The 72,089-nt window shown below is 45.0% G+C and overlaps 3 protein-coding genes across 6 annotated transcripts in view; 1 reads left to right on the top strand and 2 right to left on the bottom strand.

The window, feature by feature from the left end:
- The first annotated feature begins 21,910 nt into the window (after positions 1-21,910).
- LOC108923586 (alpha-1A adrenergic receptor-like) lies at positions 21,911-27,406 on the top strand. Its single transcript, XM_018734435.2, has 2 exons — positions 21,911-22,808; positions 26,979-27,406. The coding sequence occupies exons 1-2, from the start codon at positions 21,911-21,913 to the stop codon at positions 27,404-27,406; spliced, it is 1,326 nt and encodes a 441-aa protein (XP_018589951.1).
- A 3,712-nt stretch (positions 27,407-31,118) lies between these two features.
- dpysl2b (dihydropyrimidinase like 2b) lies at positions 31,119-59,717 on the bottom strand. Of its 3 annotated transcripts, XM_029252801.1 has the most exons (15): positions 59,414-59,717; positions 58,871-59,317; positions 44,600-44,688; positions 44,118-44,302; positions 43,105-43,269; positions 42,727-42,788; positions 39,433-39,513; positions 39,264-39,332; positions 38,716-38,836; positions 38,186-38,342; positions 35,796-35,937; positions 35,520-35,690; positions 34,486-34,665; positions 34,208-34,373; positions 31,119-34,074 (listed from the first exon to the last, which is right to left on the bottom strand). In XM_029252801.1, the coding sequence occupies exons 2-15, from the start codon at positions 59,144-59,146 to the stop codon at positions 33,983-33,985; spliced, it is 1,956 nt and encodes a 651-aa protein (XP_029108634.1). In that variant the 5' UTR covers positions 59,147-59,317; positions 59,414-59,717; the 3' UTR covers positions 31,119-33,982. The 3 variants fall into 3 exon arrangements, with proteins under 3 accessions (XP_029108634.1, XP_018590008.2, XP_018590007.1); XM_018734492.2 differs by lacking the exon at positions 59,414-59,717 and having other exon boundaries at positions 58,871-59,392; XM_018734491.2 differs by lacking the exons at positions 58,871-59,317; positions 59,414-59,717 and adding an exon at positions 50,659-50,850.
- A 5,299-nt stretch (positions 59,718-65,016) lies between these two features.
- Positions 65,017-72,089, bottom strand: part of bnip3lb (BCL2 interacting protein 3 like b) — an 8,471-nt gene continuing 1,398 nt past the window's right edge. The window contains exons 1-6 of one of the 2 annotated variants that reach the window (XM_018734411.2): positions 68,345-68,712; positions 67,963-68,149; positions 67,769-67,847; positions 67,530-67,633; positions 67,068-67,217; positions 65,017-66,670 (exon numbers count right to left, since the gene is read on the bottom strand). In XM_018734411.2, coding sequence (XP_018589927.2) covers positions 66,622-66,670; positions 67,068-67,217; positions 67,530-67,633; positions 67,769-67,847; positions 67,963-68,149; positions 68,345-68,465 — 690 coding nt within the window. In that variant the 5' untranslated portion in view covers positions 68,466-68,712 and the 3' untranslated portion in view covers positions 65,017-66,621. Of the gene's footprint in view, positions 66,671-67,067; positions 67,218-67,529; positions 67,634-67,768; positions 67,848-67,962; positions 68,150-68,344; positions 68,713-72,089 lie in introns of those variants that run through there. The other variant, XM_018734412.2, reaches the window with a different exon arrangement.

Below are 72,089 nucleotides of genomic sequence, written 5' to 3'. Positions count from 1 at the left end.
GGACTCAGTACTGTGCTTCCCCAAGCACCTTGCAGCCATAACCTAATCCTGTAGATACCTCCTGTCCATTCTCCATTTGCAGAATCTGTCCATATCTTACAAAACACTCTACACAAGTCTTGGTTCATGCCATGGTGACATTTTCCCAGGATTATTCCACTGACCTCCTAACTAGTCTTCTGGCTAATGCTATCAAGGCTCTACAGCTCACCCAGAATTCCACAGCATAAGGTTGTTTGGCCTGACAAAACATTTCTATGTTTCTTTCCTCATCTCTCAAATGAAATGCACTCCTCCACCTCTGGCCAATCGGTGGTCCTATTCACAAGGCGTGCAAAGTTGAATATCTATGAATTCTTGGTTTTGTACCTGATGTGGTGGAATAATCCCCCCCCCATCCCTCAGAGCAGCGAATCCCTCTTAGTATTGAATAAGGATCTCAAGCCCATTTCTTTGAGAACTGCCACCAATAAAATATTCACATTAGACGCCTACAAGAACGGGGACGGAGTCTTGTATAAACAGGCCAAAAACACACTGGCAAAAGAGATCAGAGTGGCTAAGAAAACTACTCTGAAAAGCTGAAGAAACAGTTTTCAGCCAACGATCCTGCGTCGGTGTGGAAAGGCATGAAAGACATCACAAATTACAAGACACCATCCCCCGGCACCGTGTCAACTCAACAACTGGCCGACGATTTGAATGAGTTTTATTGCAGGTTTGATAAACCCTGTCTCACATCCCACACCCCTTCAGACCCTCTCTCCACCAATCAATTAACACCTCCAGTAACCCCCACCTTCCCCCCTCCTGCACCTTTGATCTGTGAAGAGGAGGTGTGTCAGGTCTTCTGCAAACAGAAGACAAGGAAAGCACCAGGCCCAGACGGTGTCTCACCGGCCTACCTAAAAACCTGTGCTGACCAGCTGGCCCCTATCTTCACAAAGATCTTCAACAGATCACTGGAGATGTGCGAAGTTCCTTCCTGCTTCAAACGCTCCACCATCATCCCCATCCCAAAGAAACCCAAAATCACAGGACTTAATGACTACAGACCTGTCGCCTTAACGTCTGTGGTCATGAAGTCACTTGAAAAACTGGTGTTGGACTACCTGAAGGACATCACTGGACCCTTGCTGGACCCCCTGCAGTTTGCTTACCGAGCAAACAGGTCTGTGGATGATGCAGTCAACATGAGACTGCACTACATCCTGCAACATCTGGACAAACCAGGGACTTATGCGAGGATCCTGTTCGTGGACTTCAGCTCAGCCTTCAACACCATCATCCCACACCTCCTCCTGTCCAAATTAACCCAACTCTTTGTGCCCACCTCCATCTGTCAGTGGATCACCAACTTTCTGACAGACAGGCAGCAGCTAGTGAGGCTGGGAAAATTCTCATCCAATACTCGCACAATCAGTACTGGTGCCCCCCAGGGATGTGTGCTCTCCCCACTGCTCTTCTCCCTGTACACCAACGACTGCACCGCTAAAGACCCCTCTGTCAAACTCCCGAAGTTTGCAGACGACACCACACTCACTGGCCTCATCCGGGATGGTGACGAGTCTGCTTACAGACAGGAGGTCCAAGAGCTGGCTGTCTGGTGCAGTCATAACAACCTGGAGCTGAACACGCTCAAAACAGTGGAGATAATCGTAGACTTCAGGAGAAACACCTCAGCATTATCCCCACTCACCATCATGAACAGCACTGTGGCAACAGTGAAGTCATTCAGGTTCCTGGGCACCACCATCTCACAGGACCTGAAGTGGGAGCCCCACATAGACTCCATTGTGAAGAAGGCCCAGCAGAGGTTGTACTTCCTTCACCAGCTGAGGAAGTTCAACCTGCCACAGGAGCTACTGCTGCAATTCTACTCTGCAGTCATTGAGTCCGTCCTCTGCACCTCTATAACTGTCTGGTTCGGCTCAGCTACGAAGTCAGACATCAGAAGACTGCAGCAGATAGTTCGGACTGCTGGAAGAATCATCGGCACATCCCCCCCAGCTCTCCAAGAACTGCACTCGTCCAGAGTCAGTAAAAGGGCTAGCAAAATCATTCTAGACCCCTCACATCCAGGCCACTTCCTCTTCGAACCTTTGCCATCTGGCCGACGCTACAGAGCACTGAGCACCAGGACAGCCAGGCATAAGAAAAGTTTCTTTCCTCAGGCCATCTACCTCATGAACACCTAAATCTCTCCCCTAGAGAGTAAACCAGTGCAGTACATAATGCTATTTATATTTATATTTATATTTATAACTATTTATCACATATGTCTTACTCACACTCCCTTGCATTTGTATCTAGTGACTATTTTTGTATATTGGGTACTTTATATTTTTAAATATTTTTTATCCCTTGCTCACATACTCTATCTTCTCACCTGTCTTGTCATTGTCATTCTGTCTGTGCTGTGGTAGTTCCTGTCACCAAGACAAATTCCTTGTATGTGCGAACATACTTGGCAATAAAGCTCGTTCTGATTCTGATTCTGATTGTGATTAATATACTCAAAAAAATCTTTTGCCATTTATTTTGCCAAAATATTCTTGTGAGCGAGTGACAGCTGGTTCTGACAATCAATCAAGAGCAGCAGGCTATGCTGGGTATTGTTTAAACTCTGTGTCAGCTGGTATTCCTGATGTGGAAGTGCGGCTGTACAGTGTTATACCTGACCCCCAGTCCCCTCCGCGATCGCCTGAATTTTGTTTTAATCGTTGGTGTGCAATGATTGAGAGACACCCAGAGAAGACTCTAAATCACCTCCTCTCACATTTTGTGGACACTGTCACTTCCCATAAAGGGCCACTGGATGTCCCATATCTGTCAGACTTTGCAGACACTAATTGGTTAGTAGATTTAATATAATTTCTCCAGAGTTAGAGTAACTGTACCAACCACTTGCACTATCTGAAATGAGAATAGTGTGGATCACAGTGTGAAGCAACAGTGAGTTGTGCAGTTGTTAGAGTGTTCTCACTGAGCTGATCTTCATCACACTGCATGTGTTCTGTCCTCCTCTGAGCCCCAAACTGAGGGGTGGCTGCAGTGCATAATAAAACCGCTGAATGTGGATTTTTTTTTTACTGCGTGAATATTAATTATTGCATGTCTTTCTCTCAAGGTACGCATCACTTGTTATTTTTAACCTGAAAATACCTTGAAATCAGCAAATTTGCTGACGTGGAGTGATGAGAAGCAGCCAACCAGATCCAGTGCTATTTTTGCCACCGATGTGAGTCACAGGCAATAAGGGATGAGACGGGTGGGTCAGTGGCTGATCAGTGTGGGGAGGATGAGCAGTGGTGGATCTGGTTTCCTCTCTGTATTCCATGATTCCAGCCACAGCAGGCAAAGAGAGCAGGTGGATAAATCCAAAGAACATGGAATTTTGAAAATATGAAAAATGTGTGTGTAATACTGGCACCAGATAACTGTGAGCTCCTGCTGTGCCTCGGAGCTGCTGAATCCCATCAAGCATTGAAGAAGGGTATCATACCTATCTCTTTCAGAGCCACTTCTCTCCTGATCTCCTGAAAGCTACATAATGAAGAAATGGATGAAGTCCAACACTGCTGATTATGGTTATCTGTGTATTTGCTATTTCAATGTCACTTCTATAAACTGTTTCTGGAGGAATGTGAGCTAGCAACATGATGGTATCAGACACACAAACTGTGTGTCCATAATATATCTGTGAAAGTAACTGTGAATGAGCCCCAGCTCAGTCGTGTCCCTTTGGCAGAGGGTCTTTGGTGCCACTTAGCTGACTGCTGCCCATGCAGTATGGCACCACAGTGTAGCTTCTAAAACCCACACACATACACACTCTACAATAACAGTGTGACTCATTACATAGCGCAGCACAGTTCCCGAATACTGTATGTCCTGCCATTCTTTTCTGTCCTAACCTCCATCCTGTTGTCAGCACAGCAAAGAGCAGCTTTCATTTAAAATCTCTTTTTCAGGAATTCTGAACTTTCCTCTCACAATTTTTGTTTCTGTCCAAAGTCTTTTGACCAAACCTGTCACCTCTCAGAGCTGTGGTAACACAACTCAGGCATCTTAATAACCAGTCTGTTTGACCTGCTGTCAACTTGTCCTCTGCACTGGGTTAAGCTAACGTGCCTTGCACTGCACTTTCTCTGAGAGAATAATAATATACTGTGTGTGTGTGTGTGTGTGTGTGTGTGTGTGTGTGTGTGTGTGTGTGTGTGCGTGTGTGTGTGTGTGTGTGTGTGTGTGTGTGTGGTGGGTATTCATATACAGTATATTACTGTATAATTATCACTGGACAGGGGGGTGCGGTGGCACAGTGGGTTGGACCACAGTCCTGCTCTCCGGTGGGTCTGGGGTTCGAGTCCCGCTTGGGATGCCTTGCGACGGACTGGCGTCCCGTCCTGGGTGTGTCCCCTCTCCCTCTGGCCTTATGCCCTGTGTTGCCGGGTAGGCTCCGGTTCCCCGTGACCCCGTATGGGACAAGCGGTTCTGAAAATGTGTGTGTGTATCACTGGACATTTTGGACACAATTCCTTCATCAGCTGTTATAATAAGTGCTGGCAGAGATTTTTTTAAAGGCTGCTATTTAAAAAAGGGGAAAAAAGCTTTTACAAGGTGCTTAAAATATCAGTACTGGTCTGGTCTTGAGCTCAAGACACACACACACACATTTTCAGAACCGCTTGTCCCAAACGGGGTCGCGGGGAACCGGAGCCTACCCGGCAACACAGGACGTAAGGCCAGAGAGGGAGGGGACACACCCAGGACGGGACACCAGTCCCCCACAAGGCACCCCAAGCGGGACTTGAACCCCAGACCCACCGGAGAGCAGGACCCGGTCCAACCCACTGTGCCACCGCGCCCCCGCGAGCTCAAGACAAGTTTGGTTTAATTTTTACCTTTTGCCATAGTACCAATACCTGCCATAGACAATGATTACAAAAGTTCATCCCATTATATATTATGACTAACCTTTATGTCACTCCTTTGCCCACCGTGATTTGTAACATTTGACAATCAGCTTTGTAATGATTTATCCATTTGCACAGCTGGGATTTTTTCACTGTAGTACTTCAGTGTACCTTTCTCAGGAGTACTGCAACAAGGGGTCAAGGGTTTGAACCAACAACCTTCAGATTACAAGGGAACAGCTCTAACCACTACCCACCTGGTGGGGGTATTGAAGGGGTGTAAGTACTTGGGATGACGACTGTTCATTCTAAACCCCTTATAGTGGAAATAAATTAAAAATTAATGGCAAAATCTGAAATGGAAATGTTTAAGGAAGAACACCTTTATGTTTGTCCAGTGCAGGGCTGCTAATTTTTTGGTACAGAAATGCAGTGAAACATCCCACACTGATGAATTGTTCTCGATCAGTGACACATCACTTCTGCATTTTAATTTCATCAGGTTACACATTGTTACACATATTGATAAAGAGGACTGAGACATTGCAGTAGCGCAACTCTCTAACTGATGAATTTCCCCTCTTACCAAAACTTCTTTAACGGTTTCAATAATGTCCCCAGTGTATTGGTGGAGGATTTGTTGATATACCTACTAGGCCGTCTGGACTGTCAATTTGCACAAGGAGACCCGAGACGACCCCTTGGTCCATGCGCTTCACAGGGCTCTGGGCCAGATGAGTTTAGGATGGAAATGGGCTGCTAGAACATCTCACATGTCTCTCTGATTGCCCTTGTGTAAGTGTGAGGATAAAGGTGGGATTAACAGGCAAGGTAGGGTCTTCTCGAACCTTGCTCTGACGTGGTGTGTGAGCCATTCTGGTGTTTCCATCTCCCGCTAGTGGCAACCTGGAGGCTGTGGGCTTGGCTTTGCTAAGAGTAATAGAGTGAAGGGCTGTAGGCGGGTGTGTATGGCACTCCGCAGATGTGTGTGAGACAGCGAGTGTGTGTGAGTGAGACGTACTGGAGCTGTAGTGCGTCTGAGTCTCAGAACCCTTAGGATCACTGCATTTCCTCCAGAAAGGAAGCTGAGGATCAGAAGGGCACTGAAACACAACACCTACCAGCACCTGTTTATTGGCTTGTCTTCACACCTGTTTACATGGCTCTGTGGCGATAAATAAATAAAATCTACCAATTCCGCAATGGAAGGTGCCCCCTGCCATTGTGGGGTTAGGAGATTTAAAGAAGAGCAGACCTCCTTCCCAAATTGTGTTTCTTGCAAAGCCATCTGCAAGGACAGGAAACTGAAGGTGTGGGATGACAGTGCCGCACGTGTCCCCCTGAAGGTGACAAAATGTTATGGAACGTGTCTGGCACTCTTGACGTGTCTGGTCAAGAACAGGTCAGGAGGTGAGAATTCAGAGTCGTCTTTGGACAAGCCACAGGAGAGGCTGCGGTAAACTTACAATTTTACACAAATTCTTCTAGCATGACCTTTTATTTATTTATTATTATTGTTGTTGATTTTTGGCTTGTTGACACATTTCTCCAAAGCAACTTCCATGAAGGTACTTTACACATTTAAACAGCATAGCATTTTTTACTGAACCAATTGAGGGTTAGTATCTTCATCAAGGATAATACAGCAAGAGATGGGATTTGTACTTGGGTTTTTAGAGCAAAAAACAGGAGCTCTAATCACTGCGCTACCTGCTGACCTCTATTTAAGGCAGCCTGGAGTTTCCCCCATCTATACCTCTGGATAGCATACTGGTGCAGTTCTGGTTAGGTCCTGTACTCCACTGTACCTTGGTATGCTCTCTCCAGGGCGCTGATTACTTGTGTACTACCTACCCTTTGTTTCCTCTGACCAGGAATTTCTCAACACCTAAACCCACACAACATTTCCAGGAGTGTTTCTCCAGGGCTTACAGTACAAACAGAACTTGGAAATGATTAAAAAAGGGATGTGGCCAAGCTTTGTGGGTGTGGACAGATGCTTAATTAGCAATGGGTAATTACCAAATTCTCTACCTTCCCCTTTAACCACAACAGTGACGCTGGTGCAGGGGCAGGGGGACACAGATTCACCTCCTCCAGGGTGCATGTTGTGAGTCCCCCTCTTTCTCACAGATGGCAGGCTTTGGTGGATCATGTAACATGGCAAGAAGAAAATAATGCTTGCCTGATTGAACTGTTCAGGACACAGCGCTTTACTGGTATGTCCCTGGAGAGTTCGTACACAGCTCCACTTTGAAGATTGTACCAGAAAACACTTGGTTGACAGAGTGAGGAATTATGACTTGTGAAAGAATCATTACCTGCAGGTTCCCCCATGTTCTCATTGTTCTTGTGTTCTGATCACTGAGTCCATAATTTGCTTAAACTCAGAAGATGTCACTGCTCTAAAGCTGAATGCTTTCTACTCATATTATGGATCCTCCATTCATACCAAGGACCCCTAGTCATATAATGGATCTACTCTATTCATAGGATATGATGTGTGATGGATATGATGGATCTCCTAGTCACACAATGGATCTCTTCAACTCACATGATAGATCTCATCTAGCCATATGATGAATCCCTTCTACTCATGGATGTCTTCTGACGGATCTCATTAACCCATATCATGGATGCTCTAGTGATATAATGGATCTGTAATGTTGCATCTGGATGAGACAGTGACACAGACGCAGGTTACTGAAACATTTGAACTTGGATGTGAGGGGTGGCGATCTCAACACCAGAGTGAGGCTTAGGTGGACAGTGCAACTTAGGAAAGAAAGTGGAGATGTAATAGAACAAACACAGTACAGAGGGATATAGTGAGTATGTGGTAGAACAAACACGGAACAAAGGGACATAGCAAGCGCTTATTGAAAAGGACATAAAGTAAAACAGATGGACAAAAACAGGACTTGAACACAGAGGCATGACAAAGACAAGGTATGACAATATAGACAAGGCAGGAGATTGGGGTGAGAACAAAACAACGAATATGGAAAGTTGAAAAACAAGTGAGTGAACGAACAAAGCTCAGTTTTTACCAGTAAGGTTGTCTGGAGCTGGTCATGGATCCATAAGCGCATCAGCCTATTTGCCTTTTATAACTTATTCTGGGCTTAGGAACAGGTGTGCTGATTTCTGCCAGGTGGCTCACAGCAGGACGTCTGGTTGTTCGTGCAACTCCTGGTCATGACAGGATCCACTGTATTTATATGATAGATCTCCGAATGCCAAATGCAGGTGGATACATCCAGAGAACATGGAACATACTTTTGAAAGTATGAAAAATGTATACATTTGATACAGGCACCAGATGGTTGTGAGCTCCCTCTATGCCTCAGAGCTGCTGAATCCCTTGAAGGATTTAAGAATTTAGGAGTATTGAGAGATCTCACACACACACACACACACACATTTTCAGAACCGCCTGTCCCATAGGGGGTCACGGGGAACCGGAGCCTACCCGGTAACACAGGGCGCAAGGCCGGAGGGGGAGGGGACACACCCAGGACGGGACGCCAGTCCATCGCAAGGCACCCCAAGCGGGACTCGAACCGCAGACCCACTGAAGAGCAGGACCCGGTCCAACCCACTGCGCCACCGCATCCCCCTATTGAGAGATCTCTTAGTCATATAAAGGATCTCCTCTATTCATATCATGGATATTGTAGTCATACAATGGATCCCTTCTACACATATGATGGATCTCTTCTAATCATGGATGTCTTGGACTCACCTGATTGATTTTATTTACCCATATGATGGATCCCATAGTCATACAATGGATCTATGCTAGTCATATGATGGATCCCCTACTCACTTCCTTTATTGATATAATAATCCTCTTCTCATATAATGGAGCCTGTCTACAGGTGGTTCCAAATTTATGATGGTTTGACTCACGATTTTTTCGACTTTACGATGGTGAGCTGGCGACAGACACTCACTACAAACCATACTTCAAATTTTGAATTTTGATTTTTTTTCCTGGCAGGCGATATGAGGTGCGATACTCTCTTGCTATGCTGGGCAGGGGTAGCGATCTGCATCTCCCAGTCTGTCACACAGAGGTGTGTATCGGGTGTATTAAATGCATTTACGACTTACGATATTTTCAACTTACAATGGGTTTCACGGAACATAACCCCATTGTAAATCGGGGACCGCCTGTCCTCATACCACCATGCTTCAGAACTGCAGGTATGATAACACTTCTATGAGGACAGTCTGTGAGAAATTTCTCAAAGAGACAGACAATATGAGCGGCCAAGGCAATACACTAGGGTGCAATGGCAGATTGTGTGTAAGCAAACACCTGGTCTTTGTGTGTGTTTTTAGAGAGGAGAAGGGTGAGCAAAAGTGTGTGTGAGAGAATTGTGTAAACTGGCAATTTATAAATGAGATGATTTATTTTATTGTCATTCTTATGTACCTCCTCCATTGCACTTTGAGCTCAGCAATAACCTGGCCATCAGTTGTGAAAATTAATTATTAAGCAAACAATCTAATCACAGAGCGGCCAGCATTTCTGTTCAATGAATTATTTATCCACCCAGGGCTGAAGAATGGAAATAGTTTTGCCCCGGGACTGTCTCTCTCACAGTGCTCCAGCTCTGGGACTGCCCTCCCGGCTGCAGACCAACTAACAGCGCCCCCCAAAGGCAACGCCAAGGCAGCACGTTTGATAGAGCTTCGGCAAGCACTAGTTCAGCCCCACATGGTCAAATCAGATTTGGCGCTGAAAAAGATCCCACCCTCCCTACTCACAGCAGATAAGTGCCCAATGCAGGCACGGTTCGAAGAGCAGAACATCCCCCAACTATTAACATATGAAGGGCTTTCACAGGTGACACTCGTGTGATGGGCAGCTAACTGACTCTGCAAGCTGTTAATATTCATGCATCTCTTTTTCACTCCAGCCAACTGCCTTTGAATAAATGAGTGACCAAAACTGGAGTTTACTTGCTCTCATCACTAACAAGTTCACTCTCTTCAACACGGACCTCCCTCAGCTTTCATAATCCATGCGTAGACAGTAAATAAGAGGAGGTAAATTAATGATGCGTGATTTGATTATTGTTAAAGCACCCACCTCAACCCTGTTGCCATGGTAACCTGCAGTCACTGACCATTATTCCAGCTTTACTGCTTGGACTTGGCCACGTGTAAACGACTGAGGACATGGGCATTCATCACATGGAGAGGCAGTGAGATGTGCCATTTGCATTAGCATTAGCATTAGTGCTAACATTAGCATTAGAAACATGGTGGTGTGGACACACACAACTGCTTCAGAGCTCAGCTTCTTCTCAGGTTTACAGGCTCGAGGAGGGTCACAGCTTCTCCAGGGAGACTGTACCACTCCTCCCTTGCTGATAAAGTTCTACCCTCCATTGGAGAGTGTTCTTTGGTGTAGACACGCAGCACTACGTAACACACACGCTCACGCTCAGTCCAATCAGAGGGCAAGAGATTGATTAGTGCTGGTGCCTTTGAGCACTCCTGAGAATGATGGGCAGCCTGGAGCATGGAGATGATCCACGCGGTATGTGACGACATGCAGAGGGAGCACCAGGTCCATGGCTGCGCAAACACACTACCACACACACAACACCAGTAGAGAGCCAGATACCCTAATATGCTGTATGGTACACACAGGTGTTCATCCATACACACAGGCCTGTAATCAGGCACACATTTTTATAAAGTATTTAGAAGTATGAATGCCAAATCACAACATTTAAAGAGTATTTTAAAACTCTTATTATTATGTTATTGGTTCTTAATGTTCTGACAGCCTTTATTGATTTTGTAGCGATTCAGGTTTGGCAACACAGTGGCACAGCAGGTAGTGCTGGTGCTGCACAGCTCCTGGGCTGTGGGTTCAGATCTGGGTTAAAATGCAGTTCACTCTATGTGGAGTTTGCACACCCTCCTTATGATAGCTTGTTTCCTCCTAGTGTCTGGTTTCAACCCCAAGTCAAAAGACATGTGTTGCAGGTGGATGGGTGACACTAAATGCCTGTAGTGTGTGCATGTGTGTATGTGAATGAGTGAGTGATTGCCAGGTGAACCCAGCTTCATACCCTATGTCTCCAGAATAGGCTCTGGACCACCATGACCCTGAACTGGAGAAATGGCTACTGACGATGGATAAATTTATGTTTGAAGGAGACTCAGGTGATCATTAACTGTTAAAGAGCAGAAAGTACCAGAAGATCTAATGACTAATGACACAACTGCCCCCCCCTAAACAGACAAAAGACTTGAACAAAGAAAGGGCTCCTGGTCGCTAGGTACAGCTGGCACAGGCGACTGGAATCTCTGCCTTTCCCATCTGTGATACGTGGAGGGGAGTTTGAGTTGGCTGGTGACGTGGGTGTCCCTGTCGGCCCCTCCAAGCAATTCGATTCCATCACTCAGCTTTCAGGGAGCTCAAAACAATAAAGCGTGCGACAAATCGGTCAATGTGACTGATGATTCCTGAACATGGGGGACGAGTGGGAGGGTCTGAGCAAGAGAGACAGAGAGAGAGGTGGAAAGAGAGAGTAACAGAGGAATTGCTCTTCATGGCCTTGTATACACTCGTGTACATTTAATCAGCATCAGGAACACATCATGTGCTCATTATGGCGTGTTATTAATGCGCTCAGCATTTGCCTTTTTTCTGGAGAGACCTATGTGATCTTTATTTTTACCTTCATTAATTTACGCTGTGGAGTACGGAGTGATGTAACCGATGCGCCTACAGAATGGGTAAAGCAGCAGGTTTGTGGTAGATTAGCGCACATGGTGCCTAGGTGTCCGCTTTCAACCTTCCAGCGGTGACCAAGGACAGGACCGTCCGTCGATAATATGGAAATGAGGCTTATCATAGCAGCATCGAATCAGGAGGATGGCAGAGGAGGATGGAGCCCACTACAGCTCCTTTCTGCTTGTTCATCACCATCAAAGGCTGTCACTCGCTATTGAGCAAACACCGTCTGATCACTGTGGTCGGCTGGGATCAACCAGACACTCAAATGAGAAAACATGTTGAAGGGGTGTGTGAAAATGTAAATGTAAATGTAAAAATGAGTGGAGGAACCCTGAGGAACCCTGAGGAGCCCTGTGGACTGTTCTCAAAAGGGCAGCTCACTCATATCCTCCTGATAGCCATTCATTTTTTTTCACTCTAGGGCACATTTATTTTTTTAAGTGTATCTAACAAACTGTACATGCTACAGTTCCAGCTCTTAATGTACCTAATAGAGGTGATTGTACGCTTTTAAATTCTACAAAATTTTGGGGGGCAAGGCTTGATAACTTCCAAGAAAGCCTAGAAATATATCAAAAAGCTTTTTTTTTTTGCTCGGGCTTAGTAGGATGTCCACCTTCCTTTGGTTGTCCTTCACAGCAGATCCCTGGAGGTACTTTGGTGAACAGACCTCCCTCAGATGCCAGAGACAGGAGCGTGAGGGTGCCTCATGCATTAATCACAGCCCGTCTGAGGAGTTCACAGGAAATCATACGAATTGTCTTGTCAAATTTCTGTTCATTCTCGGAGGAACACTGGCAGGAGGGTGCCGTGCCCGAGGAATAGGAGGCAGGTGTTACTTAAATACACCCTAAATTTACAGGGAATTGAAATGCCACAAACAGCTCTGATTGCCTTGGTCCATCTTGGGGGAATAAAGCAACGTCGGTGATCAGTTGACGTCAGAAAACAGACGCCCATCTCTAAGGAGGAACTTCGGCACGCAGCGCCTCTCTCTCAGCCCCCTCCCAGACGAATGTCTGGTACTATATTCCTGAAAGCATGCCATCTAATAAGAGCACAGACATAAACATGACAGGAAAGGGCATCTGCTGGTGTTTCGACCTGATTCTGAGGCAGACTCTGGTATGTGTGTGCTGTGCTGTGCTGGTAGGTCCCTCAGCGTGACTGTATATTTATGGCACTTCAGTCAATCCGCCTGTAGTGACAGTATAAAACACTTTTTAAAAACAACACAGGTTTATGGGGCATAATTTCTGCAAGTAAAACTCTAAGGGGGTGTATATTTAAGAAATACCTTTGTCTCTTGATTTTTTTCCCTGCATAGCAAGTTGAAAAATGATTTATTAATTTATCTGACACTTTTCTCCAAGATGAGTTACAATGTGAGGTTTGCACACAAAGTTACTTACACTGGTATTTACATTTATTGATTTAGCTCACACTTTTCTCCAAAGCAACTTTTAATGTTAGGTTGGTTATAGTTATTACAAGCTTACGTTTGCTTACCCATTTATATAGCTGGGTAGTCTTACTGGAGCAATTTTAGGATAAGTACCTTGCTCAAGGGTACTACAGCTAGAAGCAGCGATCAAGCCTTTGACTTTCAGATCCAAGGGAAATAACTCTAACCACTATGCTAGGAGCTATACAATATACCATTTGTATGGCAGGGTAATTTTTACTATATCAGTGTGGCATAAGTATCTAGCTCAAGGGTACTACAGCAGGATTCAGACAGACACACACACAGTCTGAACCACTTGTCCCATACAGGGTTGCAGGGAGCCAGAGCCTAACCTGGCAACTCAGGGCATAAGACTGGAGGGGGAAGGGACACACCAAGGACAGGATGCCAGTCCATCGCAAGGCACCCCAAGCAGGACTTGAACCCCAGGCCCACCCCAGAGCAGGACCTGGTCCAACCCACTGCACCACCACACCCCCAGGATTTAGACTCTGATCATTTAATACCAAGGCTATGACTCTAACTGCTAAACCCCAGGTGACCTTGTTAAACCCCAGTACCCCACAATATCCCCTGAGATCCAGCAAAAATAGTTTTTGGCTATACTTCTTGCCATACCCATGCCTCAACCACAAGCATCTGGCTCCAATCACCACAGCGAGGTATAAAGGGCACCACTCCACCACTGCCCTGTTGCAGAATCTCATTGAGACAACCGTCCCCTCTGTGCTCCTAAGGCTTCCACTCACCTCACCCCACCTCATCTCACTTCACCTTACCTACTCCCTGTGTCTCCCTTCCTTGATCCCTTGTCCATCTCCTCGTCCCTGAATCCTGTCTCCCATGGCCACAACCTTCACCTTGTCCCTTCGACCACACCTCCAAATCATCCCTAGTACAACATTCACCCCTTGAGTCTGGATCTTCGCCTGCCCCTGACCATGAGATTTGCTTTGCCATTTGTACCTCAATCTAGTGTCAATCCTCAGTCACCGATCCCACACCCGGGTCCATCTCCCTGCAGTCCGACTCATCAGTGTGATACTTTTGGTATTTGTAGGAAGTTGTCAAAGCCTGACCCCAAACATGAGGTATCATTTAAAAGCATAGCGTTTCCTCTTTGCATTAAGACTCAGCATTGCAGCATGTACAGTTTCTGAGATGCACCTGAAAAATAATATAACTGTTTGTACAGTTGTGGTACAGCCTGATGCCACTGTGCCTTTCTGCTCCCTGTCAAGTTGTCCAGGCCCACACTGCTCTAATGCGGGGACACCTGGGAAGCAGTGTGGAGACGTACTGTGTGCCCACGATAATGAAGGGGCAGGAGGGACGGGGAGCAGAGGTGTGTGTTTCTCCACAACGGGAGTCGCAGCTAAAGATGGGAGATGAGGGGTGATGAGTCACTTGGAAAATAAGACGCTTCTGGAGTGTGTGTGTGTGTGTGTCTTGCAGGAGGAGGGTGGTTCCGCATGAAGACCCCCACACTCCACTAGTGATATGAGCTCTGCTCTCCCAGACACAGGAGGACAATCATCATCATCACCAGTCAGTCATCTCTCTGCTCTGTCTGACCGTGTGTGTAGAGACATACCCCTGTCTCCTGCAGCATCCCTCTGGTTCACTGGAAACACACAGAGCATCCCTCTGGAGGTAAGCGAGGTAAGAGTGAGGTGCACTGAATCTTCATCATCTGGGTACGTCTCATTTCTTATTTTGATATCCACTTGTTATTATTATTATTATTTTATTATTATTATTATTATTTTATTATTTTTATTATTACTATTTTAACGCGTGAGAAGCGCTGAGTTGTGTCCGATAGTCCGCTGGAAAGGACTTGGACAGACAGTGAGCCCGGAGGTTCGAGGGAAGTGGTGTTCTATTTACTCCCAAGCTGCTCAATATAGTAATGCGTTTCTCTGTCGGTATTTTGAACGAAATCGCCGCTGATCGCGACTTATTTCAAGTTTGGGGGGGCGCTTTTATAATGAATCTCTCGTTATTAATCTGTTTCAGTGAGCGAGTTAAGCGGTAAAGTACAGAGAAAACACCTGGATGTTTGCGTGTGACGGTGTTTGACGGCATTTAAACTCCCTCCATGTGTCACATATCTAGTATCTGCCTGCGCAGTGTGTTTAGAGAGGCGGCGACGGAGGAGAGGAGCAGAAATAAAGAAATGAAGTGGCCACTTTATTATAATGACATAACACGTGGCGATCGGGGGGTTCGTCTCATATCCTCTCTCTACAGTGTTATTAACTCTGAAACACGGTGTTCGTTGGACGCGGGTCCTGATCCCCCCCTCCCTTAATTATGAATACAACACTTACCTGAACAGCAATAACATTAATCATTAATATATTGAGATTATCTGACATCCTCCGCCCTTCTCACGATAAACACAACTCAATGCTTATTATTATTATTATTATTATTTTTAGTATTATATTATTTTATTTAGTAGTAGTAGTAGTAGCAGTAGTAGTAGTGGCTGGAAAAGGGAAACAAACTACAAGTGCGTGATGTGTGCTTGTAAGGGAAAGATGCTCTATATAAATAAATCATAAATGTAATATATACATAAATACAGTAGCCTATGTTTTGCATATATGAAACTTACATACACAGTAGCTATAAAAAGTATTCATCCCCCCAAAGCTTTTTCATGTTTCATCAGTCACGATGGATTTAATGAAGCTTTCCCGACAATGATCAACAAAAAAATATCCTTTATTGTCAAGGGGGCGGGGTATTTTTTTTATAGATTCTCTAGAGAGCACTGCATACTTGTTTACTGTGTCATATGAGCTCCATTTAATCCACCGCTTGGAGAACAATTGTGCCAACATCTAGCAAGGCTGCTGGGGTTCACCTTTCTGCATGAAAGACACCCCCCCCCCCAAAAAAAAAAAAAAAAAAACTCTGACAGATAGTGTATTTCCTTGTTTCCATAGTGATAAGGACACCCATTGATTCTTGTTGAAGCACAGTGCACCCCAGGTAAACTGATTGACAGGCAGGATGAGCAGACTCACAAACACCTTCCAGGTGTGGAGTTGGCCTGGCTTAGTCCACAGTGTGCTACATAACTTTATCATCATCATCATCATCATCATCATCATCATCATCACTTCCTATGTTGTTAGGTGTGGCACTAATGACACTGATAACCATGAGGAGATTTTGTTTTTTAAAAAGGGGTGTGAATGAGGAAAGTTGCAGATGTCTTCTTAGGTGTTAAAATGGGCTGTTTATTCTGGGTGGAATATATCATGATTCTGTAAATAATGTAATTCCTCACAAAAGACATAGAATATGAATCTACATTAAACTTCTTACATTGATTTACTCAGCATGGTAATTTCTACTATATCGATTCTGGGTGTGTACCTCCAGCAAGTGTGCTAGATTAGGAGGTGGGATTCAAACCCCAGTTCTTTGATTGGAAGACAGCAGAGCTGATCCCTATGCCATCTGCTGGCCCTGTGGGAGGAGGTCCCATCTTATTGTCCATATGTCCTCCTCATTTATCAGTTCAACATAACAGTCCAACCTCACTGGCTGGAGTTGGTGACTCCTCCCCCTAAAACAACAAATCAGAAGTTTACAATATATGTCCCAGAAAGCATTTTTATGTCCAGCATTGTCAACAACACAGATGCAGAAGCCCGTTTCATGCAAAACTTCACTTAATGTGTGTGTGCTAATATTCCTACCCATTTTACTCAGGGATGTCTTTCACTGCGGCCTGGGGATCTGGCAGGGAAGGGAGGGTGGATGCTGGGGATAGGATGTGGACATGGGTGCTGTCTCACTACCTTGTTCACTCAGCAAGTCTCTCTGTTCTGGTATAAGAACAGCCCGTGTTCTGCGGTGCAGCGCCTGGCATCCTGCCATTGAGACATTAGTCATTTGGTTCCATTTTACGCAGAGGACAGAAAGACCCTGACGGGATGCATAATAGAGCATTGGCGGCTGATTAATGCCGCAGGTCCGGTGGACAGCATCAGGGGCCGTGGACTGCCTCTGGTTTGCGGTTGCGTAATCAAAACTGTGAATTTCACATTGTTGGTCAGAGTCACCCAAGCGAGCAGCTTGCGCCTGATCCAATCAGCCCTTACTGCCGAGCAGTTTATTTATTTATTTTATTTCTAATAAATACATTATTTCACTTTTATTACTTGTGCCTTATCAGACTGACTCCCCTGTTTAAAAGTGAATTTCTCCTCACTGAAATGTTGCTCCATTCAGGGGGACGGCAAGGGGCATGATGCTTGAGGAGCTGGGCTTTGATTCAGGACTGGATATATAAATTCAGAATTTAAGAGGTGGAACACGCACCCATCAAATAATTAATGGAATTTGAACAGAATCATAACTCAGTAAGTGATGAGATCCTCACTCGGTGCAATGTCACTGGTAGCTGCTGGTCTCAGGGACACTCACAATTTTTGGATGACTTTGATGGAGTGACGTGATTGGTGTCTTTGCACTTAATCTTGCATCTGATTGGTAAGCGCACTGAAAGAGAGATCTATGTGAAGGAGACTTTATCTCTGCAGCGTGATATACGTTCCCTTGTGGCCCATGTAACATTACGATTTGTCCCGCACCTCTTGCGCCTGCGCTGACAATGCTGCTAACGAAGATTTCCGGCACTCGGAATCTCGTTAAGATGTCCTCTGTTGCATAAGACGGCCGAGGTGAGATGTCGCACTCATTAGCTCCCATGGCCAAGGGTGGGTAAAGGACACTTTCTGACTCTTGGTGACAGGCAGAGTGTAATAAAACCACTGCAGAGCCCTGAAGGAAGGCAGCACTATCGGAGCTCTCCTTGCCTTAATTGTTACCCGTTATTTGACATTTCTTTTTTTGTCTGATTTTGCTATTTGCATCAGCACAAAGGTCCGTTGACATGCTGAGACCGAGCTCTGCTGGACTCTCTTGAATCAGTGGAGGTGGAAGAGAACTCGTGCGGTGGAAGAGACGCATGCTGTGCAGCAGTGACCCGGACCGTGCTGGTGCTCGTTCTGACTCTAGTGTTGTGGAATGAATGCCATCTGTCCCTCAGAACTGCAAAATCACTCTCAACTTTCAAGAAAGGTCTCAAAACCATTTCTCTCTAGGTCCTATGTGCTCCATAAATTTGCACTAAATTACTTGTTCATAGGGGGGTGTGGTGGCGCAGTGGGTTGGACCAGGTCCTGCTCTCTGGTGGGTCTGGAGTTCGAGTCCCGCTTGGGGTGCCTTGCGACGGACTGGCGTCCCGTCCTGGGTGTGTCCCCTCCCCCTCCGGCCTTACGCCCTGAGTTGCCGGGTAGGCTCCGGTCCCCCATGACCCCATATGGGACAAGCGGTTCAGAAAATGTGTGTGTGCTTGTTCATAAAAAATGCTTCTGTATTCCTGTCAGTTTTGAATGCAATGATGTAATGTACGCCAGCAAAAGAGAACTGCACATGTGGGAACTTGGGGGCTAAATATGTTGTTCCTGATTTATGGTCGGGTATGGCCAGGAGTTTGTTTTAATACCTCTGTCCAGAAATCTTATTTTTTTGAAAACTCTAATTGATAATTAAGACCCACTCAAACCATTCAGTGTCTGTAGAGCCATTTTCACATCTTGCAAGTTACCAAATACTTTAATTCCGTGTGGCACAGGTATGCAAAATCATAGGATAAATCTGATCCAGTTCCATTAAAGACATTTCCAGTACACTGGTGTGTTGAAGTGGGTTGGCGAGTCGATGTTTCAGCAATAATTTTTTGGTGTTTGACAGCTCGCACTGTCCTGACCTTTCTCACTTATCCTCTTCAACATCCTCAGAAATTTTAACAGCTAAAGTCCCACACCCGTTCAGTCAAAGAGAAAAAATGTGCAAAGTGGAAAGTCTAATGGTTTTGGGAGGTTTTACATTTATGTGGACATTGGTCAACCAGAATGACCAGAAGGTCATTGATTTGCACCCATTTTCAGGCCTCAACCTAGGATTTTTCATTTATGTCTTATTTTCCCGAAGCACATTTTAACATAAAAAATGACACACACACACACACACACACATACATTTTCAGAACCGCTTGTCCCATACGGGGTCACGGGGAACCGGAGCCTACCCGGTAACACAGGGCGTAAGGCCGGAGGGGGAGGGGACACACCCAGGACGGGACGCCAGTCCGTCGCAAGGCACCCCAAGCGGGACTTGAACCCCAGACCCACCAGAGAGCAGGACTGTGGTTCAACCCGCTGCACCACCGCCATAAAAAATCATCTGAACCTCATCCTACAGAACACAGGCTGGAAGCATTTTAATCGTTGAATTTTTGCAGTTACGCAACCTGCTTAATCTATTCCATAATGTAGGGATGGTGCCAAAGATGGTACTTCCCGTTGAATAAGGATCAAGGGTCCTAACAACTCTTGAGTGCATGGTCCACAGGTTGTCTGCTGGTGTTTTACAAGTGGCCTTCAGGAGTTCTGCTGAGACGTTCCACAGTCTATCCAAAGTGGCATCGATCTTAACGACAAACCACAAGTTAAATCAGTCTTACCCTGTGGACTCCAATTTTGAGCTTGCCACCTTTCAATTGAGTCACGGCCACCGCTGAGCAGCGCACAGGCAGGACGGGAAGAGGGCACGCCTCCTCAGCTTCTTTTTTTGTTTGCTTCTGAGATGATGATCAGTTGATCAGTTGCCTTCTGCTCTGTCTTGTCCCTCCTCACACCCGTGCCATTCACTCCTGTTCTGCCTGACAGGTCCATGGAGTTAGGCCAAATGCATGCGGGGAAAAAAAAGAGCAAGAAACGAGCAGGTACATCATCGTTCATGCTGTTTCATGCACGTTTCCTTGGTTGAAAGGGGCAGGATGACTTTGGTTAATTGTTATGTACAGAAATGCGATGAACAGGTTTATTGCTGTTGCTATGCATGGGCCACTGGGCTGTAAAAGTGACTCAAACTGGGAGTATGCAGCACAGTGTGTGGCATGAGTGTGTATGCATCTGTTTAGGGAGTTGGATATTTAGGCTCAGTCTGTGTGAAGTTTGCATGTGTTCGCATGAGTTTTTCCTACTGTTTAAAGACATGTTTCTCATGCATTAGTGACTCTAAACTGTGCTTAGTTTGTGTATTTGCGAGTGGATGGATGGATGGATGGATGGATACTATTTCAAAAAAACTGTTGGACATCTGGGGGTGCGGTGGCGCAGTGGGTTGAACCACAGTCCTGCTCTCCGGGGGGTCTGGGGTTCGAGTCCCGCTTGGGGTGCCTTGTGATGGACTGGCGTCCCGTCCTGGGTGTGTCCCCTCCCTCTCCAGCCTTACGCCCTGTGTTGCCGGGTAGGCTCTGGTTCCCCGTGACCCCGTAAGGGACAAGCGGTTCTGAAAATGTGTGTGTGTGTGTGTGTTGGACATCTCTGCGTGGATGTCTGATCACCACCTCCAACTCAGCCTCTCCAAAACTGAGATCCTACACCTCCTAGCTGGCCTGTCTTCCTGTCAAGATCTCTCAATCAAACTGGGCAACTCACTCATTTTGCCTGCCTCCTCAGCTAAGAGTCTGGGAATGATAATTGACTCAAGTCTATCTTTCTCTCAGCACATCAAAGCCACAACCTGGACCTGCAGATACATCCTGCATAATATCTGCAGGATCCATCCTAATCTCACAACTGACTCTGCCCAACTACTTGTCCAGGCCATGGTGACATCCCATCTGGACTACTAACACTCTCTGTTATGTGGCCTTCCCGCTACTGCCATCAAACCTCTAAAGCTGATATAGAACGCTGCTGACTGAGTTGTGTTTGACTTGCGGAAGTGTTCCCATTTATCTCCTCTACTTGTTTCTCTGCACTGGCTTCCCATAGCTACCCAGATCAAATTTAAGGCCCTGGTTCTTGCCTACAGATGTATCAATAGAACTGCTCCTAGCTATTTACAGACTTGATCAACTGCTACACCCCAGCCAGACTGCGTCGCTCTTCCACATCTGCCCGCTTGGTGGTCCCACGCACGAAAGGTAATGCACGGAGGTTCTCGGTTCTGGATCCATTTTGGTGGAATGACCTTCCTCTCTCGCTCAGAACCACTGAAACTCTGTCCACATTTAAAAAGGGTCTGAAAAATCATCTCTTCCAGACTCATTTTGCCCATGATCTCTTAAGCTCATGTAAGGTTCATGCAACATAACTTTATTATTGTGCCCAGCCTTTACATACCCACTACTGCTATATTGTACATACATGTCTGTGTATCTCAAAAAAAAAGTTGTAGAAAGGTGATCGGGATTTGTCTATTCTGAGCTTTATGCAGCTACTCGTGCTAAACACTGATGCATTTAGTGGAAAGAAACTAACTTTACCTAAGAATCACATGTCTGCAAGTATGTCTCTCTTTCTAGTAATATAATGCACAAATTGTATTCTCTGAGAGATGTACTTCACTTTGGAGAAAAGCGTTTGCTAAATGAATAAATGTAAATGTAAAAAACTTGACCAGATTCTCTTCTTTCATTTCAGATGGACCTCCAGTTAGACTAATGGTAATAGACTGCCGAAGACACCGTCATGATGGCTGAGGATGAGTTCAGCATTCAGTACAGATTTGCGGCAGCAAAGTTCCACTAAGCAGAGAGATTCCAATAACAAAGAGGTTCATTGGACTCAAAAAAGCTTTAACAAAGGTTAGTGACTACTGATGGACCTGAGAGAAAGTCTAGATGCAACTGTGATGGTGAATCTTACCCTTTGACCCAGGATGGTTCCTCAGAGTGAGGGCGTGACCTCAGACTTCTTGACCTGGAACTGCTCCAACTGCAGCCAGGCCTCAGTCCCAGACCTCAATGTGCCCAAGGTGGTGGTGCTTGGTTTAGTGTTGGGGGTATTCCTTGTGTTTGGGGTGCTGGGCAATGTGCTGGTCATCCTGTCGGTGATGTGCCACCGGCACCTTCGCACTGCCACCCATTACTTCATTGCCAACCTGGCAGTAGCTGATCTGCTGCTCAGTTCTGCTGTGCTGCCCTTCTCAGCAATTTTCGAAATGCGTGGCCACTGGCTGTTTGGCCGGGCACTCTGCAATGCCTGGACGGTCCTGGACGTACTCTGCTGCACTGCTTCCATCCTGAGCTTGTGCGCCATCTCGGTGGACCGCTGCTTGGGAGTGAGCTACCCACTGCGCTACCCAGCCATAGTAACAGAACGCCGGGGGCTGCTGGCTCTGGCTGCTGTCTGGGCCCTCTCCACCGCCATCTCTGCAGGACCGCTCCTGGGCTGGAGGGAGCCAGCACCTGAGGATGAGTCCATATGCGCCGTCAACCAGGAGCCAGGCTATGCTATCTTCTCTGCTGTGGGATCCTTCTACCTGCCACTAGTCATCATCCTGGTCATGTACTGCCGTGTGTATGTGGTGGCGCGGCGTGAGACCCTGGGCCTTCGTGAGGGCCACAAGGCTGCAGGCTCAGACCTTGAGGGTGTGACGCTGCGCATGCACCGTGGGGCTGTAGCCATCCCGGACGATGAGGCACTGCGCAGTCGTACGCACTTCACCCTGCGCCTGCTCAAGTTCTCCCATGAGAAAAAGGCAGCCAAGACTTTGGGCATTGTGGTGGGCTGCTTCGTGCTCTGCTGGCTGCCCTTCTTCCTGGTACTGCCCATTGGTGAGTCAAATGGCCGAATTCACTGTAGGAGTCCTTCTGTTGTACTTCTCAGAGGATCTTTCTGAAGTTCAGTCATTGTCAGGTCAAAGTCAAGCCAAAGTCAACTTTATTGTCATTATACATACAGGAGAACAAAATTCCATTTATCTTTGGACGTCTGTGCCTCATGAAGCATACAGTGCAGAGACAAGGCAAGACAGTGCAGTAGACAGGCCAGAGTCTGGTGACAATGTACACAATATATAATATAAATAGACAATGTACACAATGCTATAAGAAGATCATACGCAGACAACAGTAAACTTTTCTGATGATGCCATTTTTGGACCATATTCACTTTAGGGACCACACACACACACACACACACACAGAGTCTGAAACCGCTTGTCCACAGCAGGGTCGCGGCAAACTGAAGCCTGATCTGGCAACACAGGGTGCAAGGCTGGAGGGGGATGGGGCACACCCAGGATGGGATGCCAGTCCATTGCAAGGCACCCAAAGCATGGCCAAACCTGCATGACCTACCAGTATTACTGCCCTGTACAAATGTAAGTCCCCCATGTGCACAGCTTAAACACGTACAATGAATAAATATCAACATTTGACTGTTCACAACTGTTCACAGATATGTTCTATGTATGGTGCAAATGTGTATTATCTACATTCTGCATAATTGGATATAACAGGCAAAGGTCAGGTATTACTACACATTATTAAAATGACAAAATATACAATATAAAAGTTATTAAATATTTATTCATTTATTCATTTGGCAAATCTGGGGCAGGTTTTTTTAATATGTAACATATTATTTCAAGTAATTACTACAAATATAACTGTATATTGCAATTTCCCCACTGTTTAACTAACATGATACAAGTCACAGGATGGGACTTGTTCCCTGCTTATCTTCTCCAATAGAAGGTCATGTTGCATGAATAGGTAATAATAAATGCTATTGCATAACACCAGTGAAATCATTTGGCAACAAAGCAGCTGAGCAGTGAAATGATAAATGAAAAAAAATTAAATAAAATAATAGTAATAAGAATAATAACGCATTAAATATTTATTGTGTCTATAATGACATTGCTTGGTAAGGGTGTAATAGATGTTCAGTCAGTTCGTGTATAGCGGCTAACAGCAAAAACAAGGGCTATGTTCATAATGCGAAAACGCTCTGTTTACATGAAATATTCTTATGTAACTGCAGATGAACAAACAAATGAAAAATTCCCGTATCATCGAATTTGCAATGTAAATAACATTTGTGTTTGTCCAACGCACCAAACAAAGCCAACCTTGAGCTGTCAGAGCACACTAACAACACAAAATCTTCCACTTCCTACAACTTGGCAGCAGGAGGCCTAGTGGTTAGAGTTGTCATTCCAGTCAAAGAACCTACATTTGAATCCCCCCTATTGCTGTAGTTCTCTTGACCAGATACCTTTGAAGGTACTTTCCCTGAGCTGATACAGTAAAAATTACCATGCTATATAAATGGGCAACTCTGTGTCAGTAACTTAATACAGTAAAAACATCAGATAAACAATAGGGCAATAATGAAAATTATGACCTAAAATAATCCTGTGGGTAAAAACAAACCTTGATCGCAGGACTTCATGGCAAATTTTAGATTAAAACGAAAGTGTCTTAATAATTTTGTACAATGGAGCCACCAATAAGTGGGATCATAGTAACATATCAGTTTAATTTACATCATAATAAAGAGCTGTTTCATTTCTACCAATGTGCTTGAAAACTGATGCATTACAATACGGTGTATTAATATTGAAGTATAATACATCCCTGTCAAACCTGACTCGCCCTGGTAGTAGCTGTTTACAGCAAAACACAACTCATATTCTTCATTTCATCAGAACACTTTAGAGTAATAAAATGACCCTTAAAGTAAGTGGGGGGGCGCTCAGTGTCATTGAGCCGAATAAAAGGTGGTGGCAGCACCTCAACATCGGCATTAGAGGAATGATGAAGATCCCATCAGGACACAGTTGACCACCCCATAGCAGTGCCTTCATTTCTGAAACCTACCACCTACTTTTGATTGACTGCCTTTCAGTTGTTGTTATTATCATTATTATTATTATTTTTATTATTATTATTATTATTATTTAGATGACACTACCCAAACAGTTACAATTTGAAGTCTGTAGATTAACATGCTTACATTCTGAATATGTGAATATTCTGGAAAGAGTCTCAAGCCAGGTGGCCAGATGTGGTGCTCTCTTTAGACAGTCCATAGCAGCCCAGCAGCAGAGGCTGTCAACACCCCAGAATCATACATCAGTTTTTCCACCAGGACAAACAACTGGAAATTTATACAGCTGGAGAATTTTTAGTGTATCAATTTCAATTAAGTACCTTGATCAAGAGCACAATAACAAAAGGCAGGATTCAAACCCAGGTCCTTGAGGTGCAAGCTACAGTTCTAACCACTACGCCACCTACCTACCATCATTCCACTGTCCACACAGCAAATATTTTACTGAAAGCTGTGTACTGTCACCTATGAATATTTCACTACTACCTGTTCTCACTCAAGGGCCCTTCTTGGGACTTGAACCAGTAACCTAGAGACTGAATTTAAACTCAGTAAATACTTCCTGTCCCAGAGATTAAAAAAAAAAAGACTGGATCCTACACTACTGCAGATGCTGTTATGGATGAGCACTAGCACTGGATAATTGCTGATGCCTTAGTTAGAATTACATATATTTTACGTTTTGAGGATGTTATGTATTTCTGAGCATACAGTTCATCAATGGAATGACCAGTTAATCAAATGCATCACAATATCTTTTTTAATTCACTTCCCTGAATTTGCGAAAAAAAAAAAAAGGAGAAAATCAGCAAAGTTGAATAGAATTGTTAAAAAAAAAAAGCCGTTTTCAGTTTAGTTGGCTGAAACTTTTAATATTAACAAAGATATTGGACTTGGTAAGGGAATATCTCCGACATGGCATTATGATCACTAGTATTTTTTTTTCTCTTAATCTGTGAAATGAAAACCACACTTAAAAAATTCACTTAATTAAAACATTTAATGCAATCCCCTGGATAAAACTCTTAACATGATCAATAAAATATGTTATTCATGTATTATTTACATGATAAAGGATTACTATCATGTCAGAATGATGTTATTAAACTGTACATGATACATTGAATGACCAGACCCTCACCCCATGTCAATAAGTGATGTGTAAATGAAAGTAAGCATGCGGTCATGCGGACAACCTGGATAATCACGACTGGCCATCACACAGTAACATTCGAGAGTTAAACCGACCAAAGAGATAAGAGAGTTAATGTTGTCCCTGCATGGAACCAGAGGCTTCATGTGACACTCCTTGCCATTTGCTCAACATGATGCCAAAACCAGACCAGAACTGGATGGTTTACACCTTCCGCCTCCCCACATTTCCTTGCTCCTTCAACAGATCAGGGGTCTGTCATCCAAGAGTCTGTATTACTTAGCAGGATCATGAGCTGCTGTATAATAGCTGCACAAAAAATAAATATTCAGCTATCTCCACAAAACAAATTCAGATGTGTCCTTCATCTTTGAAAATGCAGAGACTGTAGATAATGAGTTAATAATGTAACACAGACACACAACAGCTTTTTCTGATCACCTTAACTCCAGCAGCTAGTGTATATAGCTCCCTCAGAAACAGCGTCTCAGAGTAATTTATGGGTTAGAGCTCGAAAGTCAAGACATTTACAATAAATATCAGTGTTCAAATTACAGTAACGGAATGAGAGAATAAAACAACAAAATGACAAAAAATTAAAAACAATGATGAAAGGGCATAGAAAAAAGGAGCATGCAAATGAGTTATATATGAGCGAATCTGGAACATGTGGAGGCTAACCCTGGCTTTAAAGGTGTCTGGAGCAGTTTTAATATTGTGCGCTTGACTTTAAATCAGATTTTTTCAGTGAAAAAAATTGGTGAAACTTTAGTAGCATGCAACACATTATTTTGTCTGTTTAAATTAATACTTTTTCACTTTACATTTCACATTATGAGCTGAAATTAAATTCTGTATTTTTCTTGATTTTCGTTAGGATGCCACAAGATTAATGTTTTCATCATTTGAAAATCTGCTTGATGTGTGTGTGCGCATGTGTGTTTGTGTACAGGCTCGATGTGCCCCTCCTACAGGCCCTCGGACACGGTCTTTAAGGTCACCTTCTGGCTGGGCTATTTCAACAGTTGCATCAACCCCATCATCTACCCCTGCTCCAGCAAGGAGTTCAAAAGGGCCTTCCAGAATGTTCTACATGGCCGCTGCCTCGGCCGCATGCCCAGACCAGCCAAACCACACTGCCCATTTACTGGCAATACTGGGCCTGCAGACCCTCTGTCAGTTCGGGCTCAGGCGGTACACGCTTGTGCATCCTGCAGGCAGTGGAAGACCACTCCTATGTCCTCTCCTCCGGAATCTGCCCGATTCCACGGCAAGAGCCTGCTGAAGACATGTTGCTGCGTTTCCGGGGCAATGCCCGTGACGGTACCTATCTCCAAGACTCACCACATTACCCCACGTAAGACCGGCGAGCCTGTGTGATTGGCCTCACTGAAGCCCCTCCTCATCATTTCAGCTAGGCAGCCAGTTACTGTAAGCATCCCTTGCATCTGCCCCTCCCTTCTGGGATTGAAAAAATGCCTCAAGACAGGATATGTGCACCCCGAGGACCTTCCTACTGTCTTAACTAGAACCAGCAGGAAGTTGCAAGTGTCCGAGTCCCCAATGAATGCTGCCATACTTCCTGTGAAGAGCTCCACCGACAGGACATTCTACACAGTGCAAAGCCAGACAACATCCCGGGGGTCCCATACCCTCTCGAAGCATAGAGCAGCTGTGTGTGTGTGTGTGTGTGTGGGTAGGTAGGTGCGCACAGATTTGTTTGAGTGCTGAATCAGAACAAGGTTCTCAGAGGATGGAGAACACTAGGACAGAGGGTGAGAAGGAGGAAAGGCAACAGAGACAGCTGTGGCTAAGCCCTCCCGAGAACGAGAGGATCACACATGTTCTCGACCAAACCCATTTCTGTGTAGCTTAGTGCCACCTCGTGGTGAATCTACACAAGCAGCATCTACTTTTCTACCAAACCCTTTCAGCAGGTCCATTTCATGGACAGAGAACAGAACAAATCGGAATAAATCCTTGCACTGTTATTTGTACTATAACTGTAATTTAATTTCATTTTTGCTTTTAATATTACACTGAATCACACTTTAAAGAACTGATGTTGTTGATTATATTTTTTATTTTGTGATTTCCTGTAGGGTTTTACATTTTCAGATTTATTCATTTACCAGATGCTTTTCTCCAAAGTGACGTACATCTCATAGAAAATACAATTTGTGCAATGTGTGCAATGTGTTTTAATTGGAACTCAGCTTAAGTTTGTTCTTCGCTGGTGTAACTGCAGCTACTCTTTATCAGATTTAATGACATTCTGACCACGGCAATCAAATATGTTTCCTGTTTCACAGATGTTCAGTGAAAGTTCTAATTTAAATTATTATTCATGTTTTATATGGATAGTTGATGAATTTTTCCTCTTTTGTTCCCACCCTGGTCAAAGGAATATACAGTATAAACAGCGGAAACTATGTGAAGCCAGTTTGATGGAGAAATCAGTGTAAAGCTGGTTGTGTTGCATAGATGCACTGCCTGGTTCTAATGGATGATGATGGTAAGACCACATGTCCTGCTCAGCCCTGAGTTGGCAGTTTAAAGGCTCATGTTAAGGTGATAATAGGACACAAGATTTTTGTTTTACGAGTCTTTCTTGTTCCCCTACAAAAAACCCTTGAAACTTAATTGAAAGTAAGTAAATTTAATATTTGTTTGCATAAAAGTGGAATTGTCTCTTCTTTTCCTTCTTGTTATTATTATTATTATTATTATTATTGAACCATTAAGCAATGTTTTTGTTTTATGTATAAACTAAAAAGGATCATATTTAAATATGTAAAAAAAATGTAATGTATGTCATATAAAAATTTTATGTATTTAATGTAGCAGTTTTCAGTTATTTACTGTAAAACCATGTGTACGTGGCACTCAGAGTTCTTTCAAGGTTCTGGTCCATTTAAATGTGTTTAATGCTTATTGAACTGTATTTGTTCAATAAGTTACATTTATTTGTTTGGCTGACACCGTCCTGGATGTGTCCCCTCCCCCTCCGGCCCTACGCCCTGTGTTGCCGGGTAGGCTCCGGTTCCCCGCAACCCTGTATGGGACAAATGGTTCTGAAAGTGTGTGTGTGCATACGTGTACACGTGTGTACACATTTTAAGCTGTTTCGGAGAAAAGTGTCAGCCAAACACACACACACACACACACACACACACACACACACACACACTTTTAGAACCGCTTGTCCCATACGGGGTCACGGGGAACCGGAGCCTACCCGGCAACGCAGGGCGTAAGGCCGGAGGGGGAGGGGACACACCCAGGACGGGACGCCAGTCCGTTGCAAGGCACCCCAAGCGGGACTCAAACCCCAGACCCACTGGAGAGCAGGACCCGGTCCAACCCACTGCACCACCGCACCCCCCTTAAAATGTACAGCTACCTACAATTACATACCCATTAAAAGAGTTAAATAGTTTTTACTGGAGCAATTTTTAGGGTAAATACATACTAAAACAGGGAATGGGATTTGAACCTGCAACCTTTGGATCCAAAGTAAAAATTTGCAAAGTCTGGATGAACTCCACCCCATAAATCTGGTACCAGGGATGTCTTAACTGCATTTAAGAGCAATTTCAGAAGAACATATACAACGGTATACAAAAACACAAAAATTCACAAACGAGTGCACTGTACAACTATCCTGACTTGCTATCTGCTCTTGTGTTAGTCTAAAATGGTAACTTTCACTTTAAAAACTGCAAAAATTTGCATACAATATCCATTATCACCATGTTTACGAATAATGGGTTACAATAAATTGTTAAGACTTTCCCCCGAAAGGACAAGTGCTCTTTTAAAAAGACGGATTAACATATTAAGGAGGACATTCATCGTCTCCATGGAAACGTTCACCAATCTAGCAAATGCCACGCGGCTCATCCCTGGTACGCCGCAGAGGGATCTCAGTGCTTTGCAGCATATGATGCGTCAAGGTCATGGTCAAGGTCACATAAGCAGTGGTCATCAGTCCTGTCTTTAAGTCACCAGGCCCTTTCGAACCCACTAGACCTCAATTAATGCAGTTAGAAGTGTTCCTTATTATTGGTTATTGAAATGCTAATAGTGGCTATGTGGCACCTGGGGACCCTAACTGCAGAGGTAACCGCAGGAACGTCAGCAGAGAAAACCCTTGGTCAACTTCACCAAGCAAAAGAAGTAAACTGAAATTGACAGTTGGACATGCATGATGCTTTTTTTGAAGTTTAACACATTTTACAACTACACTGACATCTATCTGATGTTTTCCTCCAAAGTAATTCACAGTTATTTACCTATTTGCACAGCTGACTAACTTTACCAGCACAATTAAGGAAAAGCACCTTATTCATGGGTACTACAGCTGGCATTCAAACCTGCAACCTTTAGATGCAAAGGCAGGAGCTTTAATCACAACACTACCAGTTGCAACATCAAGGTTGCAGGAATGCTTTGGTTACAAATTTAAGTTTTGAGAGGTCTGCACCGACCCAGTTCTTCCCATAAACCGTTAATTTTACTGTGTGATTTTTCCACAGTGCAAGGTTTCACAGGAACGCGAGAATCTATCGTGCTGTAGTACAAACAAATATACTATTGAATTATTTGAATATAAAGAGAAATAGCTACCCATTAAACGGGAAGCTGCTGTTGACCAACCTTTCCAGGAAGTCTTAGGCTCAGGTATAGTCTTCAGGCTTGTCAAAGAGCATTGTCATCCAAGAGCTAGAATCCAGCCAACGGCCTCCGGCAACACATCCCCCTAGTGGCCAGTCAGCATTTCTACATGCAGCTTGGGAAATCTGAGCGTCAGTTATTATTGCTGTTGTTGTTTCATGTAGCTCACTTTTCTCTCCAAAGTGACACATTGATTTAACAATTTAGAGAACAGGATAATTCTTACTGCATGAGTTCAGGGTAAGTAACTTGCTTAAGGGTACTGCAGCAGCAGGTGGGAGTGTGAGCCTTTTGGATTCTCTGGGTTTAAGATTCCTGTTGTCTGGGGGAAATTTCCTGTAAATGGATGTACTGGACTGCTGTATCACCCAGTGTTACTGAGACCCCCGGGAAGAAAGAAATTCACAGCACAGTGTCTTTGTTTTGCTTTTTAATCTTTTAAATCATTTGAAGCAACCATCAATGAGGGTTCGACACTTTCAGAGAGACAAGCGTCCTCAAACCCGATAGCTTTACGAAAAACATACATCACCAACAGTTTCACTTTAACCACAGCGGAGGGGGGGGAGGGGGACTGGCTCTGGGGTCAAAATGGAAAAACATCACTGGATCTGCGCTGTACTTACATTACATACTAGCGTGGCAGAGAAGAACATGGGAGCTAACAAAGCGCAAGGTTGGGTGGGGCGGGCGGGAAGCGGGGGCGGCGGGGGTGGGGGGGGGGTCTCAGGATGAGCTCATAGCAGCTGCAAACAGCTGGCCGTCTTCCCTGGGTCGCTCTCCGCTGTGTCCCAGCCTTGTGGACGAGCTGGAGACACAGGGCATGGGGGGAAAATGGGAGACGTCCACAGGCGCAGAGTGTGTGTGTGTTCATGCGTGCGCACCATCAACAAAATGAGGAGTACAAAAATACACTGAGAGATCAGACAGGCACTGAAGTTGTAACAGCTAACTAACGTAATGGCACAAGGGAAAGCACCAGGCCACTGCGGGACAGGGCATGTTCATCAGCTGGCCCCCACTCTGCGATGGGAATCTGCACAATGGGCGTGGCTTCCACATAGGGCTCCGCCCAGGATGTGTTGATATAATAGCACCAGGTCCAGAAGGGTTGCTAGGGGCGACATCTGATCCAGCTCTGTCGTCATGACAAACAAAGTGTTTGGGCAGGCAAGGGGGGCCCAGAGTGACTCAAGAGCCTGTTGTCCTGGCAACGGTCTAACTACAACAATTCAAGAGCCGGGGAAATGGGAACGACGGGTGGAAAAGAAAGCAAAAATTACTGGTGGTCTCTGGAGAGCCGGTGTTTTCCCCTTCAGCCAGATTGCAAAGAAATGTTCAACGTTCCAGCTAACAGGACGGGAGGGACAGGTTTCTTTAACCCCGTGCTGTCCTCCCGTCAGAGACTCCTGTGTTTCCTCACAATTTGTTGGCCAGTGTGCTCAGTGTGGGTACAAACACAACACCGAGTTGTTGAAAAGACAACAAATCTAAAAACAAGACAAGTGAACTCACAACAGAAGGTTACAAATGTCTTTTTGCACCATGGGCGGACCACAGTTGGGTTGCCTGTGGTTTTCTTCCTGAACTGTACAGCAACAACTTTCTGTCCACAGCTGGGCCCCCTACAACCGGCACACACTGCGCCCCACACTCACTACGGACCCCCCATCACTTCCCTACATGCCTGTACTGGCATTCACTTGCAACCGTCTCGTGAGCAACAGCGACGCCTTCTTTAACAACCTGCACACTTGGCAAAATTAAGAGAACTCCTGCAAACACACCATAAGCAACGCGGTTCACTTTCTGTGCAAACTTTCACTGGAGGATGAAGCTAAGAATGGTTACACAGTGGGTCGCATGCGCCATTGTTTTTTTCCCAGCATGCACACACATGGACAGGGCAGGTGGAGGATGAGTTTCAAAAAAAAGAAAAGAAAAAAAAAGCACTGCAGTAGCACTGTTTAAGGCCGCATTCAGGAATTAATGTAAGAAGTTGACAGGGAACACGTGCGTACTTCCCACGTCGGCTTTTGGGCCAATACTAAGAAACAGTCCGGTAGCCTTTGTGCGACTCTCGAAAGAAACAGTGGAAACACTGATACATATAACACTGAAATGATCAAAATTTTTCAGTAGCGTATAGAGGCAGAACAAGGGAATCTGTTTTTCATAATCTTCTCAACTACAGAAACCAGTCAATCTTCTGCTTTATATTTAATATTATTCTCTTACAATAAGCTAAGAACTTTAAAAGGGGTCTGCAGACAGACCAGGTCCTCAAACACTAGGGTCTGGCTGGAATTTGAGAGAAATCAGCGTTCCGCTACGAAGCACTTTTCCAAGTGTCTGATAACAGAGGTGTCTGGTGGCTGCTGCGGAGGCCAAGGTCCACAACGCCCAGCTGTGCTGTTGCTTCAGCCCCCTGAACCCACTGTGTTTTATGCTTCTCCTTGTGTGCAGCTCATGTTGATTTGCAAAAGTAACATCTTTCAGGACTCAGCAAGCCGTTGGAGCTGGAGGCAGCAGCGCTCAACAACCGCCCACGTCAGAGTCGAGTTTTCAAATTGCTTCCAGGAATAAATCAGATGGCCTTTTTTATGGTTTGTGGGAAGCAAAACTGGAGAAGATGTAGAGCATGTCACAACTGAGGTCTGTATAAACTGCATCAGACATGGATTTTAACAAGTCAGATGCAACTTAAGCAAAGATGATAAATATGATCCACAGTTTGAACATCTCAATGTGTCTGTGTTAGTACCAGTCTGGACTGATGGATGGAATGTTGTGCAACAGGGGCTTTAATGCAGAGTTCGATCAATGACCAGGAATGAGACTCATAGTCAAACCAATACACATGTGGTCATCTGAAGACCACTTCTTATTGGTCTTCAAACTGTACCAAGTATAAGACAACCAAGGAATGAAATAAACCGACACCTTTACTTGTTACACTAAAGTTGAAAGACCACACCGCGATTTTGCCATTAACTTGATTTTGTTCAAGAACCACTCTCCGGTCTCCTTTCACTTCTTTTCCTTGGAAAAGAAAAGGTGCGTAATCTGTGGACAGTGCTGTAAATAAAAAAAACAATTAAAAAAAAAAAACTAACTTTTTGCTTAACGAGGCAATTCATTCGTTAAAACGTTTTGAGTATGGTAGTGAAGGGGGTGGGGGTGTTCAGGGTGAAAGAAGGGAGTGGGGGACAGGGTGTTTCTATAGGGGACCTTCCTGCCACCCCTCCTGCCCCTGTGAACCAGGGGTTCTCAGGCAGCTTAACCCAGGCTAGTGATATTGGCCCGCCCACCAGGTGGCGCTACGATGCGTTGGGTGTTGCGTCGTGGGACGTTGTCATCAATCTGGGCACCTGGAAAGAGGAACAGAACAGGGAGCAAATGAGAGCTGTGTGCCAAAAGAGCAATTTCACTACTGAAAACAACAAAACGATTAAGATGTTGATCCACCTCTAATAAACAATTACTTAATTAATAACGACTCACCAGACAGGCTGAACCCAGACTGGTGCAGGTTCCGCACCGGCTGCACTGGCTGCTTCGCGGGGGATGTCTTGGCCGAAGACGCCGGGGTGACTGCCTTGGGTGTCACGGACACCTCGCACACGGGCCCATCATAGAGACCTCGTGGGACCCCCCTCAGCTCAGCCAGCTGGCAGTAAAAGGCGGGGCAAAATGGAGTAATTCACCTCCTCCGAATACATAAAAACACACAGACACATACAGATATAGACATACTAATGCATAAACACACACATACGCACCCTGCTGCGAGCCTTTATCCTCTTGTAGACGTAGTCCGGGAAGGGTTTGCGGCTCAAGTAGCGACCTGAGCCCTCGGTGGTGTGCAAGTTTCCATCCTCCAGCACAATCTTGCCCTGGCTGATGACTACAAGGGGGGCACCACGCACCTCGATGCCCTCGAAGATGTTGTACTCCACGTTCTGGGAGAGAGGGGACACGGTGAGATCAGGAGAAAGAATAAGTGTATGGCCAGCAGGGGACTTGCTGGTTGATGAACTATGCTTATAAACAAAAACTGGCAGTTTTTCATTAAGGTTCTCTAAAGTGCTGTTTAAGTGGATGAACACATAAGGCGCTCGGGGTAAGTTAAGGCGCTGTGCCAGTAGTTAAAGGAAGTGAGCGATGCAGGACTGGGCAGTGAGGTAATGGCAGCTGGCTGGACCTCAAAGAGTCTAAAAACGACTATGGGTCACAGCCCGAAAGAGGGAGAAACCAACCCACCCCAAGGGTAGATTGTCGGGCCAACGTGGAGCCGACCCACAGAGAGCCATGCCCGCAGCCCTCGTGTGACGTGGCCCAACTCTGTGGAACTGTAGCCCCCCTCCAAGTCACTGCTAGCCCAAACACTGCTGTTCTGAATGCATGTGGGTGTGCGGGGCCCGCATGTAGAGCAGCTGCCAAGCCACAGGAGACCCACAGCATGAGCTCAGCACTGGAACGTTGCAGCACGGTAATGAGAGCAACGTGCTGGGCCGCCTGGGCCAACTTCTCAACAGCTCCCCACTATTGCTCTCTCATCAGGGAGGCGTCTCACAGAAGGCGGTCCATTTGCATTTAATTTATTTGACACTTTTTTCAAAGTGACTTACAATGTTAAACTACTTATAGCACTTATTACCCATTTGTATAGCAGGGTAATTATTACTGTATCAAGGATACTACAGCTACTACAGCAGGAGTTTTGAACCTGCAACCTCCAAGGTGATGGCAGCTCGAACCACTGCGCCACCTGCTGCCCTTGCATACCAACGTAAGTGTGAGCTTGAACCCTCACCAGGTTGTGGCTCTTGGCGGAGATGATCTTGGTGATGTCAGGGTCCCACAGAATGAGGTCGGCGTCGGAGCCCACGGCAATGCGGCCTTTGCGCGGGTACAGATTGAAGATCTTGGCCGCATTGGTGCTGGTCACAGCCACAAACTGGTTCTCGTCCATCTTCCCTGTGACCTAAGGAAGACGAGGAGCAGACCTGGGTTTGTCTCCTGGTGCGTGTGTGAGTGTGTGTGTGTGTGTGTGTGTGTGTGTGCGGGTGAATACATGCATCTCCCTCACCACACACTTATCCCAGACAAGGGACATCCTCTCCTCGGTGCCGTTGGTGCCCTCAGGGATGAGGGTGAAGTCATCCTTCCCCACAGCACGCTGGGCAGTGTTAAAAGTGCAGTGAGCGCTGCCCGTCACCTGGAGGTCCCCACTGTAGAAATTGAGTTAGAGTCCAGAAGGAAGAGGCGTGGCCAGCAGGAAAGGAGGCAGGGCCGGGGGAGAATGACAGATAGGAACAATGAGACCTTATGAACTGGGCAAATATTCCATTTCCATAATCACTTTCTACTCTCTTCTTGATTCTTAAACATAATTAATATTTACAAAGAATGAAAAAATGTGATTTTTAGACAAAGTTATTTTGTACATTCAGAAACTAAACTATAACTGTATAAATGCCACTATTATTACTGATAGCCACTTATACAAGATTGCAACAGTCTGACAGCAAGGGGTGGAGTGAGCACGGATGGAGGTGGAGCAAAGTAACAAGTGGCAGGCGGGAGCAGAAAGACCACCGGACTATATTAATAGAGCCAAACATCTCCAAGTTATCATATACTTCTTAAGACTTCCTCAAGAAAAGCAACTTACAACTATTTACCTACTTATACACACACACACACACACACACACAGTCTGAAGCCGCTTGTCCCAAGAGGGATTACGGTGAACCGGAGCCTAACGCAGGAACACAGGATGCAAGGCTGGAGGGGGAGGGGACACACCCAGGACGGGATTCAAACCCCAGACCCACTGGAGAGCAGGAGCCGGTTAAACCCACTATGCCACCTTGCTCCTCCTCCTACTTATACAGCTGGGTAATTTTACTGGAGCAATTTAGGGTAAGTGCTTTACTCAAGAGTACTACTGGAGATGGGAACCTTGAGGCAAAGGCAGCAGCTCCAACCACTATACTACCAGCTGTTCCACTAACTCTTACTTAATTGACTCATTACTCACTTGCAGTGACCGAAAATCAACTTTACAGTGAGTAATTTCTACTGTATTAGTTGCTGAAAGTACCTTTATCAAGGATACTACAGTGGCAGAGGGATTCAAACCCAGGTTCTTGATTGGAAGGTGAGAACTCTAACCATTATGCCATCTTCTGGATATTAGTTACTTTTGCTGTCCTTGTTAAAGAGAATGAATATTATATTGAGTGCATTTTATAGTGAGGTCTAGCACATTAACCACAGTTAGATGTCATAACACACACACACACACACACACACACACACACACACACACACACACACACACACACACACACACACATTTTCAGAACCACTTGTCCCATACGGGGTCGCGGGGAACCGGAGCCCACCCGGTAACACAGGGCGTAAGGCCGGAGGGGGAGGGGACACACCCAGGACGGGACGCCAGTCCATCGCAAGGCACCCCAAGCAGGACTCGAACCCCAGACCCACCGAGGAGCAGGACTGTGGTCCAACCCGCTGCACCACCGCGCCCCCGATGTCACAACATTACACACAATAAATAATATAATTGTCATATAATAACAAAGCTTATAAAATTGACCAGTTATCATATTTTTGTGAAGAACTCTCAGCAGAGCCCCTGTTTGATAATAAAATTTATAAACTGTCTCCTCATTTTCTAAATGGTGACGTTATGAATTTTCAAAGATATTTTCCAGTTTTCTTTTTTACGCTTTCCATTTTCTGTTTCCTAAAATTTATGTTGCTTGGGCGACCTGTGCTTATCCTCCAACTGACAGATGCTGTAAAGAGTATGCAAATGGAAAAGAAGTGTGGGATCGCCTTAATTCAATTCACTTCCACTGTGTTTACAGCTTGTGCCTGATGTTCCTGAGTGTCAGTGACCAATAACGGGATGAAGAATGTTGCACATATTTATGAGATGAATCAGTCAACAACAGGCAATGAACAGAAGCTTGTGGAGACTACAGAATTTTATTTTCATAGTCATTCATTTTAAATTTGGTTAAATTTTAATGTAGCCTGAAGTTAATAAAATATTCAACTAGAAGGATTTATTGAGTATTTTTTATTTATCATGTCCATATCTGAGATTTTAAGAGAACCCAACAAGCAAATAAATCAAGGGGTGTTTTTATTACTTAAGTTTTATTGTGACTTAGTGGTAAAAGTGGCTTTGGAATAATGAACAAAACAAATTACAAACAGACTTCCAATTGCAATTTTTTCTTGTTGGTTGAAGAGCCACTGTATTACCGCTGGCCCTTTACATGGCAGGACACAAGTTCAAACAGTGCCAAAGAAAGCACCTCTAACATGTTGAGCGCTGATATTTATATGAATGAATGAACAGTCTTGTTGGAGAACAGATGCAGCAGTTTAAGGTCAAAGCAGTGTTTCTCATAATGCGGCATCATCATGGGGGGCTCTTACCAGGAGAGCAGCGAGGTGAGGTAGTCGGGCGTGGTGGGGTCAGGGCTCAGGGGTGGTGAAGTGATGTAGGCAGCAGCCTTGGCCCAGTTCTTGCTCCAGTAGTGAGAGCCATCAGTGCCCAGGCTCGCGGAGATGGGCTCCCCATACACCACGGAACCTGTGGTTCAACCAGAGACTATTAAAGCACCACACTTCCTCTACACACCTCATTCTCAAATCCACAGCACTTCCTCTACGTACACCATTCTTGAAGCCACAGCACTTCCGCAGTGCTTCCTCTACACATGTATACACACTTCACCAGCGGTTCAAGCAAGGCTTCAGACCACAGGCTGTTAAAGCCTGAAACAGTTCCAACCAATTAGAGGCTTCACAGAGAAGGAAGACACACCGAATCCTTAAACTGCAGAAAACACGTCAACCCATTAAGTGGACTACAGGGCCCCAGTGTTTAGGACTAAGAAAGTTAGTAAACAACGCACAAGAAACCCTGCCTTTTTGAGCAATGGACCCCACGGCACCCGACTTACCTTTCTTCCTGGCCAGGGCGATGACGTCGGCGGCGCTCTTGCTCATCACCTTTGTGATGTAGAGCGGGCAGTTGGTCTGGTTGGCTACCGTGATTGAGCGGTTCACTGCCTCCGCCTCCACCTGGATGGAGCAAGAACCGTCAGCATTATCACCGATTGTCCAGTGAGATTTTTTTTTCCCCCAAACTTTATTAAATAAAGTTATCAATAATACACACAAACAAAGCAAACATTAAAATCCACAATCAAACAAACCCAAAACCATTTTCCTATAGTTGGTCAACAAAATTACTAAACAACCATTACATAAAATACATTGTCTTAAAATACATAAACCATTACAGAAAATACAATACTTTCCCATAACAATCCGTAACACCAGTTGTCCGGTGAGATGCAGTATGAGAAGCAGGAACCTCAGAACTAACATGTAACTCAAATAAAAAGGTCAGGGGTGTGAGCTCCAGCACACGTGATCCTGCTCACGGCACCAGAGGGCGTGGCTGGAACTGAGAAGGGACCCACAGCCCAGTGGGTGAAGCGCTCACCTCTTCTGGACGACTCAGGACATGGCCTTCAGGACCAGTGATGCCCAAGCCCAGGATGCGACGCTGCTCCTGCAAGGGAGGGGGAGGTCATTGTAAATGAGGGCGGAGTCAAGTCTGGCACACACCCAATGAGCCTGAATGGCCAATTGCAGAGCTCAGACCAACTTACCTCCGCCACAATGTCCCCATTCTCAGCATGCACCTGTGCAATGGCCCCCAGGTCGCGGATCACGCTGAAAACCTCATAGATCTGCATGGGAAAAGGACAGGTGGGATGGGTGTGTCAGCATATCCCAGAAGCCACTAGTACAGGAGGACCACTAGTGATGGAACCGCAAAGGATTGCAAAGAATCTGAGCAATCAGTCAGATGCACACAATCCATCTGAAAGGTGCTTTTTTGCAATTATTATTATGATACGATGAACAGAGTGGTAAAATCATAACAGTGTAGAAGTTACATTTAGGGATTGTTTAAACAAACATCCCCTGACCCACAATCCCCAGCCGGAACTTGGGCAGAACCCCTCCCCCACCCCTTCTTGACATGAAAGAAGGTGGCAAAGGAAAGATGCTGCTCAAAGAGAATAACTAGGAAATTTAAATATTTGGCTATGTGTAATAGTAATTTTAGAGTGTTGTCACTGTGTTATTTATGTATGAATTTCTTTTGATGTTTTTAAAATAAGAACATGAGGATGACAGATTTTGAGAGCGTGGTTATGTGGTTTTTATAAGTCCTTTTTAGCAAAACGTTATTATCTGTCATAATGAGAGTGTGTTGGAACTACTTTGGACAGTTTTGGTGTTTAACAAATGATTTAATGTTGTTTATTCTTGACTTACATTATGTGTAACAGTTCTTAATGTGTGTTGTATCTATTGTGTTTATTAAAGTTTGGAAAAAAAGAAGTAATTTATTGGTTTAATTTTCTACTAATGCTTTTAACCACATATGGATGCTGATGTCTGTCATTTCAACCACAGTGAATTTCTGTCTGTTGGAATTTTTTTTGTAGACTTATTTTGGTATTGCATTTGTTTTTGTGAGGGTGTTTTGGTTGTGAAGTACACTGGTTGTTTTTAATACTTATTACAGTTTAACAAAGTTGGGCTACTGAAAAAACAAGTCAATAACTTTGTTTTCTTGCAAAGTGATTTTACATGAGCCTCTAACAAGTGTTTAATTAATATAATTTTTAATGTAATTTTTATTGAGAGTGTCTGGAATTTTGTTTGCGTTTCTGGTTTTTCTTTGTTAATTTGTAGTCCATGTTGTTTTAGACTGAGGATTTATTAGTGCTCAGTGTGTGCAAGAGCAGCTTGTTCTTTTGGAAGTCTGTTGTTTTGGTGTTTTTTAAAGATTGAAAAAAACTAATAACTGTCTTGAAAATATTATTTTGCTTTTGGTTTTGACATTGTGGCAATTTTCATCATTGTATATGGCTTAATAAAAAGGAATAAGTACAATAATTTAACGATGCAGTGGTACTGATTTGTATTAGTAAAACAAAAATGAGATAAAGCTTTAACTTTTCTTTAGTTTCTTTAAGATCTTGTTGCATTTTTGTTATTCTAATTGTCTACAGCAGGCTAGAGAGACAAAGGCAACAGTATCCGACTGACTGGTTCTCAGGACAGAAAAATTTTCAGGGAGTCAAAATATTGATACACAGTTTGTGGTTCTAAATTGATATAGATAACAGCACCTCAAAGACTGAAGTCTGTGATTATGGCAAGAGCAAGAAGTGTGTGTCAAGAAGTGTATATGTGCATGTGTATTTATGCATATTTATATCTAGTCATTTAGCTGACGCATTTCTCCAAAGCAATTTACAATGCTAAAGGATCTACAATTATTTTCCCATTTTTACAACTTTAATTTTACTGGAGCAGCAGTTTAGGGTAAGTACTGTGTTGAAGGGTACTACAGCTGGAGGTAAGATTCAAACCTGTGACCTTTGTGTCAAAAGGCAGGAATTGCAACCACTACACTACCCACTGCCCATTAGGCATATAAATACATCCCTATATGTGGATGTACAAATATATGTATTTTTTATGGTACGCATATATATATATTATATGCTTTTACATTTATTCATTTAGCAGACGCTTTTGTCCAAAGCCACATACATCTCAGCAAAACATAAAATTTGTGCATTACATTAAGAGAAAGAGATATGGCTGCAGACATGCGACTCTTAAGTAAACCTAGTTTGTTACCTTCCACTTGATGCACCGATGTTCATCGCTCGAGTAGGTGCGTAAAATACAGGATAGATGAACCCTGATAACCGCCTACCATTTTTTTTTTTTTTTTTTTTTAAACAATATAAGATACACAAACAATCATATACAATGCCGGAGTAGCAGCTGTATAAAAGTTTATCGGGGGATGCTCATGAAGTTACAGTGCATGAACATTTACACCGTACATGAGCTGGAGAGATCTTGGGCAAAATGGGTCCGGAAAAGGTGAGTTTTCAGACCCTTCTTGAATGTAGACAGGGTTTCCGCAGTTCTGGGCGAGAGGGGAAGGTCATTCCACCACAACCGAGCCAGAACCGAGAAGCTCCGTGCTTTACCTTTTGTGCGCGGACCACCAAGTGAGCAGAAGTAGAGGACCGAAGGGGTCTGGCTGGGGTGTAGTGATTGATATATATGTACAAAAGCATATAATACAAGTCTTTTTGTTATCCACTGTACTGTCTGCACTATGAAATAAGAAGGAGAGATAAAAAGTAGTTCTGAAGAAATTATCTCAGTTGGGTGACAGTTCGAGCAGCTTGGGGCAGCTCAGGGACTGATGAAAAGCGGCACAATGTCAGGACTAAGCTTACAGTGTTGCCATACACAAAAGCAAGTCATAACATAAGTGCCAAAAGTGTGCACATTGCAAATATTAGCATCCACAAAATACTGCCATTGCACATTATTACCATCATCATCATCATCAAAACATAATACACCTCTAAAACACAAACTACATACTTTATTCTTTAACATGAAATGTGCAAAAACTTAAATTATCTCACAGCACACAAGTTAGACATCGTACACAAGATTTATTAGTACTTAACAAGTACTGCCATTGCACATTACTATAATACCATTATTTGACCATGACAAACAAAATTCAGTACGACTTAACCAGTACTACTTAACCATTACACGTAACACTGAGTACTTTTTAACCAATACTTCTTAATCATTACTTAACCAACACACACAACATTAAATACAACTCAACCGATACTACTTAATAATCATACACAATGTTCCGTACTACTTATCCAGTACTACTTAACCAATCGTTAACCATCACACAATGCTCAGCATTTCTTGTAACAGCCAAAGCCACTGTAATTCACAGACACAGACTGATGCTGAGAGTCAGATCCATATGCAGTAAAACAGGGTTAACCAAAGAACAGAGAAGAGTAAAAGCGGGGAACACTTACCTGGGAGTCGGAGAGCTGGAAAACATCCTTATAGGCCAGGTAGACGAGGAAAGAGTTCACACCTGGGCATGGAAGAGCAGTGAGAACAGAGAAGTGGGGGCAGGGCAACAAGGCATGCTAGGAGCACAGGATGGTGGAAGCCAGTAACGGACACAGCATTAGTGAGGTCGAGTGCGGTACACTGAGGTACAGTGAGGTATACATGGCGTACTAACAGCGAGGTGAGGTACTATAGTAGCAGCGGTGTAAGACAGGAAAGGTAGAGCAGAGATGGTGTTGGTGATGCAATCGTAGTAATTTGTAGGACAGAAACAGTACAATAGTGATGGTGTGAGATGGTGCAGGTGAAGTAGCAATGGTGTAAGGTGTGCTCTGTACCATGGTCCTTGACCAGCATCTCCATCTCCTCCTGCATGCCCTTGTGCCAGTCTGTGATGTCCACATGCAAGGAGTAGTCGCAGCAGGACTTGCTGTCAGCCCACGACCGCCACTGCTCGAAGGCTGCCACCAGGCTGGACCCGGGTTCTGGAACCACATGGTCAACTAGGAACACACATACACCCCGTTAGCAGCTACTCAAAGACACATGTCCCCGACACGTGTCGCCTCACACTGCCCCCAGTGGACACTTGAGGACAGGCAGTGGTGACATCCGCTCGGCTGAAACATAATCCAATGTTCCCCAATGTCATGCGCTACCTCAGTTGATGAAAATGATTTTCACACCCATGAACGCAGCTCATCGTGAGAAGAGCACAGACCAGCACCATAATATTTCTGCACCATTTCAAAGCAGACCACCAAAAATAAGTTTGTTTCTTTCAGATTTTCCTGACCCCAAATGAGGTACGACTGCAGCAAAATCCCAGCCTTACCATGGCTCATCAAATTAACAGTATTATATTTTGTAACTTCTTCCTAAAAATTAATAACACAGCTCATACCTGGATCAATTTGGTACATGGATTTAATAACTCCCATGTGTGTTTTACACATTCTTCTTAATCGTTGTGCCACCTGGTGTCCTCGGGATTTTATGTAATGCCTTCTGCTCTGTGCTTCCGAGGGGGGCAGGTGGCGCAGCGGTTAACAGCCACAGGTTTGAAGATGCAGATGAAACCCTTTGTCATAATTTGCATATGCTAATTTCATTCAAACAAGTGTGTCTAAATGAGTCTGTGAGGTAGTGGACCACTAAGCAATAAATTCAGGGACTTGAGGAAGGTTTCAACGAATGACAACCATTCAGTTCTCACTGCAGAGGGTGTTTGTGTAGCAACTTTTGACTGCAAGCTATTTAAATACCTGAGACAGATGTGATGAAAGGGTTCGAGAGGGGAGATTATACTCTGGGGGGTGGAGTGACACGGGGGCTATGTGGCGGTACGCACTGATCATGGTGGTGCCCCCCGCCAGGGCAGCACGGGTGCCCTGGTAGAAGTCGTCAGCTGCAGTCATGCCACGGTCAGGCATCTGGAAGCGGGTGTGAACATCGATGCCCCCCGGCATCACCATGCGGCCATGAGCATCGATGGTCTTCACACCGCCAGGAACGATGAGGTTCTCCCCGATTTGCCTGGTGGGGGTGGGAGTGGAGCATTACTCACCGAACTGCGTTCACATCTGAGATGTAAGGCAACTTGTTATTCAAATAAGACACTTGCGTTTAACTACGGATCAGTGTCGGTGTATATGACTGTTCTATTTTATTATCTCAGAGGACGAGACATAGGACTTGTTCTTCAAAATGTGTAATTGCTCGATTTTATTGACTTTTTAGAAAAACAAATAATAATTTAGCATGCAAGAAAATGAATAGCTAAGTGGAAGTGAAACAGCATGGTAATGGGCGGAGCTTCCGCTGCAGACTCACTTGATCAGACCATCCTCCATGTAGATGTCTGCATAGAAAGACTGGTCATCATTGACAATCTTCCCTCCCTTGATGAGCAGACGGTCGCTCTGGAGTAAGACAGGAGAGGGCTGGATAAACACATGCACGCACACACACACACACACACACACACACACACCGCATGCATATGCATCCAGCAAGAACAGTAAATCAGGTTCCACAGGTGGCCAGAGAAGGGTGTGGGGGAGGGGAATTCCTGGCATGCAAAACCCCACTTGGACTGGCACCAGGGTGGGACATGGTCCTGGCAACTGCCTACCCAAAGAAAGGCCTCCCCATTCACACCCTGCCCAGCTGACCTCAGGCAGCTCAAACAAAATGTGATTACTTTATTATTATTATTATTATTATTATTATTATTATTATTATCATCATTATTACTAATTTAGTAATAATAAAAATAAGAAGAATAACAATAATTAGGTCTTCTATAACCATATGTGATTTTAGTGTGATTCCACTGTTCTGGAACCCCTAGTATATGAAACTTGTCAAGTAAATTTAGTTTGAACATAAACTCTGCTATAAAGTAATGTAATTGAATTCTTTTTTACCCCAATGATTATTTTAGACAATAATTTTAATTTTTGTTTATTGCTCACCTGACTCAAAGGTCACTGGTTTGACTCTTACCCTTGACCAAAGTACTTACCCCAAATTGCTCCAGATGTGTAAATAACTGTGTCACTTAACATTGTAAGTCACTTTGGAGAGAAGTGTCACATAAATGTACAGGAGGTAATTTTTACTGTATCAGCTAAAGTACCTCAATCCAGGATAGTAACACTGAGAGTGGGATTCGAACCCAGGTCCTTCAAAGGCAACAGCCTCTAAATGCCGCACCATCTGCAGCTATGTTCTCACATGTCCAACTGGTGACTCCTTCAGCATCATGTGAACTGGTGCTGTGTGTAAGTACAGTGCTAACATATCAGCAGCATGACAGAGGGTACCAGGAGGGGGTGCAGTGCTTAGTGGCGCCCCCTGCAGACGCACAGTCCCAGGCTTTATAGTCCCCTTGCTGTGTCCTCCTCCTGTCCAGGCACTTCAACCTCGGCATTCTGGATGTACAGACAGTGCAAACTGGAGCTTGACAGGCAGGTGAACCACGGTCACCATGGTGACTGTCCTCAATTCACCACAAATCGCTGCTCCTAAAAATATCACCCTGCTTTGATCTCAGCCAAAGTGCCGAGAATCTGCTAAACATCACTGTGGAAAACTAGAGATGGAGTCAAGCTAGACCACTCGTGATTATAATATTCACTTTATTGTTTATTAGTGATGGTGCATCCAATTAGGATGCGGGCTAAAGGAAAGTGGCTCTGAGATCCGGGCGTGGCACACAAATCAGTACACGAGAAACAAAAGGCACCGACACATCCAGTGTGCAGAAAATAAAAAAGAAGCCACGCCCCTCCCCCAACATCCCTTTGTCCTGAACATGGAAAGTAGTAATTAGCCATTCATGGGGGGGGGGGGCTAAATCCCTGCCCCCTCTAGTTTCTGCTCAAAAAGGGAACGGAACCGTTTGGGGGACGGAGGCTGATGGGGGCTGTTTGGGGCTGTCGGGGCTCTCTGCTTCTTCAAAACAAAGGCTGTGTTGTGCTGCCCCCCCACCCCCCATCAGGAATGCACTTAGGCCTGGTGCCTTCCATGCCATGCTAATGACGTTAGCTACCCTGTTAGTTCCAGCGCCTTCGAGCCCACTGCACCCATCCCAGGAGGACCGCTAAAGAAAGGAGGGCTGCCCCACACACAATCGCACACGTACACACACACGGTGATCTGGGACTTTTTCACGCTTGTCCTCTCCATCCATGGTTGGAAAGTTACGTTTTGCTCTCCGAAAAATTAAACATGGGACCGCTGTGTGACTGCGTGTCCAAGGTGTGTTTAAACACCACACAATTACAGTACAATAAGGTACCAGCTTACAGTAAAACTTCAACATATTGGCGAGAAGTGAACTTTAACGATAGATAGATAGATAGATAGATAGATAGATAGATGCTCTACAAACTAAGCCCATAAAAATACAACTGTGAAAAATACAACTTTGAAAGTACCATGATTGGTTGTTGGACTCATGACTGACCATGAACCTTAGCTGTTGACCTGTTTCGGGTTCTGTGTGTGTGGAACCCATGTGCCCCTACAGAAACTGACCAACCAATGAGAACCGTGGGTCAGTTGGGGACATGCGACACCCTTCAAAACACTGGCGCCAAAAATGCCAATCAGATAAACATACAAATATGAATAACTGGCAGTGGCTGATCTGAATACTGAGTGGGACTTTGACATCCATGGGACACTCACTCAAGCAGACAACCAAGGACACTTGATGGAACTCAGGCAACCTGGGACACTCAATGGAACATCCATGGGACTCTGACATCAAGGAGACACTGAACAGAACTGTCATATGAATGGGATACCCAATGGGACACTGGCCTCAAAATACTTTGATAAGACTTTGTAACGTCTATGGGACAGTCAATGATTCATTGACATCAATGGGAGACATGAGAACACACACACACACACACACACACACACACACACACACACACACACACCTTCAGAACCGCTTGTCCCATACGGGGTCACGGGGAACCGGAGCCCACCCGGCAACACAGGGCGTAAGGCCGGAGGGGGACACACCCAGGACGGGACGCCAGTCCGCCGCAAGGCACCCCAAGCGGGACTCGAACCCCAGACCCACCGGAGAGCAGGACTGTGGCCCAACCCACTGCGCCACCGTGCCCCCTAGAAGACTAACATTCATAGAGTTCTCAGAGGGACTCTGATATTCGGTGGGACTCTGAAATTCCGGGGACACTCAGTGAGATGTCCATTGGAGACTGATATCGAAGGAACACTTGACAAGATCCACATCTACAGGACTTTTGGTGGGTCTCTGACATCTATGGGTTGACTGTCTCTTCACATGTCCAGAAACTCAGAAGGACACTGATGCCATGGGGACACCTGAGAAAACTCTTGAAATCCAGAGGACACTCAGTGAGACAATGACATCCAAAGGACACTTGATAAGTCTGAGACCATAGCATACTTGGTGAGTCTCTAACGTCTATGGAACCCTCAAGGGAGCGCTTGACATCTGCAGATACTAAGTGAGACACCAGTGGGACACTGATGCCCTGAGAATACTTAAGAAGACTCTTGACATCCATACGGAACTCAATGGGATTCATACATTCATGGGAAAATCTGTGATGTCCTGACATCCTTAGGGTCCTCACCTGCACTCTTGACATTTGCAGGACACTCAATGGGACATCCATAGGACACCCCACATTCACAGAGCACTTGATAGGACAATGACATATATGGGACATTCCGCGAGACTCTTAGTTCCATGAGACATTTGATTAGAATGTCACATCCAGGACAAGCGGAACATGGATAGGCTGTTAGGAACTGAAGAGGGCAACCCATTAGGCACACACGTGCACACACAGACGCCTAGTGTTGGCACAGTTCTGGCAGCATTGCTTTGTGTGGTCAGTGTGCATTGTGGGACCTGGGACAGGGGCCAATCTCCCGTCAACACTCCTGGGAACTCTGCACAGTTGGGGGGGTGCAGGGCAATGGTGCTCTTGGCATCAAATCACTGTCCTCCACTGAAATGGGGACTGCAGTGAACTAGGACAAACGCTATCCTTACACACAGGCAAGCGCATGCACGTGTACACACACACAATTCAGTCATCAATCCACCTGAAACATGTCTTTGAACTGTGGGAGCAATCCAGAGTTTTTTGGCTATAAATAATTTCAGTATAAACTTATTTACTAAATTTTACTTACTTACTATACTTATTTGCATTGTATTTACTGTAAACGTTCTTAGCTGATATTTCTACCTTAAGCAGTTCACATGACTTCATTGTCTATCACCCACAACTCATTTCACATGAAGAAGAAACCACAGCAGCTGTCAGCGTGTAGTAACAGTATGTGGCTCCTTCACCACTGCACCCCCTTGCTGGACTCTTCCATTGAAGTTCTCAGAGTAGCTGCAAGTTAGAGTATGAAGCTATGCATGCACGGGCCCCATAAACTGGACTGGGAACTATTCACTAGGTACAGTACAGTATGAACTATGGATTGGGTTGGTGGGCGGGGGCCTGAAACCTGATGGGTGTGCCCTGACATCCTCCCTCTCAGCCAGGAGACAGCACCGCAACATCAGACTGACCCAATAACCTCCTTTTGCCTCCTCTTTAGTCCCGCCCTCCTTTTCTTCTCCCTCCTCTCTAATCCCCACTGCTCGGGCACATCTGCATGCTGTGCTAAGTCATCTCCAGAGACCAAAAGCTCCGCCTCTCCTTCCTAGCCACCTCCGGGGCTCGATCCTACCAGTGAACACTGCCGTCGGACTGCGTGTGTCTCTCTGGGATGGTGGTAACGGAAAGCAGGAGAGAAAGGCCCGGAAATTCCAGCGGCAGAACTCAGCTCTCCTTCTCAGTGGAACAGCTCCCATGAGTGAAGGACCAAGACATCCCAAGATTCCACCTAGCAGAATGCTATCTGGCCAAGTCTAGCTGCTCCAGGGAGACTCACACTTGTCCTGTTTGGGAAGACTGGCAAAGACCGGAATGTGGCAGAACTGCTGCGGCACCTTATTCAGGGGCGATACAGCCACAGCTCCTTAACCACTGTGCCCCCGTTGTCAGGCTGCTGCAACTTCACATGCTTCTCAACTTCCCACTGCCAAGCAGAGACCAGGTCTGGGCCACACCCAGAGCTGCATCAGCAATCGGCACAGCCGCCGGAGGGGTGTGGCCTGGCCCATGTGACACCCCGCTTCCCCCGGGACAGCTGGGAGGTCAGGGTAGGAGCAACGTGGGCAACAGGAGACGAGGACAGCGTAATGATGGGAGTAACTGGAAGGGGCCTGTCCTTGGATTGCCAGATCTCACAAGAGCCACGCCTTCTTTGTCCAAAGCGGTTGCTCAGTGCGGTTCCCAGCATGCCTTGCAGGATTAGTAGCGCCCCCTGCACCACCACCCCTCCCACAAAGGAGATTCCTGAAACGTTATCCTGTAGAGCGGGGGTGCAACCCTGGCTGAGGAGACAGGTGTTTTGGGGGGGATGAAGACTCCCGTCTAGCACGCGTTATGCAACCCCTGATGGGGGGTCACCACCGATGTGGGTCTGATCATCTCCTTCTATGCTGGTTACTATGGTTTCCAGCGGCAGCACCCAGGGGGTTGACTGTTGGGCGGGACAGCCTTTGTGACCGACCAAGAGGACAGGAGCTAGCGGTTTAGTCCGGGGGTGGGGGGGTTATTGTTTCATTGACGAAAGGAACCTGGAGCCCCCCACCCCACCCCACCCCACCCACCACACAACCCGTCTCCGTCCATCCGAATCCGGCACAGGCGGCACGCGATGCCCACACCCACCCCGGACCCCACATCGCGACACAACAAAGGATCATGGCCGCGCGGGTGCGAGCGCACACGCTGCCGCTATACTCGTGCACACTGTCACTACTATAGTGCACACACTGTCACTGCGCTAACCGCGAGCACTACCACCGCACTGGCGCACACTGTCATTATCGTCGCGCACATGTCATTATGAGCGAGCACGCTGTCACTAAAACCCGAGCCCGGTGCCATGCGTCGCCTCTCGCGGATCGCTCTCGCGCCGCCGTCTGGCACAATCCGGCGCGCCGCCCGATATGAGTCCACGCTGCAGAGCGCCCCCGGTCCGCGCACAAAGAGCTCGGGTGCCTCCCTCGCGCCGCGGGGCTCGAGCATTGTCTGATCGCTGCTCCGCAGTGCGGTAAAGACGGTTGCAGCGCGGTACATCATCAGGGTAAAGAGGGAACAGGAGAACGGCGCATGATCCCGTTAACCGGCGGATAACGGTTCTCGGGTATCGGCTCCCTGTCCGCGACGAAGTGAGCAGACAGGACGGGGAGGAGGAGGAGAGAGAGACACACAGAGGCGGGCAGAGTGGTTAAGGAACCGACTCACGGTGATGCGAGGGATGTTCTTCTTGCCCTGGTATCCCGACATGTCGAGCCCTCTGTGCACGCGATGGACAGGTACCCGCGATACTGGACACTGGACCTTGGACACAGTGGACACTGGATGCTACCCCCTCTCTGTCTCTGTCTGCGCCGAGTGCGCGCACACCACGGGCACGGCTTCGCGAGGTGATGCGCATGCGCTGAGCCCCGCCCTGCTCCTATGGAACGCCTCCCCCTTCAATAGTAACCCCCCCACATACGGAGAGCGAGAGAGATAGCTACAGTATGAGCATACTACTCACTTACACACACATACATACATGCACATGCCGTACAGACACATACGCATGCTGTATCATATGAGTGCTCGGAATATGACATTTAAAACTCTCTCTCTGTGCGCGCGCGTGTTAAGGGTGAAGAGAGTTGGAGTCCCAGTCACACTCAGAGGGGAGGTGGGCAGTAATGCATTATATGACTTTTGTCTGTCAGTGGAGTATATATTTATAAACGTTTCCGATTTTATACATCAATACTGTTTACCTTTACTCACATACATTTGTAAAGAACTGTACTGTTACTCGGCTACATTTTTGTCACCCTCTTCTGGTTACTTTTGAATTTTTCACATTTGATGTTTTGATTTCCTCTCCTTGAATCGACTCAAAGATCCCGTGACCTTTGGCCTCTTATTTCCATTGGTCATTGCGAGCGTGAACCAGTAATTTTTTTCTCTTCACTGTCAGCTGATTTCTTTTGTTGATTTCATTGGCCACAATTAGCTACCAGTGAGACCAATCAGAGTACACTGTTGAGTTTTGTCCCACCTTGATTGACAACCCAGTTATTCATATGAAAAGACGTGAACTCAAGATATTTAAAAACAATTGGATTAAAAATTTGATCATAAAACAAAATTTGAAATATTTCACTAATCTTATATTTGAACAAATTAGATTTGTATTAGATTTTTTTTAAAATGCAATTTTAATATGCATTAGACTCCAGTAAACCAGTCTGCCAGTTATTTAGTTATTCTGAATTTCTTCAGAAGGTTAAGATCTGTACTCCAGCTGAAGAATTTGTAATTGTGCTGGATGCTGTTCCCAAAGGGCTCTCCCACCTTACATTAGAAAGTCAAGGTAATACACATAATGGCTCATATTCAGATCATCCATCATTAAATAGTATTTACACTTCTGACAAGAATTTTAATAATGCATTCTTGAGGTCATTATGTACAGAAAATACCGTTCCATGCTGGAAATCACAGTGGTGAACAAAACGTGGTGATATACACAGAAAAAAGTATGGACTCCACCTAGGAAATACTGTCTCTCAAATTAAAATAAAAGAGTTTTCCTTGACAAAATTTAATTTGATATATTCAACATAGTGTTAACTAGATAAAGGATATAAACAGGATAGGATATAAACAGTTTATGTAAACTGCATTGTACCAAAACAAATACTGTATAACACATTTTCTTCTTTTGATTATTTACAGTAAAATGTTATGATGTGAAATGGAAAATGTGCTATCAAGATACCTTAAAGTAAACATGAATTTCACAGATTAAGATATTTTCCTTGCATTTAAGTGTAACAACATTAAATCAAAGTATAAGTATAATATTTTGTAAATATCATATTCATAAACAAAAATGGTCAAATCTAAACCTAATATTGCTGTACTGAAAACTGCATGAATTGCAATCTGTTAAGCTTACAAAATTTAAAAAATAAGAAAGCAAGACACACTGCTGAGTTGTTTAATTTGTATAATTTGTCTGGAATATGGCTATAAACACTGACAAAAAAACAATGTAATAAGAGTTGAATACATGTTTGTTTAAATTTTTGTCAATTATTGTTGTAATTGTGTATGGTTCTTCATTTTGCTGTTGAAACGAAAAAAGTTAACTGTAACGAAAAAGTAAGTAAATATGTTTGTGTTCAGAATTAGAATATTCTGTATTGCCATAGATTAATTTTCCTGAAAGTTAAACAGCTCTAAATTATTTCTGAAATGAGTTATTTGGTGAGTTGCTCCTATTTATGACTTTAAGTGCATGGAGTATCAAATGGAATTTGGCTTGAATGCTGTTGGCCAAATCTTTGAAAAGGGCTGTAAAATATTATGAAGGTTAAAAATCACTAATTTTGTTTAAATATGCATGAAGTATTATTGTTCTGAAGTGTTTTAGTTAACTGCTAGTGAAGAGCTGGAAGTGAACATCTAACTGTACAGAAGTTCTGGAAAGTTGGGAAATACTGTACTTTCAATTAATGTTAATATGTTGGTTAATAAGCTAACTGATATGTGGACATTGTGTAATTTTTAAGTTTATGTTTGTTATTTGTTTCTGTTTACTAAAAAGGCTGCACCCAGGGTCATCTTACAACAAATATTCCCATCTGATAATATTTGAAAACTAATCCTGTTAATTTATTAGCCATTTGTTGCAATTTAGCAACTTTTACTATTTCAATGCGACTTACATTTTCATAATTTTACAGTAAAACAGGCAATTTGTTTTCTCCACTTTACTTTCCCATTCCTCCTCATGGGACACCATCACACTCCATTGGAACCCATAGCCTGGTTATGTCGGGGTTATGCCACATAAAATGTAGACTGACAACACATCCAGGTACAAATCACATTTGTGTCGTTGTCCTTTTCTCCCAAAGCATATCAGTCTGTGTGTGTGATCTCCCCACTCCAAGGCTATATACCTTGTGTTCAGCCTGTGCATCTCAATTTAACGCCCTAAGCAAACAATTACCTAACAACAGCGGGTGGTCAAAATAACAGAAACACATAATAATATATGAGCATCAAGGACCTAAGGAGGTATAGGGCCATCCTTTGCCTTCAGGACACTTCTTCTTGGAATGAGTATTATTCAAGTCCTTAACTGTGTGCAGAGAGCGATTGCACCATTTTTGTTGAAGAAATTCCTCAAGTTCTTTGAGGGATGAAGGAGGTGGAAATCTGCGCTCACGCTCTGTGCTTCAAAACTTTCCGTAAGTGTTTAGTGATGTTTAGAGCTAGAGCTGGTGAAAGTATTTGACGTCACCTTGATTTTCATTAAACCATTTTTTAAATTAGTTTAGCAGTGTGTATGGGAACATTATCATCCTGTATTATGGGAACATCATGAAGGAACAGTGTTTGTGCCACAGGGTGCACCTGGTCCTGTAAAATGGCCTCATATTCTTTGGCTGTTATACGGACCTGCAGAACAATCATTGGACCTAATGACTACTACAATTGCTGCCCATACCGTTACAGATCCCGGACCATTCTGAATAGCTGGAAACAGAGATTGTGGGTTGAAAGCATCCTTTGGTTTTCTGCAGATGTGAACTTGTCTAGATCTAGGCAATAGAATGATAATGAGTTATCAGACCATATGACATTACGTTGCTCAGGGGTCCGGCTTCTGTCCTCCTTACACTACCTTATGTGTCTTTGTTAGATTTGGATCCAAGAATAATCTCTTTTTTCATGTGCAGTTTCTGTTATTTTGTCCACCTCCTGTTGATAGCAATCGCATCAGTCAAACTCTCACTCACACACAGTGGCTGAAGCCTCTTGTCCCAAGCAGGGTCACAGTGAGCCAGAGCCTAACCCAGGGTGTAAGGCTGGAGGAGGCACACCTGGAACAGGGCATCAGTCCGTCACAAGGCACCCCAAGCGGGACTTGAACCCCAGACCCGCCAGAGAGCAGGACCCAGCCACACCTGCTGTGCCACTGCACCCCCTCATCACTCAAACTAACTGAGTAATTCATAGAAAGCAGAAAACCCTTGAAAGTTTTACCTCTGGATTTTGAGCACCTTGGCTGTCTGGCCATTTTCATTTCTCAGCTATTTGGACATGTACTTTGTATCTTTGTTTTATTATTATGTTGGTGGACAGCCAGCGGTGTAGCAGTTAGGATTAATGACTCGTTAGGTTCTAGATTTGAATCCTGCTTCTGTCACTATGGTTTTTCCTTGGAGCAATACATTTCCTCTGAACTACTGCAGTATACAGTAAATACCATTATTCCCATTTTTATCAGCCTCTTATCCTATGTAGTATTTGTACCTTTGAAAGTTCTGGATTCAACCCACTGTGGGTTGAATCCAAAACTTTCAAAGGTACAAATATTTTTTCCAATTTATTTCTGCATCTGAAATGAGATTTTTTCCTCACATCTGTTTTCTAATTTTTTTTTTTAGTTCATCGACTTGTTTTTACCCTCCGAGCCTACAGATGTCAGTAAAGAGCGCCAGATGATAGGAGTGCCGAACCACCTTGATTTGACTCACTTTCACTGTGTTTACTGCTCTTGGCTGGTGTTCCTTAGTGTCAGTGATCAATAACAACATGATAGATGTTGCATCTGTTTATGAGATGAATCGATCAACAGTCAGCATTAGACATCCATCCAGTTTCAATAACTGCGTGCCCTGATCAGGGTCACGGTGATCCAAAGCCTATCCCGGAATCATTGGTTGCAAGCCTTAGGAGGGTTACACCTTTTACAGGACAACAGGCCATTGCTGGTAGCCACACACACACATACACACACTACAGGCAATTTAGAGGCCGCAATTCACCTGAACTGCATGCATGGTTTGTGGGAGGCAATCCACACGGACAGGGAGGACACAGACTAAGTGGGGATCGAATCCAAGATCTCTCACACCACCCAGGCACTGTGAGGCAGGAGCTCTACTCACTGCATCACCGTGCTTCCCAGCATTAGACATATAACTTTTATTTTAAGATGTTTTAATTTTACCATAGCTCAAAGTTAATGAAAATGAAAAAATAATTTTTAAGTAATTATCATCATCATCACACACATTTTCTGAACCGCTTGTCCCATACAGGGTCGTGGGGAGCCGGAGCCTACCCGGCAACACAGGGCGTAAGGCCAGAGGGGGAGGGGACACACCCAGGACGGGACGCCAGTCCATCGCAAGGCATCCCAAGCGGGACTCGAACCCCAGACCCACTAGAGAGCAGGACCCAGTCCAACCCACTGCTCCACCACGTCCCCCAGTTTTTAAGTAATTATTTTATCATTTATCATTTTATGTATTATTATTAAGAATTTTTATTTATTAAACATTTTTTTACACAATACCTGTATTATTGAATGACTCAGTAGTAAAAGTGACTTTGGAGATATGAATAAAATGAGCTATGAACAGATTTCCTGTCCCAGCTTTGATCTTAACATGTACTATAAATGACAGTGGTGGACGAGATGCTCAAGACAATGTTGATTTTACGTTCAGAGAATGTGGGGTGTCTTTCAGGAAGAAACACACGCTCACTTCGTACAATTTCACGGGCGCTTTCCGACTCTGTGGACCTTTAAACCGAGAGTCTGACACTCATCCCATTTAGTGACCTGTCTAGATCCACAGCATGTACCTTCCATTATAATGTACGCCATGTTTGCAGCTCCGAGTGGACTGTGGAGCCTTCCCATGATGCCCTGAACAATCATTCAGTCGGGTGTAGTCAGACACTGCTTATCTGGTTTTCTTTGTCCTGAGTGGATAGGACCCCGTGTGACTCTACTTACAGGAAGAGCGCAACTTTTTTTGGAGGTGGTGGCTTTATTAGGATTACTCCGAGGTCATCTCCATGGTCACCAGCGCGAGTCCCACCCTGCACCAAAGTGTCTGACCAATCCTGCCTGCTAACCGGCCTTCTTGGACAAGCTAGTAGATTCCGAGAGTCCCATGCAGACAAACATCTACTGGCTGCACTGCCACACTGGTCTTTCCTGAAGTAAAGGAAGACAACTGTGGACATCAGCATGGGAGGGACGCTCCAGTGTTCTTGTGCCTATGTGGTTTTCTGATCCAACAGTATAACTTACATCCCCAGTATGACTGTTACACCTTAATTATGACTTTCACCCACAATATGACTTACACCTTAACTATAACTGTACAGTGTGTTGTTTTAACAAGTGTATGAATGTTTGTTTCTGATTATACATCAATTATTTGTTTTTGTGGCACACACACACATTTTCAGAACCGCTCGTCCCATACAGGGTCACGGGGGAACCAGAGCCTACCCGGCAACACAGGGCGTAAGGCCGGAGGGGGAGGGGACACACCCAGGACAGGACGCCAGTCCGTTGCAAGGCACCCCAAGCGGGACTCAAACCGCAGACCCACCGGAGAGCAGGACTGTGGTCCAACCCACTGTGCCACTGCACCCCCTGTTTTGGTGGCATTTAATGCTTTTTACAATCACTTCAGTATATTAAATTGTGTGTTTGTTTTTTAATGATTTTGCTGAGAAATGTGGAGATGTGTATTTTTAGGTGGTTTAACAGCATTAAATTCAAGAAAGGGTACAACAAACCTTAATTATGACTCTTACATTCCCAATATGACTTTCATATCCCCAGGATGACTGTTAAAACCCCAGTATGACTTTTACACCTTAATCATGCTTGTGACACCAATATGACTCTTATACCTTTATCACGACTCCTGAATTTATGAGTCATACCTCCAAAATAACTGCTATACCTTAATTATGACTGTTCCACCCCCAAAATTATTCTTGTACCATGATGTGACTCTTATACCTTAATTATGACTCTTTTATTCACAGTCTGACTCTTATAAGTTAGAACTGTTATGCCCCCAATATGATTCTAGAATTTATATCCCCAAAATAAGTCATAGACCTAAAATTATGATTCTGATACCCAGTATCACTCTTTTGCCCACAGTGTGATTTGTACCCCTAACATAACTATTATACCTTAAGTATAACTCTACAGTTTGACACTTATACTCCCAGTATAACTCTTGAATTTATGACTCTTACACCCCAAAAATAAGTCTTGCACCTTAATTATGACTCTGACACTCTCAATATGACTCTTATGCTTTAATTATGACTTTTTCATCCCCCAGTGGTGTGGTGGTGCAGCAGACTTGGCTGGGTCCTGTTCTCTGGTGGGTCGGGGGTTCGAGTCCCGCTTGGGGTGCCCTGGGACGGAATGGTGTTCTGTCCTGGGTGTGTCCCCTCTAGCCCTACACCCCGTGTTGCTGCGTTAGGCTCTGGCTCACCTCGGGACAAGTGGCTTCAGCCAGTGTGTGTGTGTCTTTCACCCCCAGCATGACCCTTGAATTTCACTCTTACACCCCCAAAATAAGTCTTGCACCTTCATTATGACACTGACACCACTAATATGACTCTTACACCTTAATTATGACTCTTACACCCCAGTATGACTTATACCTTAAATATAATTCTAATACCCCCAATGTGATTCTTACACCCCAATGTAATTTATACCTTATTTATGACTTTTGTATCTTAATTATGATATTTGCTTGTGTGAATGTTGAATGTTAGATCTTCTTGTCACCTCCAAGCGCTTATGTTGTGCGTTGGTTATGTGCTGGTTGGAGGGTGGTCAATGGGCGGTTGGAATGGGAGGCTTTTGGCGGGTTAAGTCACCGGGACTGCACCGCGAGCATGAAAGGGGGTGGGTCTTGGATGCCAGATCTCGTTGATAAGCCTTCTGCAGGTGTCGTGGGCTCAATTCGATGAAACACTGATGAAGGAAGGTGCCCACTTGACAACCCTAGCGAAATGCTCGCAGTGATCCCCGGTGAGAAGGGTCAATGGTTAGGTTAAAATCAAATAAGATGGCTGGTGGATTGAGGTAGTTGGAATAGGTGTTGAGAAGAAAATGAGTACTGTTGGCATGGTTAGTTTGTGTCCAACCCCCATAATTTTAGCACAAGGGTTTTAACATCTTACCCTGTGTATTATTGTATGATTCTGACACCCCCAATATGACTTACCTTTATTTATACCTTACAGCTTATACCTTATGCCCAATGTGATTCTTACATACTCGACATGACTCTTGCACGCAAAATATGACCGTTACACCACCAATATGACTGACACACCCCCCAGAATGAGTTTTAGATCTCCATTGTGAATACAGAGCACTTGGATTTAACAAGTCTGTTTTTTTTTTTTTTTTTAATTAAACGGGATAATCACTGATATCCTCACAGTAATTTATTTGAAATCCACGCCTCTACGATTCTATAACGAATAAAATTACTGAAGGCCAATACAAATACCCCTGTGCTGACTGTGCACAAAGCCTCACCCCACCTCACCCCACCCCACCAGGGCCGCGCGCGAGTCCTACCTGGTCCCCGAGGTTCTGCAGGGCTTCCTTGCCCGTGCTCCTTCGGATTTCCACCCGGCTCGCGCCGCACTGACTAGCGATGTCTCCCTGCCTGTCGATGACTCGCCCGTCGTTGCGGGGGGTCCCGCGCGCCGGCGACAGCGAGTCCAGGTCCAGGGTTTTGTTCTCGGCGGCCCCCTCGACCGGGCAGAACATGCCGCAGAATTTCTGCCGGGGTTTCGGGCTCCCGGAGCCCATGTTCCTGAAGAAGGCGGGCACGTCCTCGGCGGCCGACATGCTCACAGATGAGCTGTGTGTGTCTGTTTGTGTGTGGGGGGGGGGAACCAGGGGGTCTCCGAGGGGGGGGAGGGGGGGTGGAGTGCCCTGCCGCAAAAATCCGAGAAAGAAAGCTGTGGGTACAGCGCGAGCCAACCCGCCGGTTCCACGCACGCGACGAGGGTTCTGGTCCTGAAAGAAAGGAAAATACACATACACACACGCGCAGATGCAACAGAGCGAGAGCGAGCGCGTGAGTGATGCGCGAACTGCGGAGCGAAGACACACCTAGAAAGCCGAGACGCAGGAGCGATCGCTGTCGGGCCGCGCGCACCCGTCACACATGAACATCACACAGGTGCGAGGACTGTGGCGACGGCTGACATCTGTTGCGTGCGGTCGCGCGCTGCCACACCTAACCGGGGAAAAAATAAAGAAATAAGTTGATAATAATTATAGCGGGAACCCGCTGTAATCAGGGTGGAGGGAGCGTGTTACAGTCAGCTGGAGAAATCACCAATGATACAATAAAGCTGGGGGTTACAAGCAGGCGCGAGGGAGGGGGGATGACGGAGGGAAAAAGGACCAGGAGCGGCTCGCGGAGCGGGAGCACCGAGGTGGAGGCGGAGAGAGGGAGCGCGCGAGCGGAGCGCGCGGACGAAGGCGGAGCGCAGTGGGGGAGGTGAGAGCTCGGTTGGGCGCTGTCTCTGTGTGTGTGTGTGTGTGTGTGTGTGTGTGTGTGTGTGTGTGTGTGTGTGTGTGTGTGTGGGGGGGGGGGCGTGGCAGTCCGGCATGCGCAGCCACGGCCGCTCCGGGCGCTGTTCTTTCAGCACCGTGAGCATGCGTTGCACTCAGGAGGAAAGTTCAGAACCACGTGACTGAACTGAGCGATGAAGAGCTCGTTTGGGATGCGTTTAGTAGTTAGAGGTGAGTAGGGCTGGTAGGGTTGATAGCTAGCAGCTAGTAGAGTTGGTATGGTTAATGGTTAGTATGGTTAGTAGTTAGGGGTTAAGATGGACGCCTTATTTGTACCTTGTTGGAGAGTCACTTTTGTCCACAGCTGGAATGAGTTACCGAATTCACCAGTGGTCACAGGTAGTCATAGGTGTTCTCTTGTGTTGTGTTGTACTCAAAGGACCCAGGTTCAAATCACACCACCTTCTGTAATATCCTTGATCAAGGTATGTACCCAAAGCTGGTGTAGTAAAAATGGACCAATCAGAATGAGCATCTTACTGCACAAAGCTAACACTGTGAAGCAATTTTGAGAAAAGGTAAAATAATATACCCTCCCAAAAATATGAGGAATTGTTTTACTCTGGATGCCTTTAAATCCAGGCTTAAGACACCCTGGGTTCAGATTAAGTGGTCCATTTGTGCATTGCCTTTTTCTTCATCCTTTTCCCCCATTGTTTCTTTTACTATCGTTTGTATGATCTGCGTACTACTTTGTTGAAATTTTGCCTGTGGGGTTTTAGTGTGAGTATGTTCTTGCTAATTTATTATTGTTCACTTCTTATCTCTCTTTTCACTGCAAAGCGATTTGAGAAGCTACTTTTAATGGTGCTATGTACAATAAAGTTATGCTTTAGTAGCAATAATAATAATAATAATAATAATAATAATAATAATAATAATAATAAATAAGCCAGAAGATAACTGTGCAATTTAATCAGAGAACAATAGGTATAAAGAGTCATGGGGTCTTCACTTCTCCTTCGTCACGCCATTATATATTATTAATGAAGCAGGAGGTGGGCGGCCCAATGCAGCCTGTGTCACGCGTCGCTATTCTTTCCTTTTGGCTGCAGTTGCTGAAGGCGAGGTCCGGTTTCCATGACAACAGCCTTGCAAGCAGCCCTGTGGCCATCGGTCTGCTCCTGTCTCTGGAACACATCCCCAGAGAAGAACGGAAGGCCTGGTGGAATGGGGGAGGGGGGATCCAGAACTTCTTCTTCCATCTTATGTCCCATAACCTGTAGATATACAATAGCTCAAATACACACACAAACATGCATACATGTTTATATTTAATGTATATAAACACATATAGCTTGTGATAGTCCTGCAATAGACTGGTGGACCTTGCACATCAGGGATGGGCTCTGAACCACCACGACACCCTGCACTGGACAAGTGGTCACTGATAGTGGATGGGTGAACATACTATCCAGGCCGAGCCCATGATTACCACGATGATAACGGTGGTGATGGTCGGTGGAGAAGAAACCACAATTGACTGGTGTGTGGAAACAGGCCAGTGACCACCCCTTTGAGTATTTACATTTATTCCTTTATCCAACACTTTTCTCCAAAGTGACATGCCCTGATTTACCATTTAATACTGCAGCGTAATTTTTTGTATCAACCCAGAGTAAGTGCATTGACCAAGGGTACTACAGCAGGAGGCAGCAGTCGAGCCTGTGCCACTGAATTGAGAGTCAATGGTTTTTAACAACTACGACACCTGCTGCCCCATTGGGATCCACTCGAAGCCTGAGCTTGAAGCCCGGCAGCTCGTCTTTGCTTGTTCCACTTTACTGGGTTCAGTCCCACACTCAGTGACACTGCAGAGGAATCTTACGCTGCCAGGAGAGTAAAACCCGAATGCTACTTAGGTGGAGGTGTGTGAAGTTGAGAGGGCATGCACCTTCCAGAGCCCTTTTTTTTGGAGGGGGGGGTTCAAGCCACTCCCACTCCCAGTGTGCAAGCTCAGAACACCAGCCACCAGCCAATCCCATGGCAGTGTTGTCATGGCTCCTCCCACTGCAGCGTGTCACATTGCCATGGGTTACCGTGAGGCAGCCAGCTATGTGTGTGTGTATGCATGCATGTGTGTATGCATGTGTGTCAGTGTGTTTCTACTTTACAGAGGAAACAAAGGGAGAACATCAGTAACACAGAAACACTGTACTCGTTCACAGAGCAATAAGAGTTTGAGTTTCTTATGTTTATTGTTCTTCTAATTCTGATTTAATGGACAATTCTTGTAAGGAATCTGTGTGCAGGGGGGAGGAGGGGGAATGATGGACAGCCATTATTGCGGTGCAATGACTCTGCACTAGTTCACACACATGCCTGTAAATGAAGGATTTTTTTTTACCTGAGCTTAGGCAGAGAAGCATTGCTGCATCCTTCAGTAAAACACCTGTGTTTAAACATGACTAATATTCTTAAAAGAAAAGAAAAAATTGTGTCTGTCAATAACAGGAATAACCGTAATTAACTGCATAAATCCCAGGGACTGGGATACGTGGCAGAATAGCTGTTAGAGCTTTTGCCATCAGACCTGAAGGCCGCAGGTTTGAATCTTACCAACTGTCGTAGTGCTCCTGTGTAAGATATTTACCCTAAATTACACAGTTAATACAGTAATGAGTACCTGACTACATAAATGGGTTGCAAATTGCAAATCACTTTACAGAAAAGCATCAGCTAAATGAAATATACATCTGTCCATTTGTTATATTGAAACGTAGCTTTTACGCAACATAACAACAGGGGCTGAAGTGGTCAAAACTTGAACTCAAATCTGACACCAATGATCAAGGTTATTACCCTGCTGTATAAATGGTGAATCAGTGTAAGTAATGTAAAAACCTCACGTTCAAACTTAATTTAGAGAAAAACATTAGATAAATGAATAAATATTATTTCTTTATACCATCCCGGGGGTGTGGAGTGGCGCAGCTGGCTTGGCTGGGTCCCGCTCTCTCGTGGATCTAGGGTTCGAGTCCTGCTTGGGTTGCCTTGCGGTGGACTGGAGTCCCTGACGTCCTGCTCCAGGTGTGGCCCCTCCCCCTTCAGCCTTTCTCCTTGTGCTGCCGGGTTAGGCTCCAATTCGCTGACCCCGCTTGAGACAAGTGGTTTCAGTGTGTGTGTGTGTGCCATCCTTTCGCTAGGGATGATTACGGGTTCACTGTCTGGTCTGTTAGTGCTATCAGTCATTCATAAAAAAAAAAAAAAAAAACCTGTACATTTCAGTAAAGCCCAAATTGACTGACTTTACATAATTTCTTACCATTAAAATGTCTGCAGTTTAAAGAGGAAATGATGAGGCAGCAGAGGTCTGTTCACAGTCACACTCATATGACCTCATTCTCTGCTGTAGAATTAATCCTCTACATTGGGGTATGTTTATGGGCAATGGTCATTAAAGTGAATGGCTGTTTTGTTGTTTCCCATATTGGGAGCAGCCATGGGAGTCATTTGTCCTCTAGGTCATTCTGCTGATGTCCTACTGTCAAGGAAAGAGGACATGGTCTCAAAAGCTCAGAAGATGCTAATCCACAGTTAAACTGTGGTTAAATTTTTTGCTGGGGACGTTGTGGGTGCAGGTTCACTTCCCACCCAAACACAACCTTTCACCGCCATCTTCCTGTCCTCCATGGTGGAGTGGACACTGCGGTCCTGTAAGCTCACACTTGGCATCTTGAAGTCCTGTGTGACATCACTGAAGACCAAACTGAAGGGTAAAGAGAGTTGTGGAATAGGCGATGGGGAATGTTCTGCATTCTACACACCAGGGACGTGACATACATTTACACTCTCGCTCCAACCCGTTATTTGTTCTCCCCATATCTGGTTTTCTAGGTATCTGGTCTAAGAATATTCACACTTCTTGCTACTACCATTATGCTTTAATTTTCTAACTATTTATTCATTTAAATGAAGTATATATAATGAAGTACAAATATATTCATTGTGTCATTTAAATAAATGAATACTCAGAAAATCCAACTCCCCAGGATACACCCCTTCCCCTGCCAAGGCTCTCAAACAACCCATGGGAGAAGCCGCACTTCCAGTTGCGCCTCTGTTTCTCCACCCATTGTCCAAACCCCCATCCAGCCCCAGGGACCAAGGCTGAGCCAGGGGTCAGATGTCATCAGTTGCAGCCTCCCATCCCACTCCACTAAGCCAGAGCCTTCATCATCCATCACCGTTTGTCCTGAGCATGCGGCACACTTAGCCAAAGCTGCACCCTACGTGGTTTCTCCTCATCATGTACTCAATGGGAGGAGACATCTGGTTCAGCATCAGACAAGACCTTCCCTACATTTATCTAGTAATGGAAGTCCTAATCCACATTAACCTCATACCTTGGGATGAACCATTATTGATCTGAACATCCATGCATGGTTTCTTGAGGAGGTGGTCGATGACCACTGGGATGAGTGGTCTTTGAGAGAAACCCTCAAGATAAGCATTTAGCGGGGCTGCAATGAAAGATCCGGAAAAGGTCCTCAAACACACTGATGTGTCCATGAGAATGATGAATAGAACTGTTCAATCAGTGGTGTTCTCTACAGCTCTATATGGACTTGAAAGATGAAGAGGAGGCAGGATAGAAAGAACATGGACACCTTTCAACTGTTATGCTAGAGACTATCAGAGACGACACAGACAACTAGGAAGACCAGTAACTGTTGGGTGAAATCAAATCAGAAATATCAATGGAAAGACAAACGATGAGACAGTGGTTATCATGCCTTGTACACATGATGAGAATACTGGACACTCAAAAGGACAACAATGGCTGAAAAAATTGTAGGAGAAAGAAGAGGAGGACAAGCAGAACCCAGATAAATGGACTCAACCACTACAGACAGACCCCTTCCAACAACAAGGACACAACTGGAGAACAGTGTTTCCTGGAAACACTATCTTTGTGGTAATCAAGAGTCAAACAGACTCAGCCCACTGCTTCAGATGTTTAAACTAAACATGTCTTTATGTATGCTTGACTGAGCTGTTTGATGAGCGAAACAAAAACTGAACAAGACAATAAGGTGCGGAGGACAGCATTACAGGCTCCACTGTCAAACGAGAAAGACAAAACAAACAAAAAGATCAAGCAAACAGTGAAGTCTGTCAATCTAAACCTTTTCTGTGAGTTCAAAATCTTTTAATGACAAAACTTTTCAAATCAGAGAAAACAAAACAAAAACTTGTACTTGATGTTAATACTATTATTATCATCATCTTCTCATTATTATTACTGCAATTACCATTTCAAAGAAAAAACACTTTTCATTTTCTTCTCTTGATGGCCCTTCAGTCAAAGCCGATCTAACTCATTCTAGTCCTTCTTCCTGTAAAGAAATGCAAAAAATACCGCAAAACAGTTCGCAGCCCGAAACCAACAGTAACCAGGTTTAACTATTTATACTAGTCTACTCGTCAACACTTTGGCTTCTTCCTGTTCTAATTAGTGTCCTAAAGGATACTGTCGAAAGCTCAGCAAACAGGATTGTGCAAAGCAAAAGACAAAACAGAACCAAGCAAAGAAAACAAAAAAGGAAACAAAAAGCAACCAAAAGCAACCAAAAACAGAAAAACAAAAGGGAACAAAATACAAAACAAAAGCACATAAAATAAAAGCATAAACAAAAACAAACATGTGTGAAACAAAAAGAAACAAAAGTGTGCAAAATGCAGCAGAAACATGCAAAACACAAGCAAAAAAAAAAAAGAAAAAGCCAAAAAGAGCATGCAGAACAAAACAAAACAAAACACAGCTGCAAACAAATGTGAAACACTGTGAATTGCCTACAGGGGTGTCCCTCATCCCTCTTCCTGTCAGCTACTTTTTTTGAAGGCGCTTCTTCTTTGCATTGGCGAGAAACAAACAATTGTTGTGTAGAGAATTCCGCTGCGTCCTGACCAGAACCAGATGGGTGGGGGTGCAACCCGGAACACTGGGCAGCACAGCGGTTAACGACTGTCACTTGTGATCTGGATGCAAGTTTGCATCCTTGCTGCTGTGCCCATGAGCGAGGTGCTTAACTTGAACTGCTATAAAAATAATTCTGCTATGGGAAAAATGACAACTAGAAGCAAAGAGAGCTGAGTTAAGTAACTAAATAGTAGCAATGACAAAAAACATCCCAAAAAAAAAAAGTCAGCCATGATAGTGATAATAATATGAAAAACAAGAACCACAGTTTCACAGTTCTATCTGGGTGAGTAACTGATATGATTGGCCTACGGCAGATGACCCCTCCCACTCAGGCCCTGTCAATTAATGAGTGACAAGGTAGAGCTTCCAAAGCCTGCATCTGCCCTTGGCTTCCTCACATTGGCCAAAATAATGTTAACGCTCTACCCATGAGGGGATCAGCTTTGTAAGTATCGGCTGTAACCTGTGCCACACCCAGACGCCCCCGCCCCCTCTTTCCCCTTTCCGCCAATTCAAAGTGGAGATGCCTGATAGACAAGCAAAACACGGGGCAGGGTCTGAACAGAGATGTTAACTGGCCCCGCCTCGTTTCAAAGTGCACTGTATGCTAGAAAGGACAACGGTGACTTCGAGTCCCACAGTAATGTGGCAAACAAAGCTGGAAAGAGAGCCTGTCGGCAGGGTGAGTGCTGCATTAAGGGGTCCAGTTTCCCCTCAGGAGATGGCTTGAAAAATTGGGAGGGGGAATGCTAGAGAGGGCTGGACAAATGGGAAGGGCACATTTTCAGCATGTCAGCACCGGGTGAGCTGGAACTCAGAAGGAGCTAGCAGGAGGGGAGGTGATCCGCTTGCCGATGTACACCCTGGAGGGAAAGATCCAATAAGCAGTCAGGTCTCACACACACACACACACACACACACACTCACAGAAGGCTGTGTTTCTGGGATTCACTTAGAATGAAAGACACTGTGTGAGTAGTGTTAAAATGGTACAGCCCCCCTCTGTCTGTGTGTGTGTGTGTGTGTGTGTGTGTGTGTGTGTGTGCGCATGTGTGAGGGAGGGAAGCAGAGACCTCTAGAGGTTAGGCTGCCTACAGAGACTACGGTAGCTGTAGCCTTAACCAGACAGGGCAGTGCACCGCTTGCTTACAGCACAATCCAGGCTTCAGGCTCCCTCTGATGGACACTCTAGGAACTGCAAGTTCTGGGTCCCCGTTTGACTGCATTGTGTGTGTGTGTGTGTGTGTGTAGATCACTCACCCCAGCCCCAACACTAGGATATGAGAGAGCAGCAGCGAGGGGATGAATACTTTAAGGAACTCTGCAGAGAAAACTCCCCCTTTCTTCATGGCCCCGGTCTTCCTCATGCTGAGGGTCAGTGTGTGCCGTGGGCGCCGGAAGTGGAACTCCCTGGTGGAAATCACCACGGTTATTTTTGCACACTGGTGAGAGGTCAAAGGCTAGCTGGGACAGCTAGTAGCGTAGTGGTTAGTGCTGCTGCCTTTGGCCTCAAAAGTGACAGGTTTGAATCTCACCTTGGGCTGTAATACCCTTGAGCAAAGTACTTACCCTAAATTGCTGCAGTAAAATTACCTGACTGTATAAATGGGTAAACAGCTGTAGGTAAATTAACACTGTAAGTTGCTCTGCAGAAAAGTGACTGTTAAAGTAATAAATTTACATGTTGGTCAACTGCGGGTCGGGACAGAGGCACAGACTCACTTTGGGGGAATGTTTTCCGGTCGACTGGACCAGTCCGCGACCCAGTCGGAACCCCTCATTAGAATGTCGTCGTCTCTCTCTCTTTCCAGGCGCTCCTCCTCAGACTTTATGGAGAGAATGGGGGAGAAACAGTGCGAGAACTGGCATGGTTGAGGCGAGAGGAGAAGAGGGGTGGCCCTGATAACATCTCCTGATACCCATGCAATGCATGCCCAACCCCCCCGACACACAGGACATACCTGGGTATCCCTTGTGCTGCTTGTGTCCACATCAAAAGTGATCTGTCCCTCATCCTGGGGGGTGTGAGGCCTGGGGGGACTGAGAAGACAATTGATGAGATTTGATAACAGTCCAGCCACACACACACACACACACACACACACACACACACACACACACACTCCTGTCCCGCTGCCTCTGGTGCTCTTTCTACCTGTCACAAGAGGAGTTGCTGCGGCTGGACTCATGCTGAGCATCAAGCAGGATCTTTTCCATGTCACCATTATGGATGGAGGAAGAGGAGGGTACATGCTCGAGGCCCCCCATCTCGTCCCCCGAGGGTGGGGCTGCTGTCATGGGGACTCCGCTGTTCCTCATCATTTCCAGCTCTACCCAAGACCCTGCGGGGGCCAAGACCACACACAGAGCAGTGACAGTTCCTGTTATTACCTGTAGGTGGCAGCTACCCAGCATCTCTGATGGAGAGCAAGCTGTGGAGAAACTCGCAGAGGGTGAAAACAGACCACGGTAAACACGGTAATCGTTTCAGCTCCATGGTAGACTCCTGAGGGACACCAGGTGGACACAATACTTACCCGATATGCCTGACCTCACGATAAGGTAGTACCGGTTGTGGAAAGCCAACACACACACACGCACACACACACACACACACACACACACACATACACGGTCAACCATGAGTTCAGGATTCATGTAGTAGGCCCTTGGGTTCTGCAGGTCCTGTGTAAAGGAGAGGAACTGTCTGTTTCAGTCAACAGGACATGAAAAATGTGTCCAAAACCTTGTGCTGTGTGCACTGTGCTCCTAGGAAAAACCTCAAATTTCCCAGTAAAAACATACAGGAGTACAACATGACAGAGGGTAAAATCAAAAAGAAAAAGCATGCCAACATCTCATGGAGCTCTAAATACACTGTCTCCTCCACTCATGAACACAGCTGGAGCTGGAAGCCTGTTTGTGGCTCTTTCAAAAGTGATGGTAACCTGTATATCTATGTTATTAATGTTATATGTCAATGAATAAAAGATTAATAACATATATATACAGGTTAAGCTACTCATTGCTGACTGTCGAGTGATTCAAAAACACGGGTCACATTCTCCATCTCGCTACTGATCACTGATGCTCAGAACATGAGACAGCCTATAAACACTGTGGGAGTGAGTTTAATTAAGATGGTGCTGCAGTACTATTGTGTTTGGGTGTTTTTTTCTGCCACTTATCTGCTCAGAGGGTAAACATAGGTTGAGTTTGCTCAAAAAAAAGACACAAATGTCAGAAAACAGTAATATGTGTGGAAAATGCTAATGAAAAAATACAAAATGGGAAAGTATTTGTATGTTGGAGTGTTGGCAATATGAGGAGCCCATGTACATTTATTCACTTAACAGACACTTTTCTCCAAAGTGACTTACACACTGGATACTTTGTAGTGTTACTAGCCCACACACCTTATTCACCAAGGTGACTTACACTGCTAGATACACTACTTTTAATGGGTCACTCATCCATACATCAGTGAAACACACTCTCTCTGTGACACTCACACACTATGGGTGAACCTGAACAGCATGTCTTTGGACTGTGGAAGGAAACCAGAGCACCCAGAGGAAACCCACACAGACATAGGAGAACACCCAAACTCCACACAGACTGAGCAGGGATTGAACCCATGTTCTCTTGCACCACCCAGGCACTGTGAGACAGCGGCGCTACTCGCAGTGCCACTGTGCTACCCCATAGACAAATAATAAACAGTGGATTTGCCGAGAGCTGCAGGCAAGTCTCCAGCAGTACCATGTTGACAGCATGTTGAAGAAACCACAAACGGTCTGAGTGACACATGACCCAACTGCAGGTTCCTGAGCATCCATCAGTCCCCCGCAACTCTGTTGCTGAGAAACACGCTTTTTGGAAACATGGCGCCCTCTGGAACATAATAGCAGAATAGCTTCTAAAAGCATGAACATGGTTGACGTCAGCAGACTGAAGAGATATGGGATGGGCAACTGGCAACGCTCAAGCTCAAGCTCTGAATTGCGACGAGCAGTGCCAACAACAGCTGCAGCAACCGGAGAAGATGGGCACAAGGTGACAACTCAATCGGCTGCATAAACTGAATGCGGAAACACGTCAAACTTGTTGGAGGACTACTGGAGAACCTGGAAATGGAGGTCTACTGCTGATGCTGGCACGTGGCCAAGGTGACCGCTGTAGGAACAGCGAGAAGACCACGTGGACCACGTAGCCCACGTATACACTGACTCACTTTCAGGGTGCCAACTTTCCCCCAGCGCTGAGTCCCTGAGGATCTTAGTCCAAGTTTGTTCAGTAGATCATCATGCAGGAGTGGTTTAAGTGTAGAAAACTGATAAGGTGCACAAGATGTTGAGGGCAAGCGTATCTACCGAGGAACCAACTAACTACTATTACTACCAGTGGCCTCAATCATCCGGATGGATGGTTGAAAATCAGTGACAATGACAATGGACACTAAGGACACAAGTGAGGGACAGAACTTTCTGGAAATACAATCTACATGGTTGCTAAGAGTGAGGACAACTTAATGGCACTCAAACACTACTAGTAATAACAATAAACTCATCTTGTGATATTTGGGTCTCCCGATACCCGGTTATTCATTTATCCTGTCTGTGATTAACAATAGTGCTTACTGTTAATTGGTCTGGATTTTCATTCACCTCGTCTGTGCCCAGACATTTGGTCCAGCATGATAAACAAAGAGGGGATTGTATTTGAAAACTGCACCAAGCGATTGTGTGAGATGTAATGCATTGTGGGAACTGTATATCCACACTCTCAGCTGTGCTGGCTCTTTACGGTATATTTACGTTTTTATGTATATATTGTATGTATATATTGCTTCTATGCCTTTTGACTAACATTCAAGTGTAGCACCAGTGATTTTAGCAGGGGTAGTGTATAACCTACTACAGGCCTGTATGTGGCTTGAGAGCAGTTTTCTCAGTGGGAAGCTCTACTCCCTGACAGGAATTTATTTTATTTGGGAAGCTGGAGAATCTAATGTGCAGGGTTTTAGGTGGCTTGACCGCTGCTCCCGCAGAGTGATACAGAGATTTTATTTTTACTTGTTCTTATTAGTTAGTCTAGCTCTCCTGCTGAGGTCAAGGATCCAGAAGATGACGATGGCTTCCATGGCTAGGACGGCAGTTCTTGTGATGGAAACCATTTTGAAAAACACCTTTTGCTTCTGACAGAGGAACCGGGAGCGCTTGGACTTTTCAAGGGTGGCCAGGAGGAAGAAGACATAAAGGAGGGAAGCTAGGCCAATCAACAGTACTACGCTGAAGGTGCCTGTCTTGATGGGCACCTCTCAAGAAAGGCAGAGAAGACTGGCCTCCTTCCCAGTTGGACCTGATTACTCATGTGTGTTGATCATTGAATAATTACGTCCAACTGTGTGGGTTTCCTCCAGGTGCTCTGGTTTCCTCCCACAGTCCAAAGACATGCTGTTCAGGTTCACCCATTGTGTGTGAGTGACAGAGACAGTGTGTTCCACCGATGTATGGATGAGTAACCCATTGTAAGTCGCTGCACAAACAAGTACATAATAGTAAGCTTGTAATAATTGTAACCTTAACATTTTAAGTTGCTTTGGAGAAAAGTGTCAGCTAAACGAGTAAATGTAATGTAACGTAATGTACTATAAGTAGTGTATCTAGCAGTGTAAGTCACCTTGGTGAATAAGGTGTGTGGGCTGGTAACACTACATAGAGTTCACTGGAAGTCGCTTTGGAGAAAAGCACCTGCTGAATAAGCAAATGTAAATAACACGTAGATGTACATAGGAATGTTTTTGATTGGATTTAATTTAATAAAGGGAAAAATATATGTATCTACTATATACTTTCATACATTCACAAAAATATCACAAATCTGAAGTACTGGGTGCACAGTGTCATTCAAACTATTTGCTTACCATATGAGGGATTATTTTGGTCAATTTCTGGGAGATCTTAAGATGGAGAAAATTTTCCCCATTAGAAAATGTGGAATTAACTGCATTATCAGTTTTTCAATATTAGGTTTGTTTTCATATGCAAATTATGACTGTTTAACAGGTGACAAATGTAACAATTATTAGTGTATGTTAGCCACGAATAATTCCATATGGGGTCTGTATGGAACCAGGGAGAAGTTTCAGGTACTTTATCTCAGTTGACAATGCTTTGGATAGCCAGCAGCTCACCCCCAACCCCAACACTACTCCATGAACCCCTCAGTCTCCATGGACCAAAGGCAGGGCATCCAAGACATGGTGTCAAGCCAAGAAAC

Source organism: Scleropages formosus, chromosome 6 (assembly GCF_900964775.1).
Source record: "Scleropages formosus chromosome 6, fSclFor1.1, whole genome shotgun sequence".
Lineage (NCBI taxonomy): Eukaryota > Metazoa > Chordata > Actinopteri > Osteoglossiformes > Osteoglossidae > Scleropages > Scleropages formosus.
This window is presented reverse-complemented; position numbering and strand designations above follow the sequence as displayed.

Bases quoted from the DNA above. Each gene is read 5' to 3' on its own strand.
- LOC108923586 (XM_018734435.2), top strand. From the start codon at position 21,911: ATGGTTCCTCAGAGTGAGGGCGTGACCTCAGACTTCTTGACCTGGAAC. The intron at 22,809-26,978 runs GTGAGTCAAATG...GTTTGTGTACAG, and splicing joins CTTCCTGGTACTGCCCATTG to GCTCGATGTGCCCCTCCTAC.
- dpysl2b (XM_029252801.1), bottom strand. From the start codon at position 59,146: ATGTCGGCCGCCGAGGACGTGCCCGCCTTCTTCAGGAACATGGGCTCC. The intron at 39,333-39,432 runs GTAAGTTGGTCT...CCTCCCTTGCAG, and splicing joins ATGGGGACATTGTGGCGGAG to GAGCAGCGTCGCATCCTGGG. The intron at 35,938-38,185 runs GTAAGAGCCCCC...CAATTTCTACAG, and splicing joins CTCACCTCGCTGCTCTCCTG to TGGGGACCTCCAGGTGACGG.